Source organism: Triticum aestivum, chromosome 4B, assembly GCF_018294505.1.
Source record: "Triticum aestivum cultivar Chinese Spring chromosome 4B, IWGSC CS RefSeq v2.1, whole genome shotgun sequence".
NCBI lineage: Eukaryota > Viridiplantae > Streptophyta > Magnoliopsida > Poales > Poaceae > Triticum > Triticum aestivum.
The window spans coordinates 621839064-621911152 of record NC_057804.1 but is presented as its reverse complement, the minus strand read 5'-3'; the positions used below and the strand labels follow the sequence as shown (position 1 = coordinate 621911152).

General features: G+C 45.5%; 2 long non-coding RNA genes across 5 annotated transcripts; one reads left to right on the top strand and one right to left on the bottom strand.

Annotated features, from left to right (window-relative positions):
• Positions 1–28987: 28987 nt before the first annotated feature.
• On the top strand, positions 28988–30401 carry LOC123089444 (uncharacterized). The gene is made up of 2 exons (XR_006442288.1): positions 28988–29299; positions 29931–30401. It is a non-coding gene; the product is annotated as an uncharacterized lncRNA (long non-coding RNA).
• Positions 30402–30927: 526 nt separating this feature from the next.
• Positions 30928–37698, bottom strand: LOC123093654 (uncharacterized). 4 transcript variants are annotated; one of them, XR_006445465.1, is made up of 6 exons: positions 37146–37698; positions 36967–37060; positions 36311–36749; positions 32959–35624; positions 32784–32883; positions 30928–31709 (listed from the first exon to the last, which is right to left on the bottom strand). It is a non-coding gene; the product is annotated as an uncharacterized lncRNA (long non-coding RNA). The 4 variants fall into 4 exon arrangements; XR_006445466.1 differs by having other exon boundaries at positions 32784–33448; positions 34021–35624; XR_006445467.1 differs by having other exon boundaries at positions 32784–34145; positions 35495–35624; positions 37146–37696.
• Positions 37699–72089: the final 34391 nt, after the last annotated feature.

Genomic DNA, 72089 nt, shown 5'->3' with positions numbered 1-72089 from the left:
CTCTAAACCCATGGAGGACAAATACAACCCATTTAAAAAATAACAACCCATTCCATACGTTCGAACGGAAAGATCAACATTCAGAGCAAAGTAACAGGTCTGATCCACATATAGATTCCTGAACTTCCACATTGACAGCCAGCATAGCTAAGTTAACTATTTACTCCCGCTAATACTCTAGTAGCGTACAAGTACTAACTTACTCTTAGCTAACTAGACGATGCTGGCCGCCATCTGCGGTACACGCTAAACACCGACACCAGCGTCCTCCGCCTCGCCTCGTACTTGCCAGAGGTGCGATAGGGCGCGTTGCTCGCGCGCGTTGGCCCTTTCACTGCCGGCATGGTCCACCGAAGCTTCGGCTTCTAAGAGGGAAACCCACTTGATGAGCTGGCAGTAAAATTCAGCGTCGCCGTCGGCCTCCAGGGCTATTTGTCGGGCGCCGGCCTCCACGTAGTTGGCCCAGTTGCGGGTGCTCTGCTCGCGTCTCAGAGCTTCGGTGCGCTGCTGCTCCATGTCCCGCTGGCGGCGCAAATCAGTGATACGCTGCTCCTCCGCCAGGCGATCGCGCTCCAACAACTCCTGCTCCTCCAATAGGCGGTCACGCTCCAACAAGTCCTCGATCTCCGCATTGCCATCTAAAGACCGATAGAATACCTCCTCCTTTGTCTGCCTTCTGGTAAAAACCCGAACACTAGTTCTGGCAATGACCGCCTCCGGCCTCGCCTATCGCGGAAGGGCGGGGGCATGGCGGATGTGGCGCGAGTGAGGATAAGTGGCAAGCGACGTCGGGCTGGTGGGGGCTTATGAGGATATGGCGAGTTGGGTCACGGTGCCATCGGAGAAGGCCGGGAAACAGTAATTATAAGCGGAAGGTAGCGCAACGGTCATCGGAATTCAATGCATAAGCAGGCGTGTCTTAGCTATCCCGTCCCGTCCGTGCTGGGACGCACGCCGGCATGACGGTCAAATGAGTGCACTCCAATCATCTCCATCCTTGTCAATAATGATTCCACGAATTCAAAAGGCCCGCAACAATTAAAGCGCATCTTTTTTCGCATCAGTTAGCTGCGTTAATTATGGCCGACTGCATGCAGGCACTCAGAATCGCTCGCAGCAAGTACGCGGAGCAGCATGCAACGAGTCGCAGCCGAGGGCACGCATGCAACCACTTAAATCACTGGAATTAATTAGGCTTAAACTTCTGCGTGCAGTTAATTATTGTCATGCCTTGGTCTTGCTGCTTTGCTCACGGGACTAAGAGGCTGTTTGGTTCGGAGCCTTCACCTGCCCAGCCAAAACATCAGTCGTTGACCAGGCTTCGGTTGGCCATTTGGATCTCCTCCAAAATTTAGGTGCGCCGGCCCACCTCAGCTCCCTCCCACTGCTTTTGCGCCAAATCGTTGGTAGAAACGCGGGCGGCCGAATGCCTTGCCAATGTTTTGGGTGCCAACAGTGCCCAGGATTTGGCAGGGCGGACGTGGGAACAAACCAAACAGCCCCTAATAAACCCGGACAGAGGGAGTACCTTGGTTGGTGAGATTTTTGAATTAAGCCCTGCAAACCGGAAAGGAGGTACTAGTACGTGTGTGATCTGCTATTTATTCGTGTAGGAACGAGTAGGTGGTTTCTTGAATTGAGCCCTGCAAACCAGAAAGGAGGTAGTACGTGCGTGATCCGCTATTTATTCGTGTAGGATTGAGTAGGTCGGATAGTGTACGTGTAGGATCGAGTAGGTCGGATGGTGTACGTGTACGATCGCATTAGTTGATGAACGTTAGCTGGGAGATAAGGCATTTGCGAATGTTTTTGCTGGCAGTCTCTTCACATTCATGGCATTTTCTTCAGAGCAGCTTGTCAGTTTCTTCAGAGGTAGGCATTTTTATTCAAAAAACTGCCACTTCGGATCTTTTGTCACAACTAAAACTACCAGGAGCGCATTAGTAGGCTAGCTAGTGATTGATCAGTAACTTGTAAACACTGAACGAACAGAAATAAGGAGTTGTTAATGCATCTAAATGATTCACAGATCATATACAAATATGTAGCTCCAAAAGCAAAGACCAGCCACTTCGGATCTTGCGTCGCAACTAAAACCAACTAGTACGATTCTCATACATAAGATCAACATGTTAATGCATCTCAATGATTCATAGATCATATACAAATATGTAGCTCCAAAAGCAAAGATCTAGAAAAAAGATTTGTTCTTCCTACTAACATGGATGCTTCTTTTGCCCAACATTCAGTACAGACTGAAAGACAAATTTGTTTGTGAAGTCTACAATTCCTCTTGCAAACGTAAGTGGTTTCACCAACAGCTGGAACCATGAGAATGAACCACACATGATGGAGGAACATCCACTGCAATATGATTTGGTCTTCTCTCGATCACATGACGAGACTATTTTCGGAATACAAACTTTAACTTAGGCAAAATGATGCCCATTGTATAATCAGACCAAAGCAATGAAGCACCCAGTGTTGGCCAATAAATAGTACAGTACTACTTTTCTGCAGTCCATGAAGTAACTATCCAATCTTTCCGTGTCTATTTTCAAATGGCACTACATGTAGTGACTATACTATTCTTTTGTGCAGTTCAACCAAAATTGCGGTCACTTTGTTTGTTTGCCAAATAGCAATTGGTAGACATCTCTGACTGCACAAATATCAAGCAGTTAGTAAACATACACCCCATGTTGTATTTTCGGTTTAAACATGTCTCTTCCGCTTAGCATCTGTCATGTTTTGCACTGGACAATTTGATAGAGTCATGTTTTGCCCTGGACAATTTCATACTGAATTGATTTGCTGGTTCAGAGCAGAAATATAGCGCCTATTCTTCATCAGACCAAGATATCCATGTTCGCAATGATGGAAGAGGTGAAATCGATACAACCGAAATTGAGCATCCAATCATTGAATCCTGTCCTGCACACCTCCAATGTAGGTCCACCCTGCCAATAAATTCACATGCAAACCACTAGTATTACTATCTAATGACAGTACAAAAAGAGTAGCAAGATAGTAGCAAACCATGTACCTTCATAATGAATAGCTCATAGTGCCACTAGTTGGATATAAAGGTTTGGAAGAAAACATGCTCCTAATGTTGAACCAGTTGGACTTTTTGTGCAGTTCCACTAAAATCGAGCATCCCTGTTTGCATAGATATTGAAAGTGTGATTACTATAAAAATGAGACTAGTTGAAGCATAGACTCACAAATATAAGCATTCCAATTTCTTAATGGAAAAGGTAGCAAGACTGTTTCTAACCACCTGTTTGAAGGAATAAATAAGGCAACAACGGCTGATGTCATAAAGGCAGATATAGTTCTTTCTGAAAGAATGATCGACTCTTGACATTTCCCCTTCTTTTAAGCTTATTTTGTGCAGTTCAACTAAAATAAAATGCCATCACCGCCTTGACAATTCAGTGACACTGTACAAAAGGAAATGACTTAACATTACATCATGATGTCAGGTATGTAGTCGACAGGCATTAGAGACAAACATACAGACCTCCTCCAATAACATAATGAACATTAATTTTAACAAAGGTGTGACTAGCTTTACCGGGATAATTTGAGTGAACTCTACACCCTCTGTTCCTTAATATAAGACGTTTTCGCGGTTCAATTTAAAGTACCCAAACGTCTAGTATTTAGAAAAACAGGTAGTAGTTTTCTTGAGCACATATCTGGCAAAGCTTGCCACACTTTATTTATGTCCATACGCTAATGCAACACCATTTGAATACTACAAATATACACTAGTCCAGTGGTATAGTACAATGGTTTCACTGAACAGATTTCTATAAACTCTAGCACTAGCAGATTTCTATAAGAATTAACAATACAAAATGTAAAGGTAACAAGTTTCAGCACTGGTATACTAGCTGTGCATGAGCATTAAACCAAATACAAAAGTCTGAAGGTAACTAGCATTATTAACTAATGACAGTATAAAAAAATTACAAATCATGTACCTCCAAGGTAAATATCATTTCGAAATCGTGGGGACCTTAAAAATTGCTATCCCAATCTTGATAATCGATCAAATATAAAAACTTGATCGAACGAATCAAGAGAACAGCCGGAGGAGGAGGTGCCCACTCTTGACCTTTCCTCTTCTCTTCATAATTTTTTGTGCAGATTAACCAAAATAAAATGACATCAGCGCTTTGGCATTTTGGTGACACTGTACAAAAAAAATTAACTTATCTCATGAAAGTGAGGTATGTAATCTATAAGCATTAACACTGCAAAAATCTGAAGGTAGTAACAAGTTTCATCGTTGGTATACTGGCTGTGCAATAGCATTAGAATGCCTTAGCTAAAAAAATCTTTAATACATCCACAATAAAACAGCTAACCCTAAAATAATCCAGTGACATTAAATGGCATTGCTTAAATTTATCGGTGGCATTAGACTGAGTGCGGCATTAGTTAAATGTGGCATCGCTTAACAGTAGCATTGCTTGACTTGATTGTTGGCGTTATACTAACAGCAAAAAAGTGAGCATGGGAGGTCCATTCAGACAGTAGGCGCACCAGTACGATGTACCTCCACAGACGCATAGAGTGGTGGGGGAGGTATGGTTGCCTAGAGCAACAAATATCCAGGCAGCATATGTGGATTACGTCCCATTTTTGTTCTCTTTAGCCACCTTTTTCCAATGTGAGGACAACAAGCCGATCGACCTAGTCTTTGTCTATTGCGTTGTCATGCCTTTATACCCTTCTTCAACCAAGAGATACGAGGCTCATTCCTTAGCTACTGATTTTCCCCTTTTCAACCTAGACGCGGGTTCAATGCCTACTCTCTCGGACAGTACAGTCTCCCTTCCTTTCCTTATTCAACCCAGACATGGATTCGTCTGCATGAAGTAGGGTTTCCTTTAATAGTGCATATTAAGCTTTTTGTCAGCATGACCAGCAGAGCAGAGGATAGCAAATTGGGAAGATGGTGGAGTGGAAAAAGATCCACATGCAGCGACATGGCAGATGGGGCAATAGAACAAGGGTATGGTTCAAAAAGAGGTAGCATACCTGAGGGTCGGCGGGAAGTGGCTTCGCTCGTGGTTGTCGTCCTCCGCACACACTACGGCAGCGAGCTTGGGGACGGAGGCCATCCCACGCGGGCGCTAGGTCTGAGACGACGGCCTTGTCGTCAGTGCGTGACCTCGCTCGCTGACGGCGAGTGCAACAACGTTGCACGTCCTTTTCTTCCCCGGCAGATCTGTGACCACCGGTGAGGAGGGAGAGAGAGGCTGTCTTTTTTAGATCTGGAGAGAGGGTGATAGTGTGAGAAGCAAGTGGGCAGCCCTTAGCAAGAAAGCGGTGAAGGTCCAGCCTATATATCTTTTTTATACTACTAGTACTAGAGGTCACTACAAAAAAAAGACACATCCGTGACATTTTGGGCCGAACGAATTTTTTTCCTGTCATACATATGACACTTCTATGACGATAATTGTGACAAAACCCGGCATCATCATAGATGTGGTGGGCTCCTACTTCTATGACAAAAAATCATGACAGAAAATGGGCTTTTTGTCCTGGGCGGGCCGGAGACGTAGCTGCATGACATTCTTTGGGCTGTCCATGACGGAAAAAACCATGGTAGAAGCGAGGGCGAGGGAAATTTAGGGGAGTTCCCAGTTATGGTGGAAGGTCGGGGGCCGAGCGATGCACGTTTCTCTCGTACACGTACACGCGTGTGTGCGAGGCATTGGCTCTAACTGAACCCGAGCGAGATGTTGGGCTCTAACTGAACCCGAGCGATTGCACTGCAGGCTACGCGTTATTGAACCCGAGAGAGCGATCGATGGCTGTTAACTGAACCCGATCGAGCGATTCCTTCGCTACTGCTGCTAACTGAAGCCGATCGATGCTGCCTCCGGGATGAACAGTGAGCATTGTATGTGTGTGTGTGGGGGGGTGGACGAAGAGTGAGCGGTGGCGTTGCCTCTGGATGAACAGGACCCCGTGGTGTGGAGGGCTGGATGAACAGTAGACGGTGGAGGGGTGCCCCTGGAGGGGTGGTTGAACAGTAGCCGGTGGAGTAGCGCGCGGTGGAGGCTGGATGAACAGGAGCCCGTGGAGGCTGGAGGAGGTCGACGGTAGCCCGTGGAGGCTAGAGGAGGTCGATGGTGGAGATGAACAGTATCCCGTGGAGTCCTGTTTTGCGGTACGCCACAACCCTCCCGATGAACAGGACCCCCGTTTCGACCGTAGCGCTCCAACACAAGTCTGTTTCGTCCGTTTTGCGGTACGCCACACCCCTCCCGATCAACAGGACTCCCGTTTCGACCGTAGCACTCCAACACAAGTTCGTTTCATTCGTTTTGCGGTACACCACACCCCTCCTGATCAACATGACCCCCGTTTCGACCGTAGGAGGTCTTTTCGTCCGTTTTGCGGTACGCCACACCCCTCCCGATCAACAGGACCCCCGTTTCGACCGTAGGAGGTCTGTTTTCTCCGTTTTGCGGTACGGCAGACCCCTCCCGATGAACAGGATCCCGTTTCAAACATGGCCGGTCGAACACAAGGTCGTTTCCTCCGTTCTACGGTACGCCAGGCCTCGTTTCCATCGCCTGTTCCGTCAAAGCCCTCCCGATGAACATGACCACGCATTCCGATTAGACCTAGCCGGTTGGCTCCCACGCGTTCCGTTGCCTCCCGATGAACACGACGCATTCCGTTGCCTCCCCATGAACATGACACATTCCGTTGCCTCCCCATGATGACGACGCATTCCTTATCCTCCCCATGAACACGACGCTTTCCGTTGCCTCCCCATGAACACGACGATGACGATGTTTCTCCGTTTCGACCCAGCCATGTACATGAGCCCTGGCCATACATATGCGCGAGTAGGCGTTCGAAACCCCGCCCGTATGTATGTACGTGGCCGTATTTTCTTTCTTGCACCCTGGCCGTTGTATGTACGTGTACATGCTACATGCGCGCCTCTACTACGACACGTGCACGCCTCTACATCGACCAGTATGTATGTACACGTTCGCAACCAGAATGACAATGCTACGTACGCTTCGACCAGGTGGGTCCTGACTGTCAGGCACTTCCTTGCGTGCGAAGATGTAGCTGGTGGGTCCCAGCAGTCAGGGGGGTGAATCGTTTTTTTGCCCGAACGCACTTCCTTGCGTGCAAATATGTAGCTGGTGGGTCCCAGCAGTCAGGGGGCGAATCATTTTTTTTCCCGGACGCACTTCCTTGCGTGCGAAGATGTAGCTGGTGGGTCCCAGCAGTCAGGGGGCGAATCGTTATTTTTTCCCGGACGCACTTCCTTGCGTGCGAAGATTTAGCTGGTGGGTCCCAGTAGTCAGCGGGAAATGTTTTTTTCACGAAATACGGTGCCCCGTCTGGTGGGTCCCTACTGTCAGGTGGAGGAATCATTATTTTCCGCGTAATTAAGAGGCACTTCCTTGCTGTGGCCGTGGACCCAGCTGTCAGCCTCTCCACGTACAGTCCGCGTCCGATGGAAGTCATTCCTTGAGCACGTTGACCACGCCGCGCCGAGAGCACCACGGTGGTGGACGATGGCAAGGCCTAGGAAGGGGACGACTCGGAGCCGGGGAAGACGCAGCAGTGGATGCCCACGCGAAGAGGAGTACAAGGGTTCACTGGGTCGGCTGCGGTGTGAGGCTGCTGTCGCCGCAGAATAACAGGGGGTGTGGGTGAGTAGAGGGATGGCCTGGCCAGTGGTGGGAGTAGTAGGGGGCGGTGAGGCCTCCGCGGCATCACAACCGGCCATGGGAGGCAGGAGCACGCGACACGACCGGCGTTGGTTTGGGCGGCTGGAGCAAGAAGACCAGAGGTTGAAGAAGCACTACGGTCGTTGGATGAACTTCGTACGGTAACAGGAGCTAGAATCGTTCATATTGACTAAGTTGACAAATCCCTCCGTCCCCGTCAACTTGGTAGGCCCACAAGTCAGCCTCCCACTATGTTGGGTTCCAGCTGGCAGGGGGAGTATTTATTTTTTGTGCGTAATAAGGAGGCACTTCCTTGCGTGTGAAGATAGCTGGTGGGTCCGACCTGTCAACGGGGGGCATGTTTTTTTCGCGTAATACAGAGGCCCTTCCGGTGGGTCCCAGATGTCAGGTGGAGGAATCATCATTTTGCGCGTAATAAGGAGGCATTTCCTTGTGTGCGGCTGCGGACCCAGCTGTCAGCCTCTCCACGCACAGTCTACTTCCGATGGTGTCGTTCGTTGATCATGTTGACCACGCCGCGCCGAGCGCATCCAAGGTGGTGGACAACGGCGAGGCCCCGGACAGCAACGAGCCGGAGATGGGAAGACGCGGGAGTAGAGTCGCAGACGAAGAGGTGTACGAGGATTAACTGGTTCTAGTGCGGTGTGGTTCGGCAGTCGGTGGAGAAGAACAGGAGGGGTGGAGGGATGGAGGGATGGCCTGGCCAATGGTGGAGTAGCGCTTCATAGCGAAGCGTGCTAAGCAGAGCTGCTAGCAGTAGGAGGCGGGACGTGGTCCCGGCGGCGTTGGAGGAAGAAGACGAGAGATTGAAGATGGATGCCGGTCGTTGGATGTAAATCCAATGGCTAACATGTCAGAATTATTTGTTGACTGAATTGACAACGACTTGCATTGGCTTCGACCTATTGGCCCACATTTTAGCCTCCAAAAATGTGGCACGTATTCAACCCATTTTTTTCAGAATTTACAATTTTTTTGCGCGGTAGAATTTACAGTCAATTTGATATATATTTTTGAATTACACCCATTAGCTGGGCTGGGTGAACAAATTATGTAGCATCCATGCGGCCCATTTATTTTATTTCCTAAAGAATTACAGGCCATTTGCACTTTCTCGAAATACACGATTTTGTTGGGCTGATTCTAATTATAATGTTGGGTTGGGCCAGCAATGTTATCAAAAAATACAAAGGGGCTGAGCATTTTGTTATAAATATATCTGAATAATAAGTGATATTATTACATTCGTCCTTAAATCTTACCAAGCTTTTGTACACATTCACTAGGATTTTCATGCCAAAACAATCCAGGATTTTATTGTTAAGAAATTATTTTTATAAGTTAATAAGATGTGGGATATTGTTTTCTTACATATGTAAGTATTTGTTAAATATATGATGACAATAAAAATAATATATAATAACATATAAAATAATTTAAATATATATAATATAGTTATAAGGGAAACATAAGTTGGACCTGGCGTTCCTATTCTTATATAGAAAAATAGAACATACCTCTGCGTTTTCTTCAAATAAAATACATAAATTGGGCTGCCGATATTCAGGAAAAATAAAACCTCGGATGGGAGGTCCATAGGCCGGTCGATACATGACGTCCCTCAAGAAAATACAAACAGGCCTATGGACCTCCCATCCGAGGTCGTGGGCTGCGCATGTTAAAAATGAAAGCCTAGACGGGGCAGCCCAAAACGACGTCCAACACTTGCCAAAACTTCGTCCCTCCTTTTCTCTGTGTTTCGCACACTCGACATTGTGTGGGCATTTTGACCGTGCATCATATGAAGATGTGCTATGCATGAATGTTGATCGGCATGATGTTAACTGGCTGGTAGTTCCATATTTAACCATGAATAAAACTTCCAACATGATGTTAACCCTGTTTGAAAAGGCCATGTTAATATAAATGCTCTGCATCTGAACGTTACAGTTTCTTATCTGAAACTGAACTTGCAGTTTCTTATCTGAAACTGAAACTTGCAGTTTCTTCTCTGAGAAACACATTGTCTGCACTTTTATACTCCTATGAAACTACATTTTTTTAAGTGCTAAAAATAGATCTCTAGAATTCATAAAATACTTCATATGCTCAATACTGCAAATCTGAAATTCAAAAGACATTCATATCTGAAAGTTTCTCAAAATAAACAACACAAAACACAATTCATAACCTACAAATACTGACAACCCTAAGCTCCTCCTGACAATTCACAACCTGTCCGACTATTGGGCTGGGGAGGGGGGGCAGTCCCCTCCTATTCCTCGGCGGCAGACAACCGCCCCGTGAGACGATGTGAACGGCGGGGGAGACGATGGCGGGGAAGCGTCGTCGGGCCAACTGCTTTTCTCCTCTTGCAGTTGGGTTCGGTCGACGAAGACTCCATCGGCTCGCTCTAGCAGGACACCCTCTGAGGGAGTCCCGGATTAGGGGGTGTCCAGATGACCAGACTATGACCTTTGGCCGGACTCCCGGACTATGAAGATAGAAGATTGAAGACTTCGTCCCGTGTCCGGATAGGACTTTCCTTGGCGTGGAAGGCAAGCTTGGCTAGCTTCTAGGACGAACAACAATCATACCATAGGCTAGCTTCTAGGGTTTAGCCTCTCTGACTCTGTGTAGCCCTACCCCTCTCCAGTGTATATATAAACCGGAGAGGTTTAGTCCGTGGGACGAACAACAAGCATAGCATAGGCTAGCTTCTAGGGTTTAGCCTCTCTGATCTCGTGGTAGATCAACTCTTGTACTACCCATATCATCAATATTAATCAAGCAGGAGTAGGGTTTTACCTCAATCGAGAGGGCCCGAACCTGGGTAAAAACATCGTGTCCCTTGTCTCCTGTTACCATCCACCTAGACGCACAGTTCGGGACCCCCTACCCGAGATCCGCCGGTTTTGACACCGACATTGGTGCTTTCATTAAGAGTTCCTCTGTGTCGTCACCTTTAGGCCCGATGGCTTCTTTGATCATCAACCACGACGCGGTCCAGGGTGAGACTTTTCTCCCCGGACAGATCTTCGTATTCGGCGGCTTTGCACTGCGGGCCAATTCGCTTGGCCATCTGGAGCAGATCGAGAGCTACGCCCCTGGCCATCAGGTCAGATTTGGAAGTTTAAACTACACGGCTGATATCCGCGGAGACTTGATCTTCGACGGATTCGAGCCGCAGCTGAGCGCGCCGCGCTGTCACGATGGGCATGACCTAGCTCTGCCGCCGGACAGCGCCCAGAGCGCTGCTCAGGTGTATGCTCCGAGCCTCAGCTCGGAGCCAACTGCGCCGGTCAAGGACGGGTGGCTAGACGCCGCCTCGGGGGCTGCAATCTCTACGGCGATCGAGCCGAACACCAATCTTGTCCCTCGCGGAGCTCGTGACTCCAAGGTGCCGGACTCCTTTCCGGACTCTGAATCTTCCGCACCCCTTCTGATCGAACCCAATTGGGCTCCGATCATGGAGTTCACCGCCACGGACATCTTTCAGCACTCGCCCTTTGGCGACATCCTAAATTCACTAAAGTCACTCTCTTTGTCAGGAGAGCCCTAGCCAGACTATGGTCAGCAAGGTTGGGATGCGAACGACGAAGAAATTCGAAACCCAACCACCACCCACTTCGTAGCCACTGTCGACGATTTAACCGACATGCTCGACTTCGACTCCGAAGACGTCGACGGTATGGACACCGATGAAGGAGACGACCAAGAACCAACGCCTATAGGGCACTGGAAAGCCACCTTGTCATATGACATATACATGGTGGACACCCCAAAAGAAGGGAATGGCGATGAAAAAATGGAGGATGACCCCTCCAAGAAACAACCTAAGCGCCGGCGTCAGCGGCGCCGATCTAAATCCCGCCAAAGCAAAAACGGCGAGTCCGACACTGGAGATAATAACACCCCGGACAGTGCCGAAGACAACCCCCTCCAGCAGGATTCAGCGCAGGAGGATGGAGAAGCCAACCCTCATGAGAGAGCGGCAGACAGAGAGGTCGAGGACGACAATTATATGCCTCCCTCCGAAGACGAGGCAAGCCTCGACGACGAGGAATTTGTCGTGCATGAGGATCCCGTCGAACAAGAGCGTTTCAAACGCAGGCTTATGTCCACAGCAAGCAGCCTCAAAAGAAAACAACAGCAACTTAGAGCTGACCAAGATTTGCTAGCCGACAGATGGACTGAAGTCCTGGCGGCCGAAGAATACAAACTCGAACGCCCCTCCAAGAGCTACCCAAAGCGCAGGCTGCTACCCCAACTAGAGGAGGAAGCAACTAAACCTACATCACCAGCGTATGATGCGGCCGATCGGCCACCCCGTGGCCGCGACAGAGAGGCCTCTCGGCCCTCAACTCAAGCCGCACCCCGGCGTCGCTCAAAAAGTGCCAAGGCATGGGGAAACGCGCCAGACCTACGAGACATATTGGAGGACAAGGCAAGGCAAACAAGATCGATCTACGGATCGCGTGGGCGCCCCACGACACATGACGATAACCGTCACACCGGATATGGCAAATACGGTCAGGCTGAACAGGGCAGGCAAGGCTCATATGAGCTATGTCGTGATATAGCCCAGTACAGAGGCGCCGCACACCCACTATGCTTCACAGATGAAGTAATGGATCATCAAATCCTCGAAGGGATTAAACCCATAAATATCAAATCATACGATGGCACAACAGATCCTGTGGTATGGATCGAGGATTATCTCCTCCATATCCACATGGCCCGCGGTGATGATCTACACGCCATAAAATACCTCCCACTCAAGCTTAAAAGGACCAGCTCGGCATTGGCTTAACGGCTTGCTAGCAGAGTCAATTGGTTGCTGGGAGGACCTGGAATCCGCATTCCTCGACAACTTCCAAGGCACTTATGTGCGACCTCCAGACGCCGATGACCTAAGCCACATAATTCAGCAGCCAGAGGAATCGGCCAGACAATTCTGGACACGGTTCCTAACCAAGAAAAATCAAATAGTTGACTGTTCGGACGCAGAGGCTCTCGCAGCCTTCAAACATAATATCCGTGACGAATGGCTTGCCCGGCACCTTGGACAGGAAAAGCCGAAATCCATGGCAGCCCTCACAACACTCATGACCCGCTTTTGCGCGGGAGAAGACAGTTGGCTAGCTCGTAGTAATAACATGACGAAGAGCCCGGGTAATTCAGATACCAAGGACAACAATGGCAGTTCGTGTCGCAACAAGCACAAGCGCCGCATTAACGGCGACAATACTGAGGATACGACAGTTAATGCCGGATTCAGAGGCCCTAAACCCGGTCAGCGGAAGAAGCCATTCAAAAAAAATCCTCCGGGCCCATCTAGTTTAGACCGGATACTCGATCGCTCGTGCCAGATACATAGCACCCCCGAACAACCAGCCAATCACACCAACAGGGATTGTTGGGTGTTCAAGCAGGCAGGCAAGTTAAGTGCCGAAAACAGAGACAAGGGGCTTCATAGCAATGACGAGGAGGAGCCCCAGCCGCCGAACAATAGAGGACAGAAGGGCTTCCCCCCACAAGTGCGGATGGTGAACATGATATACGCAACCCACATCCCCAAAAGGGAACGGAAGCGTGCGCTCACAGACGTATATGCGTTGGAGCCAGTCGCCCCAAAGTTCAACCCATGGTCCTCCTGCCCGATCACTTTTGATCGAAGGGACCACCCCACTAGCATTCATCACGGCAGATTCGCCGCATTGGTTCTAGACCCAATCATTGACGGATTTCACCTTACTAGAGTCCTCATGGACGGCGGCAGGAGCCTGAACTTTCTTTACCAGGATACAGTGCAGAAAATGGGCATAGATCCCCCAAGGATTAAACCCACAAGGCGTCATACCAAGTGTAGAGGCCAGTTGTACAGGCTCAGTTACACTTGAAGTGGTCTTCGGATCCCCGGATAATTTCCGAAGCGAGGAGTTAATCTTCGAAATAGTCCCGTTCCACAGTGGCTATCACGCCCTGCTCGGGCGAACCGCATTTGCAAAGTTCAATGCGGTGCCGCACTACGCATATCTCAAGCTCAAGATGCCAGGCCCTCGTGGAGTCATTATGATCAATTGAAACACCGAACGCTCTTTCCGAACAGAGGAGCACACAGCGGCCCTCATGGCGGAAGTACAAAGTAGCCTCTCAAGGCAATTCTCCAGTCCGGCTATTAGACGCCCGGACACCGTCAAGCGCGCCCGGAGTAACCTACAACAAGACCGTCTGGCACATTCCAAGCAAGCATAGCAGTGCGGTCCCTACCCCAGCCCTCGCGAGATTGCAAAGCCAGTACCACGCGTACATAATTACGCTCTGGAAGTACCATGGGCATAAGGGGAGGGGCACAACCACGGCATGCCCAGAAGGCGGCTCAACCGCACTAGGGGCTCCTGATTTTGTCATTTCTCGTTTCTTACTTTCAGGACTCCACTCTTCGGAAGGCCTGTCTGGCAATACAATCGCCGAACACACGATGCAACAGCCAAGGAGACAGCAAGCCACGTCGAACGTCCAGGTGGTCTCTATAACGAGCTAAATACCTGTCTTACTTAAAGTCTCGCAGCTTGCCCCTGGAGGGGGACATGTCAAATAATCCCATCTCCTACTTATCACACTATTTGTATCGTTCTACTTTCATCGCAGCCCTTTAATAAACAATACATAGCTCTTGTCTATTATTGCATTCATTTTTGATGTAAATATGTTCAGTCATGACACCATGCAACCGTACACTTTGGTACGACCAATACACCAGGGGCTTAAGTTCCCCAGAATACGGTGTGAGAAGACCGAACACTCTTATGAGTACGGCACCCCGAACTTATAGCATTATATGCATCGGCTCCGAATCATGTCTTGGGTCAATAGTTGGGTTTGCCCGGCTCCCATGTTTTGGTACCTTACGTTCCGCTATGTCGGCTAAGGTAGCGCTGGGAGAACTACTGCGATTGTGCCCCAGTTGAGCTGGGTTAACAACTCAGTAGAGAAAGCTAAAACTGACTGTCATGATAGGGCGAGAGACCGGTCGCTGTTCGAGAGTTTTTCGAGTCCCTAAAGACTTATGCCGCTTTGAGCGAGGAGCCGGATTTATCCGGCCTAGGCGTGGATAGCGCCCCGAACTCGGTCTTCCGAATACTAGGGGCTTCGCCGAAATTTAAAATTATAGAATTCTATGGCTAAGTGAGAGTGATAAAGCATTATAAGTCCGATCGCCTTGTTCGTTGTGCTGAGCGCCTCCCTCGAAGGACCCAAGAATGGGAACAAGAGCGCTCAGGTTTATCCCGAACACCCCAGCACTCGTGGCATGGGGGCAGAAGCAGACGACTTGCATCTCTCAGATTTAATAAACGGCCGCACAGAAGGTAATATTTTAAATTCAAAAAGCGTTGCTTAGTGCACATGAACAAGTTTTCAACGCACAGGATAAACACGAGCGAGTTTACTCAAAAATTACATCCCTGGTACATTCATTCGCCACAAGATGGGCACCCCTCAGGACGACCTCATAATACATCTCGGGCCGGCGATGCTCCTTCCCCTCCGGTGGCCCTTCTGTCACCAGCTTCTCAGCATCCAGCTTGCCCCAGTGCACCTTAGCACGGGCAAAAGCCCTACGGGCTCCTTCGATGCATACGGAGCGCTTGATGACTTCAAGCCGTGGATAGGCATCCACCAGCCACCGCACCAGCCCTAAATAGCTCAAAGGCATGGCCTCCCCAGGCCACAGCCGGCCTATCAGGCCCTTCATGGCCTGTTCGGCTGCCTTATCAAGCTCGACCAGCTGCTTCAGCTGGTCGCTCAGGGGCACCGGGTGTCCGGCCTCAGCATACTAGGACCAGAACACCTTCTCCGTCGAGCTCCCCTCCTCGGCCCGATAGAATGCGGCGGCGGCGGATACACTATGGGGCAGATCTACGAATGCTCCTGGAGAGCTCTGGATTTGGGTAAGTAACAGGTAATTTACTTTCACGTGCTTGCTTTGCATAAAGAATGCCTTACCCGCCGCAATCTTCTTCATCGCCTCAATTTCCTGGAGGGCTTTTTGGGCTTCGGCCTTGGCAGATTTGGCGCTTTCAAGTGCCGAGGCAAGCTCGAACTCTCGAGTCTTCGAGTCAAGCTCTAAACTCTCATGTTTTTTCACAGAGCATTGAGCTCTTGCCGTACCTCCGCCACCTGCGCCTCTTGTTTCTCTCGCTCGGTGCGCTCCACGGTCACATTGTGTTCGGCCTTGGAAAGTGCTTCCTTCAGGGTCGCCACCTCGGTTGTGGCCCCTATAACATTCATGTTGGTCCTGTCATTTTTGCAACCATGTATTTTTATATACTTACATAAGGTACTACATACCTTCCTTGTCCTTGAACTACCTCTTGGCAAGGCCGAGCTCATTCTCGGACCGCTCGAGGATCTGCTTCAATGCATCGACCTCCACAGTCAGTGCGGCAGAGGTCAGCAGCGCAGCCTGCATCCCATATTGACATATTTATGTTAGACTCCTGCATATATCTTTTTTAGATCCTCAGTCCAGCTTTTCCTTCCGAACACCAAACTGAGCATCAGGGGCTACTATCTATGCGGTACCATTTTCATATGTTTTAAATACATACCTCAAAGCCTGTTAGAAGGCTGGCACAGGCTTATGTCAGCCCGCTCTTGGCGGACTGAACCTTCTGGATCACCGCACTCATAACAGTGCGGTGCTCCTCGTCGATGGAGGTGTCGTTAAGAACCTCCAGCAAATTGTCTGGCGCCTCCGGTTGGACGGAAGCCGCCGGCGTCGTAGGCTTGCCCTTCTTGCAAGGGGGCCACCTGCCGGACTCCGGAATCACTGAAGGTTCCAGAGCGGTGTCCGGCCCAGGGCCGGACGTAGATCTCTCTGGGGCTTCGTCCCCTTTGGGTCTGGAGTCCGGGAGGTCGCCTTGCGGTGCCTCCAGGACCACCTCCTCCTAGTTTAGCCCCTTTTGGGACTCCACCTCGGCATCGTCCGTAGGGCGGGGGGAGGTAGCCGTCGGGAACGAAGCGCTATTCACATCCGACGAGTCCAGGGAGCCACTCGACGAATCGCCGAGCTGAGCCTTGGGCGGACTGCATAATTGAATTCGGCGTCAGAAGGTATTGTACAATAGAGGAACACCATAAGTTATTCTAGTATCCGGATACCTACGACTTTGCATGGGGCTTGACCCTGGATGGCCATTCCTCTCCGCCATTGTCGGTGTCAGAGGCGTAGTCTGGAAGAAGGGTCTTCCCCTTCTTGGACCCTCCGGCCTCCCCAGTTGGGGCGGTCTTCCTTTTCTTTCCACCCCCCGCTGGAGGGGGAGAGGCTTCTTCTTCCTCCTCCTCGTCTTCGGAGGCGGAGGGTGTCTCGGGGTCGCCGGGCAATGAGTCCGATACCACCAGGCGTCGGGAACTCTTTCGAGTCCCCGTGGCCTTCTTCTTGGCCTTCTTCTCCGGCACCACGTGGGGTGCCGGAACCAGCAGCTTTGCCAAACGGGCGTCCGCTGGGTCTTCGGGCAAAGGAGCCGGACAGTTGATCTGTCCGGCCTTCTTCTACCAGTCCTATTAAAGGAATGGGAGTTTAGATCCCGCATAGAGTCAAACTATGAAAAACAAATACCCTGTAATGGGTAAACTAAGCTTACCGTGCTGGCTTGGCGCTTCGCGCAGAATCCGCGATCCTCGGTAGTGGAAGGGTGGACCTCGGAGCTCTTGAAAAGCACCTTCCAAGCATCTTCGTGCATTGTGTCGAAGAGCCTGGACAGAGTTTGGTGCTGAGCTGGGTCGAATTCCCACAGATTAAAAGCCCGCCGTTGACACAGAAGGATTCGGCGGAAGAGCATGACCTGGACTACGTTGACGAGTTTAACCTTCTTGTCCATCAGGTTCTAGACGCAGGTTTGGAGTCCGGTCGCCTCTTCCGGATTACCCCATGACAGGCCCGTCTCTTTCCATGAGGTGAGCCGCGTGGGGATGCCAGATCGGAACTCGGGGACCGCTGCCCATGCAGGGTCACGCGGCTCGGTGATGTAGAACCACCCCGATTGCCACCCTTTGATGGTTTCCACAAAGGAGCCCTTGAGCCATGTGACGTTGGCCATCTTGCCCACCATGGCGCCTCCGCACTCCGCTTGTCAGACGCCCACAACCTTTGGCTTGACATTGAAGGTCTTCAGCCATAAGCCGAAGTGGGGCTGGATGCGGAGGAAGACCTCACACACGACGATAAACGCCGAGATGTTGAGGATGAAGTTCGGGGCCAGATCGTGGAAGTTCAGGCCGTAGTAGAACATGAGACCCTGGACAAATGGGTGAAGAGGAAAGCCCAGTCCACGGAGGAAATGAGGGAGAAACACGACCCACTCATGGGGACTGGGGGTGGGGATGAGCTGCCCCTCATCTGGGAGCCGGTGCGCGATGTCGTTAGACAAGTATCCGGCTTTCCTCAGCTTCTTGATTTGCCCCTCCGTAACGTAGGAGGCCATCCACCTACCTCCCGCTCTGGACATGATTGGAGAAGGTTGAGGTGGGAAGTGCGGACTTGGGCGCTGGAGCTTGAGTGCGTAGGAATGGATAAGCGACGGAGGAAGAAGGCTTAGATGGAAAGGGTAGATCCTTATCCCCTTATATGGGCGGCCGCAACTATGAGCCCCCACCAGCCTAGTAAAACTCGCTTATCTCCCAAGCGCCGCGATTAATAGCGAGGTTGGGTTACCCACGCCCGTATTGATGAGAATCCCGGAATAAGGGGACATGATCTCTGCTTTGACAAGACGTGCCAAGGAAACCGCCTCGCTAAACGCGCTGAGGTGGGACAGTAAAACGAATAGAGATTGGATCGTGGCGTGATGTCACACTACGGAATACGTCAGCACATTAAATTTGTGTAAATATTATTCTCTCTACGGTGGTATGTGGAAATTATTTTGCAGAGCCGGACACTATCCTTGTGTTCAACATCTTCTATGAAGTATTTGGAGCAGGAACCCGCCTTGCAATGCCGAAGACAATTTGCTTGCCGGACTCGTCGTCATTGAAGCCTGGTTCAGGGGCTACTGAGGGAGTCCCGGATTAGGGGGTGTCCGGATGACCGGACTATGACCTTTGACCGGACTCTCGGACCATGAAGATACAAGATTGAAGACTTCGTCCCATGTCCGTATAGGACTTTTCTTGGCGTGGAAGGCAAGCTTGGCGATACGATATGTACATCTCCTCCCATTGTAACCGACTCTGTGTAACCCTACCCCTCTCCGGTGTCTATATAAACCGGAGAGGTTTAGTCCGTAGGACGAACAACAATCATACCATAGGCTAGCTTCTAGGGTTTAGCCTCTCTGATCTCGTGGTAGATCAACTCTTATACTACCCATATCATCAATATTAATCAAGCAGGAGTACGGTTTTACCTCCATCTAGAGGGCCCGAACCTGGGTAAAACCATCGTGTCCCTTGTCACCTGTTACCATCCGCCTAGACGCACAGTTCGGGACCCCCTACCCGAGATCCGACGGTTTTGACACCGACACCCTCACAAACGACACCATGTAGATGCTCGATCCTTCAATCTCTAGTGGATGCTCCATCTGGGATCGATACTCCGACCACCGCTCCCTCACGATCGGATTAGGTGAATCTGTTTGCTCCATGGCCCAGATAAGCAGCTCTATGTACTCCGGCGCGACTCCCTCCGGGAGTATCGCCGCCTTTTCGCTCTTTTGGAGATATTTGGCCATGGATGTCGCTGTCGCCGCTAGTTAGTCCTCGTTGTAAAACCAAGACTCTATCTCCAACATCCTAACTAGCTTCACAGGGTCACCGTCTGCGATCCTCACGTATCGGTTGTACTCCTCCATCGATCTACTTCTCCACAACACCTTCACTCGCCGGCGGTGGTTTTTGAATGGAAGAGGAGAGGAGCAGCGCTGGTTTTGGATTAGAACAGGAGAGGAGCGACGCTGGTTTTGGACAGGAAACGGAGAGGAGGGGTGGTGGTTTTGAAATGGAAGAGGAGAGGAGCGGCACTGGATTTAGATTGGAACAGGAGAGTAGCGGCAGTGGTTTAAGAGGAGAAGAGCGGAAGAGCGGCGCTGGTCTTGGAAGTATTTTTTTGTTGTTTTGTGTATTTTGGGTCAAAGTTTGACCATGTATTGTATTTGACAAGCAAAATGTGAATGCATGTCACCAAAAATTGTATCATTTGGTTCGTATCTGAATGTACTTTCAAATTATATTATTTTTGCAACATATAATATATATTTTATGTGCGAAAATCATGGTCAATTATGACCGAGAATAAAAGGGAGACTAGTTAATGTGGGGTCGCTTTCTTAATTGAAGGGTAAATTGATTTTGATTTTGATCCATTCACAGTGCGACAGCCCTCTCGTCCAATCCTAAATCGCTGCCGCATGCTCCTCTCCCTGTTCTCCATTGCAAAACCACCTCCTCTCCTCTCCACCATCTCCATTCCAAAACCACCGTCTCGCCTCTCCCTCTTCTGATATTCTCCATTGCAAAACCACCTCCTCTCCTCTCCATCATCTCCATTCCAGAACCATCGTCTCGCCTCTCCCTCTTCTGATCTTCTCCATTGCAAAACCACCTCCTCTCCTCTCCATCATCTCCATTCCAAAACCACCGTCTCGCCTCTCCCTCTTCTCTATTGCAAGACCACCATATCTCCTCCAATCTTCCAAAGCTAGCACCAGACCACTCAGAAGGACATCTATGGAGAGGATGCAACAGCGAATCATGCAGATCACCGGCGGCGACCAGGCAAAGTTAGCCAGGCTGAAGGAGATCCATAGTTGGTTTGACAATGAGTGGGAGATTTCGAGGATAGTGCGGGCCATGTGGCAATGTATGAGAAAGAGCGAGACGGTGGCGATGTACATGTACTCCTTGGCGGCAGTCACGCCGCAGTCCTCCGAGTTCATCTAGTATCTCCTCTGGGTGATGGAGCATACAGATTCGCCCGAGGCGACAGTCAGGCGAAGGTGGTGGGCGTACAGGTCGAAGGTCGAGCACCCAGAGGATAACGAATCGATCGAGTATGGTGTGCCGTTCGTGAGGGTGCAGAGCCAGCCGGAGCCACAGGAGTATTCGTTCTCCCACCACAAGAGGAGGCCAGATGGCGCGACGTCGCTTCCCCGCCGTTCTCCCCAGTTCCCTCGATGCTCGCCTCATTTCAACGGCGGTTGTAGGGTTTAAGATAAGCTTCGCACTAACCTAATCTTCCACCTGCTCATGCTTACAATCAGTCTGACAGCTAATGAAAATCATGCTTACAATCAGTCTCCGAGTACTATGCCAATCGCCCTAAAATAGCTCTGGACCGTTGGGTCAAAGTTGTGACACAGTGTACAAATAAAGAAAAATAGATTGGTGCTTCTTTCAGAAAAGAGTACTCCCTAGAAAACTACCAATATAAGCTACTAGTATTTGGTTAGAGGATTTGCTGCAGAGAAAGATCCGTCCACAGAGAGTGCCACACATCCCACTGGTGGTGGTGGATGCCAATGCGTGCATGCAACATGGTTGGTGTAAGTAATTTTTACTTGGCACACCTTGCACTCTGCATATATGCGGGTTCCATACGTACATTTGTGCAGTTCCACCAAATTGCAGCTGAATAACCCTGTTTGCACAGATAATGAAAAAGCGTGATTACATTATAGTGGCACTAGTTGATGAAACACACAAAATAAATAGAAGAAAATATTGCGATAGTATCATAGTATGCCATGCTGCGAGGGCGAGATGGGCCCTGCGACGCCTCATACGGTACGCCTCATACTGGACATCGTCCCAAGTCTCCAAGATACAGTGACAGCGGTAGTACAAGGAGGTGCCTTGAGACATTCAAATCTCTATTTTTGTACATATCAACTAAAACTAAGCACCCAAGTTTGCAGAAACGCTTAAACATTAACAATGGGACTAGTTGATGAAACATGCATTAACAAAGAGAAGCACTTTCTTTATCTACATTGGAAATGAAATGATAGAGATGGCACTCGCTCTATTTTAACTGTATTATTACTTCATTTTATCAGTGACACTAGTGTCAAGCAGGGGGCAAACGAGGTGTACCGTGCGTCGCAAGGATGGAGGCCGGGGGTGCTTAGACTGGGATGCTGAAGCTGGCTCTTTCAGTCACCAACATGGATGATTCAATTCATGGGACCTTTTGGTGCAGTTCACCTAAAATGAAGCAATGTCCTGTGAGCTAGCAGCTTCTTCTTCAATCTTTTTTAAGAAAAGGGCTCCTGCCCCGGTTCCATTTCCATCACAAAACGAAACCCACAGATCTTCTTCTTCATTAGTTGCAATAAAATTGAGCAACATCAAGGTTGGTTGTGAAGCTCCTGGAATGCTCAACTATAATTTGGATATCATTTGTGCAGTTCAACTAAGATCGAGCGGGAAATGTATATCTCTGTTTGCACAAAAAAGGTGGAAAGGAGGGTGACTAACAAGTGATGAAACATGCATCAAATGAAAAGAAGCATGCTCCTTATCTGAATGGCAATCCTACAAGGACAATAGCAATTTCTAAAGTAGTGGCATTGCTAGATATTAGTTTGGGCATTAGGATTAACTATGACAACCGTTAAATACGACATTACTTTGGGCACGGGAGAGTAGACGGACCAGGACAATTGCATTTCTAACGAAAAGAACCAACTTATCTTAATGGGAAATTTAGCAGGACATGTAAAAAAAGTGCCATTGATTCATATTACTAGAGCCATTACATTGAAAACAACATTGGTTTAACGTGTCCTTACTTTTAATAGTGCAACTGCTACATTTTACCAGTGGCATTACATAAGAGTGGCTCGGGGCAAAAAACATTAGAACAGGATATCTGGGTTGGTCCCATTTTTGATCGGTATAGCCACCTTATACTGTGTGAGGCTAGCAAATCTAGTGCTGGACTTACTCTGTTGACTTGTCCCCCAGTCCCCACTTTCTTTCCTTTTTCAACCAATAGATCGGGTTTATATTGAGTTTGTATTGCATTTCCCTTTATTTCCCTATTAGACCTAGAGACCAGTTGGATAGCCAGTCTCTGGTACTTTTCGCCGCCAATATTTCCTCTTTCGACGAAGTCCTAGATTCAGGTAACAAATACTCCCCCACCCCACCCCCTTTCTTCCTTGTTTGAACCAAGTAGTACTAGATTCGAGTGCATGAACTAGTTTTACCTCTTAAACTTTAAAAAATTAGGTGGTTTTCGAACAGCCGATCGATCCTATCTATGAAGGGGCCTGAGAAATAGTAAAAGATACAAATGCAGCGACGTCAGGAGCTCGGGAAGTAAAGCAAGGACGGTTTCGAAGGAAATTATACCTGATGGTCGCCGGGATGTCGCTAGGTGGGCGGCGGGAGGCCAGATCTGCCCACACTACGGCAGCGAGGAAGAAGGGGACGGAGGCCCTCCCTCGCCAGTGGTGCTTGGGATAGAACGACAAGGCAGGCTGATCGGGATGCGCCCAGCAGTGGGTTAGAACCGTCACCGAGGACGACCACGTGAACGTTGCACCTTCTCACCTTCCCCGGCAGAGAGGATCCGGATGGATATGTGACCAGCGGTGAGCAGAGAGAGAGAGAGAGAGAGAGAGAGAGAGAGAGAGAGTATGGCCACCGATGTCGTGTTTAGATTTGGAGAGGCCGAGACAGTGTGAAGAGAGCAACTCTAGCAAGCAAGCGCGGAGGCTCCTGCCTATATAGTGGAGTATTACTAGTTTTCTTTTGTCTACCGGAGCCGGCTTGACCTCGTCAATGACTGTCGAGAAGTCTTAATGCACGTGGCCCGGAGGCGCAGTTGTCGTCATTTTGATCTGAAGCGCCGGATTATAACATGTAACACGAAAAAATGCCACATGACAAGAAATCATAACCTCACTGCCCAAAGGAGACAACATGAATCCCGACGGACAAACTAGACGAGGAACAAAGCTCAAATTAAAGATAAACTCGTAGAAAAGAGGTCCGTCGATAGATGTCCTAATTAATATAGCCGGCTTGACCTAGATGGCAGTCGAGTAGTCTTTGTGCATGTGCCCCCAATGACTAGCCCAACTCAGTTGTCGATGTTTAACCCTCGCAGTGATCCGAAGCACATGACACCTAAATTTTGCGAGATGGCAAGAAACCTTTTTTTAGATTTCTCACCACAACTACAGCCATGTACAACACAGCCTGCACGATATGTAGACGATAGCCAATCCAGGCGTGTCTGCTGGAGTCTGGTCACATGTATGGACGAACTGATCTTCCGTGTCTTGCAGGGATCGTCCAAGCACCAACGTAGTACAACACTTCTCTAGTACTATCGCTCGTCTCCCTCTTCTATTAAGTCACCCGACTTGCGGGGCCGGGGAGTGTGCCTATGGTCGGTTCTCAATTGCCGTCCCACATGTGTGTGCAAACGCAATATGACGCACGTTCCATTCGGAGAGCAGCGTGCCAGACTGACCGACCGTCTGGGGTGCGACGCGAACGCGACGGGCGTGCTGCATACTCCGTACATGTGTACCGCCGTTTTCTAGAGGCTTTGCTCCATGGTGCAATCCATGGATACAAAATTAGTATACTGTATACTATTTAAAAGTCGAGGGCGAGGCTTTTCCTGCGCAGTAGGCGGTGGGGCAGTTCCGCCTAGTCGGTTCGACAGAGATGCGATAAGACGAGGGAGTAGGCTGCTGCAAACGTAGGGCTGTGTGATTTGACGGCGAGTTACTGCTGGACAGGTGGGGCCCCGTGATTTGACTTGCCATTATCATTTTAACTGCGGCGCTACGACCGGAGTGAGTCTCCCGATTCCTGACCACCTCCGTACATGTGCCTCTCCCAATGCTCCACCATGTAGTAGATGTTGGCTCTTGCATGAGAGCCCACTTCTCCACTTTTTCCTTGCCTCTCTTTCCTCCACATATGCGAAAATTCCATGTAAAGCGCACTATTGTACTTAGGTTGGTCGTAATGGAGAGTATCATATACTAGTATCATGCATATAATACTTTTGTATGATACTACATCCGTAATGCGTAGTATCATTTGTTGTCACTACTAGGGAAAACCTTATACACATAGGTATAGCAGTAGCATTGGTCAAAACTCGGCGCTAGCGCTACTTAGTAGTAGCGCTTGTTGCAAAACCATGCTACAACCATTGTTTTAGCAGTAGCGCGTCTGCACAGAAAAGCGCTACTACTAAAATTCCCTCACTAGTGCCGGTAGGCTAGGAATAGTAGTAGTGGTTCTCCCGGAAGCACGCTACTGCTAAAAACTTTGTAGCGGCGCATTTATGTTGTAGAGCGCTACTGCTATGAAAAAGAAAATAAATAGAAAAATAAGTAGAAAAGTAAATGAAAATGAAAGAAATAGAAAAAGGAGGAATGAAAAAAATGTAAAGAAAACAAAAGAAAAAGAAAAATAAAACAGAAAGGAATAGCTGTAGCGCGTTTCTCTGGAACACACTATAGCTATCTTAGCTATAGCGCGTTTTGGCAAAACACGCTACTGCTAGTTTGACTCAAATCCCGGCAGCCCGGGCTCAAAATTTCGCTAAGTCCTCCCCCCTCTCTACTCCCCCCTGTCCCCCAACTGCTCCATCGCCGCCGTTGCCCCTGCCACCTTCGACCACACCGCCGCCGCCCGCTGCCTTCGACCACACCGCCCCCGCCCGAGGCCGCCCTCGACCTCACAGCCGCCGCCCGAGGCCGTCGTCGACCTCACCGTCGCCTCCCTCGAGCTCACCGCCGCCGCCCTCGACCTCATCGCCGCCGCCTGAGCCAGAGCCTGCCCTCGCCGCCGACCGTAAGGCTCTGCCTCTCCTGTCCCCTACCCTCCTCTCTCTCTCTCTGCTAGAGCAATTCGTATATATGTTGATATTGTGTTGATGTTCATATGAACCCTAGATTTTTTTAGGGCAGTAGGCATTTTATAGCATTTAGAAAAAAAATGATTAGCAATTTTTTTGGGAAATTAGCTAGGGCAATTTTTATGAAAATGCCTAAACAGCAATTCCATTTAGCTTTAAACTAATAGAGGGTATATAAATAATAGTAGCATTTAGATTTAAATTAACATAGGCTATAAACAAAAAACACTTAGCTATAAAAAAATATTGGACTACGGACCTAAATTTGTTCCAAATTTCATTCAAATGAAATTTGAATTATTTGGACTACGGACCTAAATATTTTTGAAGAAATTGGGTGTAGGTACTAAGGTCTTGCTGTGGAAATTTTGGTGAGGTCTGAAGGGTTAGAGAAAATGGACTTCCTAGACTTTTAGCTTTAGACAAAAAGCAAAAGTATTTAGCTATAAATAAAAAAACAGTAGCTATGGCATTTAGCTATAAACAAAAAAACAGAATTGTTTTTCTTTTCAAAAACTTGGTCAAACTAATTGTTGCTATCTATCTATTATCTATTATATAATTAAAACATAAGTAAAACGAGACACCATGTTATTACACATACGCTAAAATAATATGCATCGTTGATTAGTAATACCTACGGCTGAGATTTAAAGATATTACGTTATGAGCTTTGCTATCTGTATTGAACCGACACGTACAAACATGTGTTCATGAAAAGATGAAAAAAAATAGACGAATTCTGATCGGGAAACAAGTCTACCATTAGCTTTCGTTACGTGCTTAGCAACATTATAAAAAACAAAAAACCATCTGGGTATGTCTTTCCACGTAAGGGATCATGCACACATAAATTTGCAAGTATACAAAGGTATACTACAAAACAAGGTCTAGCCCTTTCTCTTTCCTAAATAAAAAAAGTCAGATATTCTCTCATGTATAGTAGGATTTTTTTAGGTACATATATTACGGTGGGATGTGCTTGGTCCCGTACGTGATGCATCAGGCACGGCGGAATTTTGGATGCTAGGAAGAGGAGTTGGGCTAGCATGACGGGGAAGCACTCAAGGCGTGTCTTATCCTGTCGAGATGGAGGTTGCAACTTGCAAGCATGACGCACCATGCCACCTTGCAAGACACAGCCAAGTTGTTGGCGGAGTTTTGAGTTTTGGATGCTAGGAAGAGATCAGGGTCACAAGCATCAAGCAGCACGCAAGACACGCCCCGGTTATCGTCGGAGTTTTGGATGCTTGGAAGAGGATTCAGGCAAGCACGACGGCCAAGTAACTCAAGGCGTGGCTGATCCCATAGCTGTCGAGATCGGGGTCTCAAGGACAAAGCACCATGCGAACACGGCCAGGTTGTCGGCGGAGTTTTGGATGCTAGGAAGAGATCAGGGTCACAAGCATCAAGCAACAGGCAAAGACACGACCAGGTTGTTGGCGGAATTTTGGATGCTAGGAAGCGAAGTCCGGCTAGCGCAACTTCGAAGTAACTAGAGGCGTCGCTGATCCCATAGGCTGTCGAGAGCGCCATTGCAAGCAAGAAGCACCACGCGACATGGCAAGATTCTCGGCCTCATTGTCACCAATATGGGTAACTCCAGCGCACGTGGAAAAGAGATACAGCAACCGAATCATGGATCTCTCCTTTCATTGGCGACCAGGCGCTTTCTTGGCCTTTGTGATGCAGGAGATGACAGTTGGCAGAACGAGATCCTACTTGGCCGACCTCCATAGTACCGCGTGCCGGTGCCATTGGTGGCAGCAGTGCCCTCGATAGATAAGCAATGACACAGACGCCGAGAACACAGATAGGAGCATATGCGGACGGATCAGCCAAGCCACACATCCTATACATATGAGTGTATTGCTCTAACATACCTACAAGGAACCTTAGGATTTATTGTCCAGGTCAATCACATGCTTGAATGCTTCACAAGAACATACAGAAGGTTATATTGTCCTAGGAAACTCACCATGTATAGTCTAGAAGACTACAATAATTGTTAGGAGTCGAATGCATATAAGACATGAGTATACATACATGCATACACGGACTCTGCAACGCTAATCGAAGACAAACAACAATGGCACAATCTTTATCAGAACATTCAGCCAATGTCAAGGACGCTAAATGGCCTGCTGGATGTGTGAAAGATTGTGGACGAGGCCAATCAATAAATTTGGATAAACCATATGCTTATTTGTAACAATCCTACCACTTACTTTTTACCAAATCATACTTAGCGGTGGAGATATACAGCATTATAATCAAAGAAGCGTAGATATGAATATGTATCAGAACCTGTGGCTACATGCGAGCAATCAGAGTAGCATTTATTTCAAAAATCTGGATAGCATTGCATGCGCTCATGTGAAAAGTGATCTGTGCTTCAGTTTTTTTCTCCATTGCATATGTACTTTGAATTGGAAAATTCAGGCCTCCATTAACCTGTTCTGACCAGAACTTAAATTAAAATGTGTGAAATTTAAGATAACAAAGTTTTCCATTTGTTTTATAATCTTTTTACGTATTTCATGATTTCTTCAAAGTAATCTAATATATTAGTTTCACTGTATCATTTTTTGTGGAGGGAAGTTTACAATAAATCTAGCAGAGCATACAGTTGCTTACTAAATCAAATGCGCATACATTCTACACACTAATATCTTTTTTTAAGGGCACACTAATATCACTAAGCTATATTGGGTGAGATGATGAACTTCCCCTCATCATTGACATGGGAAACCACAAATCCTAATAAATCACGTCGAAACCACAACAACTTGGGTATGAGACACCGGGAAAAGTAATGCGTAATAAAAATCTAATTATCAACCCTAGGGTCTAATGTAGTGAATTACAGAGGTGAAACTGGATAAATAGAAGTAAGTTAGCCAGCATGTAAATAGGGCCAATAATCCATGATGCTTACTAATGAGATGTCGAGCAAAGATACACATTGGAGTCGGCACAATCATATAAAAATTAAGGCAAATTTTAGCATGCCCGCTCTTACCTCATGTTTTAACATGAGAGGTAAGAGTTCATGATAGATCTGAACCATTGACTTGATTAAGTAGTGGTCTGATTTACTTTTACCTTCTTACCTTTCATGTGAAAAGAGGGGGTAAAAGGGAGCGTTTTAAAAATATTCAAAAAATAAAGAAAAACGTTTAAATCCGGCGGACCGGCCGAAGCTTCGGCCGGTCGACTCGCTCAATCACGCGCGTACGCTCATGTACGCGTGCCACGCGTCCACTCACAACCGCCCACTTCCCTTATCCTCTCTCACGGGTGCTGCTGGCCACACAATCAATTCACATCCATCTTTTTCTTACACCTCCTGTGACGCCGCTGCTCCCACCGCTCCTCCTCTTATTACTCGGTTGTCATTTGGTGTGCCACCACCGTGAGCGTTGCCGTGGAGCCGAAGCGGCCACCAGCAGATCAGCAGTCGTGCCTGCTACTTCAGAGGTCCTCACTTTTTTGCTGCAATCGGTTTGTGGGAAGCTGCAACCGGCCGTCTAGGAGCTGCGACCGGTGACGGCCACCTGCGAGATGCGGCAGCGCTGGAAACGGGGACATCGGGGATGCTGGAACCCGTGGTGTTTTTTGCTGCTACCAGCTGTAATTTTTGCTGGAACTGGTGTGTTCTTTTTCCTTGGATCGGTGTCGGCGGTGATTTTCTGCTGGAACCAAGTTCTATTTTTGCTGGAACCAGTGATATGTTTTGCTGCTATGGGAGGAATTTTGTGCTGGAACTGGTGTTTCCTTTGCTTGAATTGGTGCCAGCGGTGAATTTTGTTGGAACCAAGATGTTTGTTTTGCTGGAAACATAGATGTGTTTTGCTGCTACCGACGGTAATTTTTGCTACATGGTACTACCATCGTCTTTGAATTTTGCTGGAACCAAGATGTTGTTTTGCTGGAAACAGAGATGTGTTTTGCTGCTACTGACGGTAATTTTTGCTACGTGGTAATACCATCGTCTCTGAATTTTGTAGGATCCAGTACTCTTTTTTGGTACCATTGCTTTGCTTTTTGCTGGAACCAAATGATTTTTTCGCTACCACTGTCTTTGAGTTTTGCTGGAACCAAATGATTTTTTTGCTACCATTGTCTTAGTTTTTGCTGGAACTAGCACCTATTTGTTCTACTACCATCTTTGGATTTTTTGTTGGAACCGTCGTCGATTTTGCTACAACCGGCAAATGTTTTTGCTACGTCCATTCATGACGAAGATTAGCTACATCCTTTTTTTCATGATGTTTCTCCAGGCTCGGCGAAGATTAGCTGCGGGCGGGGGTGGCCGGCAAGCACGGGCGGCGCGGGGGTGGCCGGCAAGCATGGGCGCGAGCGCGGGGGTGGCTGGCGAACACGGGCACGAGCACGGACGGCGCGAGTGTGGCCGGCGAGCATGGGCGCGAGCACGGATGGCGCGAGGGTGGGCGAGCACAGGCGCGGATGCGGACGGCGCGAGGATGGCCGGGGAGCACGGGTCCGAGCGCGGGCGGTGCAGGGTGGCCGGCAAGCATGGATTGCGCGAGACAGGCGACGAGCATGGAGATCTCCCTTTTTTCTTTTTTCTTCACGCGTGTGTGGAAGGGAGAAGACGACTCTCAATCGCGCTATCCAGACCGTTTATTTGTACGGGATCCAACGCCTAGCAGCGGACCGGCCGAAACTTCGGCCGGTGTGCCGGCGCCTAGCGTCGCCCAAAAATAAATGTTGATATGCTTATTGAACCATGAAGATGGGACTAAAGTACAAACAACATATATGCCATTCGCAAAAAAAACATATACACCAATAAAGATGATCTACTTCAAAACAATGAATAAAATTCTCGATCAAAAAATCAAAATCAAAATGACTACACATTTCGTACTACTGTATATAGAACAGCTATATAGAACAGCTACTTCACATTGTCATTGAGCTCATATAATGCTCCAATTTCCATAAGGAAAGAATAAAAAATGCTTCAAACATAGTAGTACACGTTCCCCAATAAAACAACACATATATAATACGCTAATGCTAATGCAGAGAAACAAAAAGGATTCTCCAAGCATACATATACACTAGGTCGGGTTCGCGCCATAGCGCGAGGGTGCCAGTCACAACGTTTTGACAAAGCGTATAGCAAAGTGTATGTAGAAAACCAGGTATAGCATGTATAGGCAACTATTTGTGTTAGAAAGATAACATAATTGAACTGAAAATGACAATCAAAATATAAGACAGAATCAAGCTCGGTGCTTTCATACGATGAGAGATAGAACACAAGAACATTGTTTACGACACAGAGATAGGAACTAAAACTTAAAGTTTATACATGACTTGTTCAAAGCAAAGTGAGAACAGCAACATACTACCAGGTGGTACCTTCCATTACAAACATAACAGGATATAGAAGAACATCAAAAGGGCAAAGGCAATGCTCCCTAAGCATGTTGGGTACGATGTGCTGACCGAACTCACCAGATACTATCCCTGGTGTCCAGGCACTGCTCCGATTTCATGCCAATATAATGTAGCCTTTTTGCCAACTTTCCTGTGCTTGTGAGTGCTGTTTTCATAGCCCTTTTGGTGTTGTCCTGCCCTCTTAGGTGTCGGGCAACTGTCGTATTCTATATCTGGGTAGAATACGAGCTCATGTATCCGACAGCATAGTACCATCCTCTGCGCACCTTCTTTATCGTCTTGTTTGCTGCAACCAGCAACTTTACCAAGTGTGTGACTTGATTTTCCAGCTTTTAACGTGGGAGTAGTGATAATCCCTAATTTCCTTGCCACATGCATCCTCCATAAACCTAATGGCTGCGATAGCAGCGCTGTCTTCTGCATCATCATAGTTCTTTGAGATCACACCAGATATCGAGGTTGGAACAAGCAAACCATCGATCAACTATAACGATGAATTGAAAGTAACCATCATGTGACTCGTTACCCGGACATGTCTTGTGATGGTAAGTTGCAGGGGGCAACTTGAGAGCTTGAAGCATGAGGGCAAAGATGTGGGAATGGGGAATCAGTATTACATAGTCATCTTCCTACAGAGGAAAGAAAAGGCTTAAATAATTGTTTTACAAAGGGATAATCCCACAAGCCACTGCATTTATTTGTAAAGCAGGGAACAATGAGTTTAATTTCTGTTGATCAAACTAAACCAAGATCAGGTGTATCATCATACACTTTGCATTTAGTGTTACTGTAAGATGAAAAACAAACTAAACTCAGGAAAGAAGTATATTTAAAAACATGTTGCTGCACTGAGTAAATTGGCCCTGGGCTGAAACAAAAAGACTCGCGAACTAATGTTTTGGTGCTGGTGCATTATTTTAGTTTGTGATGAATGGCGCCCTGTTTTACCTAGAAGTCTGCATCCATGACTTTTGCAACAGAAAAAAATAAGGCATGTTTCCATTTCAAAGCTAGCAATACGGGACTGAATGAATACAAACTTATATATCATGCGGATAAAATAGAAAGGATGCTCACTGAAGAAGACTCAACTATCTAAAAAGAATAATAAATTAACATTTATGGCCTACCATTCTGTTTAATTTAGATATACATAGTGCTAATCTGTCAATCATGCCTAATAAACCATACCATGACTTCACCTCTAAAATTAATCACACAACACATGTCCATGCCTGCACATAAAAATAATACTCTAGATCTAAAGCTAATTTAGCTCAGTTCACTTGTATGCACCACATGTGTCTGTGTGTGCTTATAAAATATAGGCAGACTGTTGCAATGCAGAAGAAGAACACTTGGGAAAGACAGTATGTTGCCAGCAGCTTTGTGATCTGTGCCTGGATAGCAGGGTGAACAACTCATCACCAGGATAAAATTATTCAATTAATGCAGTTCCCTTTTCCTCTCTTATTCAAACTTCACATCCTAACCACCAAAAGGAAGTGAGAAGCAAACTCGGCTTTGGTGTTTTTTGATCATTTTATTGAACTCAGGAAATTATGCATGAAATGAAGAGAACCATGTTGTGTGTAAAGCATATCAAGACCTGCATTTTTTATCCTAGCATTTGCCTTGGCTCGACTGTTCACAGAAGCTTATCTTCTTGACAAATTAGTTGTAACAAGGGTTTGGGTTGTTACCTTTGGTTCAGAGATTCTTGTCCTCGATGATGCCGAGCCTGGAGATCCCTTATTGCAAACAGCTCTAATGTCCACGTCCACCATGCGTTGTGCGCTGGATCTGAGCCAGAAGAGTGAGATTTGAGTGTGGATAAAGTAGAGAAAGAGGGATAGAGGAACCAAACCGTTGACTCACCTTTGTTGTGACAGGCGTCAAGGATTGACCGTCGAAGCAGAGTGAGCATTACATATATTATTAACAATTAAGGAAATGATAAATATGCTAGTAATGCTAATTAGAGTTAGTATTGTAGCAATTAACTCGACCCTTTGTGACTCATCAGTAGTATAGCAGCACGACAACCTTTTACAAAATATCTAACTCTAAGCAACCCCAAGTTCTCAGGTTTGAAATAATTTTGGACAAACAACCAACTGATTTCTTTTGAAGTTCAGTTAACATCTTGATGGAGAACACTGTTAACGTCTCCATGTCGTGAACCTAACCGACAACCATTGCAAATTCTCAAACGACGGATTCCTCAAACATAAATATGAGAACCAGCTAGGGTTCTGAACCAATCAAGCACCCTCCTCACCAATACGTGAAACCCAATCATCACATGTTTATTTTCATATGAATAACTATATCAGTAAGAGCCAAAAACCCCACTAACTTCCATGGCCTACAGGAAAAGCAAATGGAATAGGTCATATAATCACCTATGGACCATGCCAAACATAATTGAATAAGTTCATATGAATAACTATATGAGTAAGAGCCAAAAATTGACTGGTTTCAGTCGATGCCCAATTGACCAGCCTTTGTCAGACATAGCAAATCATTGCATTAATTTTGTTAAAAGGAACATGGTGAGCTTTTAAGACAAACTTAAACTTTTAAAGGACATGAGTATTCAGCGAGAACACTATACAACTTTGAAATGGCAGTGGCTACTCCTTTAAAGAAATTAAGATGGATCTGAAAGCATTTCAATAAAGTTATCACAACCTCAGTTTTCTTATTTTAGAATGCACCATTCCTTGATGCTGCAAACTAAATAAAGCTAGGCAATAGAAAAGCAAGAGGAGCATACCAGCAATAGTTCAATCATAAAACTATTCTGGTATGGTGGAAGTCAAAACTAAATTACTATTAGTCAATCGTGTACTATATGCTCCACATAGACACCCTGAGGATGTACACACATGTGCGACAGATTGGTAATATAATAAGGTGAGGAAGAATCATGCTTACCAAGTCCGCGGCAGCCTGCAGAGTAACATTATATTGTGGCCATCATCATTCGGGCCTGTCTCATAACACCTCCAGTGCTAAGTCTGACCATCATGTGTCGACCGGAAGTGCGCCTTTGAGGCAGGCTGCCCATCCCAGCGCCATGGTCCAACATGTCAATATACTATAAATTGCTTAGTACATCCAAAGGAAATTACAATATTCGCTCAGAACTAATGACTTTAGTATCTATAGGATAATTGATTGTCAAGATCATGACAAAGAAGAAACATTTAATATGTTTCAAAAGCAAGACAGGACAATTGATCCGCGTCAAGTTCAGCAAAAAGAGTTGGGTCATACGACACCGAAAGCAAGCCAGTGGCAGTGCAAAATAGGAAAATCTGGGTTGCATAAAGTAAATAACAAAGCATAAAGATAGAAGATACGAAAATTTTAATGTTAATCTCCATGTTCCAGACCAAACACATCATCGACAACATACTATAACAAAAACATAAAAACTTTCTATATAAACCATTTCATTATTTATAGGACATAAACATAACAAACGGGTATATATGAGGACATTCAACACCATGAAAAAAATAGAAGAATCATGTACATAGAACTGAGATTTTCCCAGTCCCACATCAAATTTTCAATCATAAAATATATTCAAACACAAACAAAAAGAGCTATGAGCCTATGAGATGACCAAGCAGATGGTATCTTAAAATATGAAATAAGGAAACCTTATCATTGTGCAATATAAACAATATAAAAAGAAAATATATGAAAAAAAAATAAAAGTCGAGGGAAAATTCAGAAACTGAAATGCCATGTGAAATATATTTTCCTCTACATTCTTCGTATAAGCATCGTAAAGATAAATGTAACCATAAACTTGCCCTATTGGCTATATCCTATATATTTTCTAAAATAGAGTATGTATCAAACAGAAGTCAGAACAAAGGGAATATGCATCAAATACAATTTCACCTACATTCCTCCTGTACACTTCGCAAAAAATAGTTTTGGCTTGCTTTTAATAAAAATAGCAGTGGGAAGTTACCCTACTGTACAGCTCAAAAATATATAAAGTTTTAGTGGTTTCTCTTTTGTTTGGCATGGTTTCGTATCTTGGTTTTGCTTAGTTGGCAAGCCTGATTCAACAAACTAAAAGGAGATACACAAAATAAAGTCAGTTGGTCGGAAGAAAATTTATTATGGAAAGGAAGCATCTTGGCCATATTTAATTGGCAGGAAAATCGTAACAATGCCATCGTGATAAACTGCTTTCACCCACGATAACAATCCATCGTTATATACTGCTCATGTGGTACACAATTTTCTAGTTCAACTGCTTTGCATTTTTGACCCTAGCTATTTGCTGAAAATTTTGTTAGGGAAAAATGATAGAACATACGCACATGTGGATCCTCACCTTTCTTTATGTCTATGCATGTGAGGAACAAATTAGTAGCATTCGTACCTTACTATGTTTCTCATTATCTGCACCCAACTAACATAAACACCAATCACAAGCCCCAACTGGTTTAGAGATTCATAATCTAGTAGTGCACCAAATTGAGCAAAGGCAAGCCAAGGTGAAGCACACACAACTGCAGACAACAACAAAAAGACATGCCAATCAGTCAGCCGTCAAACCTTAAGATGATATTAACACTATGATGGAACTTCATACGATGAATAAACAATGTGTTGGAGGAATAGAGCTCCACACAGTACCTCTAGTGCTAAAATAAAAAAATAGTGCAAGAACAAGATAGATTTAACTCTTCACTGAAAGATAAGTAGGAAGGAGCGACTGATGATATAATGAAGAGATTCAGTCAACCTGGGTCTAGGAATTAGCGTGCAAGGGGCCATTATTTAAATTTCTGTTCTTGTCTACAATCAACCTGGGTCTAAGAACACAAAATAAGTCTAGCTAACTTTTTTTTAGAATTACTAATTAAAATTTTCCCTGAATGAGTATAGTCCTTGAGAAAAAACTGCAGAAGTAATTATTTAATGAAAGCATTTTAGTATTGTATAGATGTGTTTGTACCAGAAACATGAGAAGAGGGACCTTACAGTGCTTACCAATGCTAGGGATCAATGCTGCTCATATGACAACATCATTCAGACGAACATGCTTGATACCCAATTACGCGTAGAGAAAGAAGTGGTAAAATGCAGAGTATGCAACTGAACATAGACAGCAAGAGACTGAATGGCAGAGACATTTCTGCAAGCAAGTCGAGAACGAGAGGGCATGGCCATGGCAAGAGGAGGAGTGTCGGACCTTGTCCTTGGGGATGACCTTGACAGCGATGTCCTGGCCTTGTGCTCGCCCTTCTAGGCCTTGGCGGCGCAGGTGTATCCGAAGTGGCCACATCCGACCTCCTTGCCGAGCTCGTACTTGGCGAAGAAGTGCTTGGAAAAGCTGAATCCCTTGTCCAGGCCCAGCTCCAGCTCGCTGCCCTCAGGGATGGATGCCCCATTGGGCTTGACGGAGCCGTGCCGCCATGGCAGGAGCGCACGGATGCGCTTGGCCGACGACGGTGGTGGGAAGCCGGGAAGAGCCGCTTGAAGCCACTGCACGCCAGCATGGACGCCACACTCGAGTTGTCCGGCTGCCAGTGTCAGGGCCGTGCTTGTCTTTAGAGCTCAACATACACCATTCAATATAGCTCATCTTGCTTGGTGTTGCCCTCTGTGTAAGCACATTACGGTACTGCTTCCTATAAATACGAGAAGTAATAACATCAGTTTTCTTCATCACATCACTTTCTTACCTCACAGTCCAAAGGAAAACAAGAATGCAAGTACGCATACAACAGATGTAGCTGCTCTCAAGTTCTGAACCGTACACATCTCTGCACATGCCTAAATCTAGCTAATGTGTTATTAGCAAATCCGAATCCAGAATTGCATAATTACGGCTCCCTGGATGAATACCTGCGTTTCCAATCATGGTCGAGTTTAGGTGCATCGGCTGCTCGCACATCGGAGTGAAAATAGATCGGATGGGCTCCCATCCGCCACTTCTGATCTGGAAAATGGGTTGCATACAACATATTAGACGAAAATAGAGTTCTACAGCCAGTATTTGAGATGGAGTATGCTGATGAACTAACCTGGAGCTAGATCTAGATCGGCGGCGGCAGATGCCAGAATGCCCCTGAGCGGCGGTCGGGTCTTTCCATTACCGAATTAGCTCCCTCGGGTAGATAGATGGCTCCACCAACACGCCCACACGCCCGGGCTCGAGTTCATCCATGGCCACCACCGCGCTCACCAACCCCTTCGTCGTCAGGCTCGGGAAGGGCAGAGTTGGCTGCCATGGCTGGATCTTGCCGGCTCGAGTCGCACATCTAGGCGGAGGAGGCGAAGGGAGCACGACCGGGCAGAGTAGGCGAACGGCGGCAGGAGAGGAACGGGGAGGAGAGGGGGACAGGGGCGCGGCGGTGGCTGAGGCTGAGGCTGCAAGGACCAAGGAGCGACGGGGGCGGCTAGGGTTTTCGTCGCGCAAGGGGTCGCGCCCCTCGACCCTGAGCTTGGACGGGCAGGGCGAGGGGGGCGCGGGAGGGGAGAGGAGGCGGCGGCGAGGTGGGAGAAGGGGGGCGCGGGGGAGGAGAGGAGGCCGCGGCGAGCGGGACGGCCGGGCGAGGCGGCGGGCCGCGGGGGAGGAGAGGTGGTGGCGGCGAGCGGGACGGTCGGGGGGGGGACGGGGCGGGGCGGTGGGGCGGGCGAGACGGCAGGCGGCGGGACGGGCGAGACGGCAGGGCGGGGCGAGCGGCTAGGGTTCACCAAGGGAGTCGGCCCTATTATACCCCCGCCACGCGAAATTACCAAAATGCCCTGGTGGGGCATGGTATTTACATTATGTTGCCATTACTATTCATTCCAGCAGTATTTCTTCCAGATCCGACAGCCCAGATCCTCCCAGCTCTCGATCCGACGGCTGGAAACGCATCAAGGAATCGAGATGGACGGTCGGATCTTCCAAATCGCTGAGGAGGCTTGTGGATGCATCCTTCTTTTATTCTGGATTCTGGATACACGCCGACAATAATATGTTTCAATTCAAAGTGTATCTTTTCAAATAAACATATTTGTATTTAGTAGTTATATATAATTCATTATCAATAAAAGAAATGTTAGTTTAACACACCTTAGAAGTGACCTAAATTACCTCAATGGTACTATACGATGTTTATTTTAAAAATGCAAAATTATTCAACACGTAGAATATAGCTTCTAATTAATTATAAATTTTATAAATCTAGCCGCGCAAATGCGCGGGTAACCCTGCTAGTTTAAACAAAAAACAAGATTGTTTTTATATGATATATGCCACTGATGTTCATTTGCATATTCCATTATTGTTGATTATATCTTTTCATTGAAGTGGCCATGTTATATGCAAATTCCTCAATAGTGTTTGCTCATGTTATATCTTTTCATTGAAGTGGTTCGATTATGCCCAAGTGGCTTTGTTGTTTCCAGGGAATGATGCTGAGTGGCCTATGTTTTGCCGGAATGTTGATTCATTTCTGTTCCGGCAAATTTCAGATTCTCGATTTGTCCACTTTTTAGCAAAGGTCATGCCGAAATTTTCCGTGAATTTTGGCATGACTTGTTCTACAAACTAGGACATATCGAGTGCCCGGGATTTGCCGCACCATGAAGGAGTCAACGTTCCTGCAAAACAATAGGCCTTTTTTATGTCATTATTCATTTTATTAGGTCTAGAATTAATTGATTAGATTTAATCATAGGAAACATGGATAGCAACGATGAAGGACAGGGTTCTGGTGATTGCGACGAAGTCTACCGGGCGGCAGACGAATTTTTTAGCCTACGCCAGGAGTATATATACGATGAGTGGCCGGAGTGTCAGGCCCAGGTGTACCAGTTTCCTGTTTCCGAGCGATAGGTAGTAGTTAGTTTAGGTTCACACTAATGCGAGAGAGGGATACGAACTCATGTACTCAAAGTGATAGCTCTTCTCACGTATATCATTGTTTAGATGGATGACGATGTATTTGCAAGTAATCGAGACTTGTATCGCTATTTTCGATATGATGACGAGAGACTATTTTGTGTTGGATGATGATTATGATGATGACATAATTTGATGAGACTAATTGTATGTATATGCTATGATTACATTTGTATGTGTATGATATGCTAAAGATTATTGTATAAAGCCTATTCAAATACAAAACAAATCTGGAGGGAAAAAACTAATAAAACTAGTAGTAGCGAGGGGGAAATTTAGCAGTAGCGTCGTCTTACCAGTAGCGCTTCCTTGTAAACAGTGCTGCAGATAATATCAGCAGCGCCCTTCTGTAAAGAGTGCTACAGCTATTCATGTATAGTAGTAGCGTGGGACGACAGTGCTACTGCTATACGTTAGCTGTAGCGCCTTATTAGTAGCGCCGGTCCCCGCGCTACTGATAGGCCTAAAACCCGCGCTGCTGCTAGGCTTTTCCCTAGTAGTGTATCATAGGATAGTTTATTTATTGTCATGCATGACACATAGTAGCACATCATTTAATATGATACTACAGTATCATCTTATGATACTCAACTCTCTCTTTTCTTCATTTAATTCGACGTCACCTCATCAAGATTGCATAGTTGGCATGCATGATACTACTCCCATTACAAGCAGCCTTACTTGCTCCTACAGGTGCTAAGCTTGCCGCATAGGCATAAAGTCTGATGTGGCAAGTTAATCAAGAAGAGAGAGACTAGTTTGGTGACCCAAGGAAGAAACGGCGATAAACGCGTGTACCTACGTGAAAAGACAATTTTGAGTCTATAGCTAACTAAATGAAGCAAACTTAGCAACACCTTTCATTGGAAGAGGTCACTCCTTGGCAAATGCAATAAATACTAGTACTCCCTGTGTCCCATAATATAAGAACGTTTTTGGCACTACACTAGTGTCAAAAACGTTCTTGTATTATGGGACGAAGGGAGTACGAAGAAAGAGATAGAGAGAAGTAAAAAAAATTACATTTATAGCCAACCTTATAGCCAACATTGTTGAAGTATGAGTGACTAAGTGATGACTATGTATGACATGCCAACATTAGATAGCCTAATGCACCGTGTTAAATCTTCAAGGGCGCAACCATGCAAGCGACGCGATGGTCGTGGTAGTCGCGACCATGATACAGGCTACTGGCAGCCCTTGGATCTGAGATCAAACGGTCGCAAGCTAAGTTGCTAAAAATTTGCAGAATAACCCTCCAGGATAGGATATTCACCCATAGGTCTAGAATCACGCCATGCAACCATTTGATCTCAGATCCAAGGGCTCTCGAAAGCCCATATCATGGGTGAATGGAAAGCCACTACCCTGCCATTTGTGTTGGGGAACGTAGCAGAAATTCAAAATTTTCTACGCATCACCAAGATCAATCTATGGAGATACTAGCAACGAGAGAGAGGGGAGTGCATCTTCATACCCTTGAAGATCGCGATGCAGAAGCGTTACAAGAACGCGGGCGGTGGAGTCGTTCACGAAGCGATTCAGATCACGGCCGAATCCGATCTAAGCACCGAAGAATGGTGCCTCCGCGTTCAACACATGTACAACCCGATGACGTCTCCCGTGCCTTGATCCAGCAAGGAGAGAGGGAGAGGATAGGGAAGACTCCGTCCAGCAGCAGCACAACGGCGTGGTGGTGATGCAGGAGCGTGGCACTCCATCAGGGCTTCGCCAAGCACTGCATGAGACGAGGAGGGAGAGGGGTAGGGCTGCGCCAGGGAGAGGAAAACTCATGTTCTTGGTAGCCCCAAAACCTCCATTATTTATAGGGGAAGGGGAGAGGGGGCCGGCCCCCTCCAGATCCCATCTAGAGGGGAGGGGCGGCGGCCAGGAGAGGGAGACTTGCCCCCCAAGCAAGGTGCAGGCGGCCCCCTCCCCTAGGGTTTTCAACCCTAGGCGCCTTGGGCCCTTGGGGAGGGGCGCACCAGCCCACTAGGGGCTAGTTCCCTCCCATATTCAGCCCATTAAGCCCCCCGGGGCAGGTGGCCCCACCCGGTGGACCTCGGGATACCTCTCGGTGGTCCCGGTACAATACCGATAACCCCCGAAACTATTCCGGTGACTGAAACTGGACTTCCCATATATAAATCTTTACCTCCGGACCATTCCGGAACTCCTCGTGACATCCGAGATCTCATCCAGGACTCCGAACAACATCCAGTAACCACATACAAACTTCCTTTATAACCCTAGCGTCATCGAACCTTAAGTGTGTAGACCCTATGGGTTTGGGAACCATGCAGACTGTTGGGGAACGTAGTAATTTCAAAAAAATTCCTACGCACACGCAAGATCATGGTGATGGCATAGAAACGAGAGGGGAGAGTGTTGTCCACGTACCCTCGTAGACCGTAAGCGGAAGCGTTATGACAACGCGGTTGATGTAGTCGTACGTCTTCACGATCCGACCGATCCAAGTACCGAACGTACGGCACCTCCGAGTTCAGCACACGTTCAGCTCGATGACGATCCCCGGGCTCCGATCCACCAAAGCTTCGGGGATGAGTTTTGTCAGCACGACGGCGTGGTGACGATGATGATGTTCTACCGGCGCAGGGCTTCGCCTAAACTCCGCGACGATATAACCAAGGTGGAATATGGTGGAGGGGGGCACCGCACACGGCTAAGGAACGATCCGTAGATCAACTTGTGTGTCATGGGGTGCCCCCCTGCCCCCGTATATAAAGGAGGGAGGGGGGAGGTGCGGCCGGCCTAGGAGGGGGCGCACCAAGGGGAGTCGTACTCCCACCGGGAGTAGGACTCCCTCCTTCCTTGTTGGAGTAGGAGAAGGGGGGAAAGAGGGGGAGAGGAGGAAGGAAAGGGGGGCCGCACCCCTTGTCCAATTCGGACTAGAGGGGGGCTGCGCACCTCCTTCCTTTCGGTCTCTCTCCTCTATTCCCGTATGGCCCAATAAGGCCCATATACTCCCAGGCGAATTCCCGTAACTCTCCGGTACTCCGAAAAATACCCGAATCACTCGAAACCTTTCCGAACTCCGAATATAGTCGTCCAATATATCGATATTTACGTCTCGACCATTTCGAGACTCCTCGTCATGTCCCCGATCTCATCCGGGACTCCGAACTCCTTCGGTACATTAAAACTCATAAACTCATAATATAACTGTCATCGAAACCTTAAGCGTGCGGACCTTACGGGGTCGAGAACTATGTAGACATGACCTAGAACTATTCTTGGTCAATAACCAATAGCGGAACCTGGATGCCCATATTGGCTCCTACATATTCTACGAAGATCTTTATCGGTCAAACCGCATAACAACATACGTTGTTCCCTTTGTCATCGGTATGTTACTTGCCCGAGATTCGATCGTCGGTATCCAATACCTAGTTCAATCTCGTTACCGGCAAGTCTCTTTACTCGTTACGTAATACATCATCCCGTAACCAACTCATTGGTCACATTGCTTGCAAGGCTTATAGTGATGTGCATTACCGAGAGGGCCCAGAGATACCTCTCCGACAATCGGAGTGACAAAACCTAATCTCGAAATACGCCAACCCAACATGTACCTTTGGAGACACCTGTAGTACTCCTTTATAATCACCCAGTTACGTTGTGACGTTTGGTAGCACCCAAAGTGTTCCTCAGGTAAACGGGAGTTGCATAATCTCATAGTTACAGGAACATGTATAAGTCATGAAGAAAGCAATAGCAACATACTAAACGATCAAGTGCTAGGCTAACGGAATGGGTCATGTCAATCACATCATTCTACTAATGATGTGATCCCATTAATCAAATGACAACATATGTCTATGGTTAGGAAACATAATCATCTTTGATTAATGAGCTAGTCAAGTAGAGGCATACTAGTGACTATATGTTTGTCTATGTATTCACACATGTATCATGTTTCCGGTTAATACAATTCTAGCATGAATAATAAACATTTATCATGAAATAAGGAAATAAATAATAACTTTATTATTGCCTCTAGGGCATATTTCCTTCAGTCTCCCACTTGCACTAGAGTCAATAATCTAGTTCACATCGCTATGTGATTTAACACCAATATTCACATCTGCATGTGATTAATACCCATAGTTCACATCATCATGTGATCAACACCCAAAGGGTTTACTAGAGTCAATAATCTAGTTCACATCGCTATGTGATTAACACCCAAAAGAGTACTATGGTATGATCATGTTTTGCTCGTGAGAGAAGCTTAGTCAACGGGTCTGTCATATTCAGAGTCGTATGTATTTTGCAAATATTCTATGTCTACAATGCTTTGCACGGAGCTACTCTAGCTAATTGCTCCCACTTTCAATATGTATCCAGATTGAGACTTAGAGTCATCTGGATCGGTGTAAAAGTTTGCACCGATGTAACTTTTACGACGAGCTCTTTTATCACCTCCATAATCGAGAAACATCTCCTTAGTCCTCACTAAGGATATTCTTGACCGCTGTCCAGTGATCTACTATTAGATCAAAATTGTATTCCTTTGTCAAACTTAGAGCAAGGTATACAATAGGTCTGGTTCACAGCATAGCATACTTTATAGAACCTATGACTGAGGCATAGGGAATGACTTTTTATTCTCTTTCTATTTTCTGCAATGGTCGGGTCTTGAGTCTTACTCAACTTCACACCTTGTAACATAGGCAAGAACTCCTTCTTTGACTGTTCCATTTTGAACTATTTCAAAAATTTATCAAGGTATGTACTCATTGAAAAATCTTATCAAGCGTCTTGATCTATCTATATAGATCTTGATGCTCAATGTGTAAGCAGCTTCACCGAGGTCTTGCTTTGAAAAACTTTTATTCAAGTATCCTTTCATGCTATCCAGAATTTCCATATCATTTCCAATTAATAATATGTCATCCACATATAATATTAGAAATGCTACAGAGCTCCCACTCACTTTCTTGTAAATACAGGCTTCTTCAAAAGTCTGTATAAAACCATATGCTTTGATCAACTCATCAAAGCATATATTCCAACTCCGAGATGCTTGCACCAGTCCATAGATGGATTGCTGGAGCTTGCACAATTTGTTAGCACCTTTAGGATTGACAAAACCTTCTGGTTGCATCATATACAACTCTTCTTTAAGAAAACCATTAAGGAATGCAGTTTTGTTTATCCATTTGCCAGATTTCATAAAATGCGGCAATTGCTAACATGATTCGGACAGACTTAAGCATCGCTATAGTTGAGAAAATCTCATTGTAGTCAACACCTTGAACTTGTCGAAAACCTTTCGCAACAAGTCAAGCTTAATAGATAGTAACACTACTATCAGTGTCCGTCTTCCTCTTGAAGATCCATTTATTTAACATGGCTTGCTGATCATCAAGCAAGTCAATCAAAGTCCATACTTTGTTCTCATACATGGATCCCATCTCAGATTTCATGGCCTCAAACCATTTCGCGGAATCTGGGCTCATCATCGCTTCCTCATAGTTCGTAGGTTCATCATGGTCTAGCAACATGACTTCTAGAACAGGATTACCGTACCACTTTGGTGCGGATCTTATTCTGGAAGACCTACGAGGTTCGATAATAACTTGATCTGAAGCTTCATGATCATCATCATTAGCTTCCTTACTAATTGGTGTAGGAATCACAGGAACTAATTTCTGTGATGACCTACTTTCCAATAAGGGAGAAGGTACAATTACCTCATCAATTTCTACTTTCCTCCCACTCACTTCTTTCGAGAGAAACTTCTTCTCTAGAAAGGATCCATCTTAGCAACGAATGTTTTGCCTTTGGATTTGTGATAGAAGGAGTACCCAACTATTTCCTTTGGGTATTCTATGAAGACGCACTTCTCCGATTTGGGTTCGAGCTTATCAGGTTGAAAACCTTTTTTATATAAGCATCGCAACCCCAAACTTTAAGAAACGACAGCTTAGGTTTACTTCTAAACCATAGTTCATACGATGTCGTCTCAACGGATTTAGAGGGTGCCCTTTTAACGTGAATGCAGCTGTCTCTAATGCATAACCCCAAAATGATAATGGTAAATCAGTAAGAGACATCATAGATCACACTATATCCAATAAAGTGCGGTTACGACGTTCTGACACACCATAACATTGTGGTGTTCCAGGTGGCGTGAGCTGTGAAACTATTCCACATTGTTTTAATTGAAGACCAAACTCGTAACTCAAATATTCGTCTCCGCGATCAGATCGCAGAAACTTTATTTTCTTGTTATGATGATTTTTCCACTTCACTCTGAAATTCTTTGAACCTTTCAACTATTTCAGACTTATGTTTCATCAAGTAGATATACCCATATCTGCTCAAATCATTTTGTGAAGGTCAGAAAATAACGATACTTGGCACGAGCATCAACACTCATTGGATCGCATACATCGGTATGTATTATTTCCAATAAGTCAGTAGCTTGTTCCATTGTTCCGGAGAACGGAGTTTTAGTCATCTTGCCCAAAAGGCACGGTTCGCAAGCATCAAATGATTCATAACCAAGTGATTCCGAAAATCCATCTTTATGGAGTTTCTTCATGCGCTTTACACCGATATGACCCAAACGGCAGTGCCACAAATAAGTTGCACTTATCATTATCAACTTTGCATCTTTTGGCATCAATATTATGAATATGTGTATCACTACGATCGAGATCCAACAAACTATTTTCATTGGGTGTATGACCATCAAAGGTTTTATTCATTTAAACAGAACAACAATTATTCTCTGATTTTAAATGAATAACTGTATTGCAATAAACATGATCAAATCATATTCATGCTCAGCGCAAACGCCAAATAACATTTATTTAGGTTCAACACTAATCCCGAAAGTATAGGGAGTGTGCGATGATGATCATATCAACCTTGGAACCACTTCCAACACTCATCGTCACTTCCCCTTCAACCAGTCTCTGTTTATATAACTCATGTTTCGAGTTACTAATCTTAGCAACTGAACAAGTATCAAATACTCAGGGGCTACTATAAACACTAGTAAGGTACACATCAATAACCTGTATATCAAATATACCCTTGTACACTTTGCCATCCTTCTTAACCACCAAATATTCAGGGTATTTCCGTTTTCAGTGACCATTTCCTTTGCAGTGTAAGCACTCAGTTTCAGGCTTTGGTCCAGCTTTGGTCTTCTTCATGGGAGTGACAACTTGTTTGCCATTCTACTTGAAGTTTCCCTTTCTTTCCCTTTGCCCTTTTCTTGAAACTAGTGATCTTGTCAATCATCAACACTTGATGCTCTTTCTTGATTTCTACCTTCGTCGATTTCAACATCACGAAGAGCTCGGGAATCGTTTTCGTCATCCCTTGCATACTGTAGTTCATCACAAAGTTCTACTAAATTGGTGATGGTGACTAGAGAATTCTGTTAGTCACTATCTTATCCGGAAAGACTAACTCCCACTTGATTCAAGTGATTGTAGTACCCAGACAATCTGAGCACATGCTCACTAGTTGAGCGATTCTCCTCCATGTTTTAGCCATAGAACATGTTGGAGACTTCATATCTCTCAACTCAGGTATTTGCTTGAAATATTAACTTCAACTCCTGGAACATCTCATATGGTCCATGACGTTCAAAACGTCTTTGAAGTCCCGATTCTAAGCCGTAAAAGCATGGTGCACAAAACTATCAAGTAGTCATCATATTGAGCTAGCCAAACGTTCATAACGTTTGCATCTGCTCCTGCAATAGGTCTGTCACCTAGCGGTGCATCAAGGACATAATTCTTTTGTGCAGCAATGAGGATAAACCTCAGATCACGGATCCAATCTGCATCATTGCTACTAACATCTTTCGACACAATTTTCTCTAGGAACATATCAAAATAAACATATGAAAGCAACAACGCAAGCTATTGATCTACAACATAATTTGCAAAATACTACCAGGACTAAGTTCATGATAAATTTAAGTTCAATTAATCATATTACTTAAGAACTCCCACTTAGATAGACATCCCTCTAATCCTCTAAGTGATTACGTGATCCATATCAACTACACCATGTCCGATCGTCACGTGAGATGGAGTAGTTTCAACGGTGAACATCAATATGTTGATCATATCTACTATATGATTCACGCTCGACCTTTCGGTCTCCATGTTCCGAGGCCATATCTTTATATGCTAGGCTCGTCAAGTATGACCTGAGTATTCCGCGTGTGCAACTGTTTTGCACCCGTTGTATTTGAACATAGAGCCTATCACACCCGATCATCACGTGGTGTCTCAGCACGAAGAACTTTCGCAACGGTGCATACTCAGGGAGAACACTTCTTGATTATTAGTGAGAGATCATCTTAAAATGCTACCGTCAATCAAAGCAAGATAAGATGCATAAAGGATAAACATCACATGCAATCAATATAAGTGATATTATATGGCCATCATCATCTTATGCTTGTGATCTCCATCTTTGAAGCACCGTCGTGATCACCATCGTCACCGGTGCGACACCTTGATCTCCATCGTAGCATCGTTGTTGTTACACCATCTATTGCTTCTACGACTATTGCTACCGCTTAGAGATAAAGTAAAGCAATTACAGGGTGTTTGCATTTCATACAATAAAGCGACAACCATATGGCTCCTGCCAGTTGCCGATAACTTCGGTTACAAAACATGATCATCTCATACAATAAAATATAGCATCACGTCTTGACCATATCACATCACAACATGCCCTGCAAAAACAAGTTAGACGTCCTCTACTTTGTTGTTGCAAATTTTACGTGGCTGCTACGGGCTTTAGCAAGAACCGTTCTTACCTACGCATAAAAACCACAACGATAGTTCGTCAAGTTGGTGCTGTTTTAACCTTCGCAAGGACCGGGCGTAGCCACACTCGATTCAGCTAAAGTGAGAGAGACAGACACCCGCCAGCCACCTTTAAGCACGAGTGCTCGTAACGGTGAAACCAGTCTCGCGTAAGCGTACGCGTAATGTCGGTCCGGGCCGCTTCATCTCACAATACCGCCGAACCAAAGTATGACATGCTGGTAAGCAGTATGACTTGTATCGCCCACAACTCACTTGTGTTCTACTCATGCATATAACATCAACGCATAAAACCTAGGCTCGGATGCCACTGTTGGGGAACGTAGTAATTTCAAAAAATTTCCTACGCATATGCAAGATCATGGTGATGGCATAGCAACGAGAGGGGAGAGTGTTGTCCACGTACCCTCGTAGACCGTAAGCGGAAGCGTTATGACAACGCGGTTGATGTAGTCGGACGTCTTCATGATGCGACCGATCCAAGTACCAAACTCACGGCACCTCCGAGTTCAGCACACGTTCAGCTCGATGACGATCCCCGGGCTCCGATCCAGCAAAGCTTCGGGGATGAGTTTCGTCAGCACGACAGCGTGGTGACGATGATGATGTTCTACCGGCGCAGGGCTTCGCCTAAACTCCGTGACGATATAACCGAGGTGGAATATGGTGGAGGGGGCACCGCACACGGCTAAGGAACGATCCGTAGATCAACTTGTGTGTCATGGGGTGTCCCCCTGCCCCCGTATATAAAGGAGGGAGGGGGGAGGTGCGACCGGCCTAGGAGGGGGCGCGCCAAGGGGAGTCGTACTCCCACCGGGAGTAGGACTCCCTCCTTCCTTGTTGGAGTAGGAGAAGGGGGGAAAGAGGGGGAGAGGAGGAAGGAAAGGGGGGCCGCACCCCTTGTCCAATTCGGATTAGAGGGGGGCTGCGCGCCTCCTTCCTTTCGGCCTCTCTCCTCTATTCCCGTATGGCCCAATAAGGCCCATATACTCCCCGGCGAATTCCCGTAACTCTCCGGTACTCCGAAAAATACCCGAATCACTCGGAACCTTTACGAACTCCGAATATAGTCGTCCAATATATCGATCTTTACGTCTCGACCATTTCGAGACTCCTCGTCATGTCCCCGATCTCATCCGGGACTCCGAACTCCTTCGGTACATCAAAACTCATAAACTCATAATATAACTGTCATCGAAACCTTAAGCGTGCGGACCCTACGGGTTCGAGAACTATGTAGACATGACCTAGAACTATTCTTGGTCAATAACCAATAGCGGAACCTGGATGCCCATATTGTTCCCTTTGTCATCGGTATGTTACTTGCCCGAGATTCGATCGTCGGTATCCAATACCTAGTTCAATCTCGTTACCGGCAAGTCTCTTTACTCGTTACGTAATACATCATCCCGTAACCAACTCATTGGTCACATTGCTTGCAAGGCTTATAGTGATGTGCATTACCGAGAGGGCCCAGAGATACCTCTCCGACAATCGGAGTGACAAAACCTAATCTCGAAATACGCCAACCCAACATGTACCTTTGGAGACACCTGTAGTACTCCTTTATAATCACCCAGTTACGTTGTGACGTTTGGTAGCACCCAAAGTGTTCCTCAGGTAAACGGGAGTTGCATAATCTCATAGTTACAGGAACATGTATAAGTCATGAAGAAAGCAATAGCAACATACTAAACGATCAAGTGCTAGGCTAACGGAATGGGTCATGTCAATCACATCATTCTACTAATGATGTGATCCCATTAATCAAATGACAACACATGTCTATGGTTAGGAAACATAATCATCTTTGATTAATGAGCTAGTCAAGTAGAGGCATACTAGTGACTATATGTTTGCCTATGTATTCACACATGTATCATGTTTCCGGTTAATACAATTCTAGCATGAATAATAAACATTTATCATGAAATAAGGAAATAAATAATAACTTTATTATTGCCTCTAGGGCATATTTCCTTCACAGACATGACCGAGACGTTCTCCGGTCAATAACCAACAGCGGGATCTGGATACCCATGTTGGCTCCCACATGTTCCACGATGATCTCATCGGATGAACCACGATGTCAAGGATTCAAGCAATCCCGTATACAATTCCCTTTGTCAATCGGTACGTTACTTGCTCGAGATTCGATCGTCGGTATCCCAATACCTCGTTCAATCTCGTTACCGGCAAGTCACTTTACTCGTTGCGTAATGCATGATCCTGTGACTAACTACTTAGTCACATCGAGCTCATTATGATGATGCATTACCGAGTGGGCCCAGAGATACCTCTCCGTCATACGGAGTGACAAATCCCAGTCTCGATTCGTGCCAACCCAACAGACACTTTCGGAGATACCTGTAATGCACCTTTATAGTCACCCAGTTACGTTGTGACGTTTGGTACACCCAAAGCACGCCTACGGTATCCGGGAGTTACACAATCTCATGGTCTAAGAAACTGATACTTGACATTAGAAAAGCTTTAGCAAACGAACTACATGATCTTGTGCTATGCTTAGGATTGGGTCTTGTCCATCACATCATTCTCCTAATGATGTGATCCCATTATCAATGACATCCAATGTCCATGGTCAGAAAACCATAACCATCTATTAATCAATGAGCTAGTCAACAAGAGGCTCACTAGGGACATGTTGTGGTCTATGTATTCACACACGTATTATGGTTTCTAGTTGATACAATTTTAGCATGAACAATAGACAATTATCATGAACAGGGAAATATAATAAGAACCATTTTATTATTGCCTCTAGGGCATATTTCCAACAGTTTGCACGCTGGCAGTTCGCTCCTACTCGTCCCTGCATGCCCTTTAATACTACGGCGGTTCGCTCCTAGTCGTGCCGTCCATTCACATTACGGCAATTCCACTAATCCTAACCCTCCTCCAAAATCCATGGCATCCCAAATCTCCATGATCGGTGGTGAGTACAAGATTAGAACCATCACCGCGATGAGTTCGACGTCATCTACACCCGTTCTTCCGCGACGGTGAAAGGATGCCTTTCTCGCTTCAGACGCATGTTCGAAGACTTAGATGATGAGTGGGTCACTGGGCTAGATGTTGAGTACATGACAGTCCTGGGACGAGAGAAGGATCTAAAGGACGAAGATAGGAAGAAGCCCGCCGTGATCCAGGTTTGCGTGCATGACTTATGCTTGGTCTACCACATATGTCATGCCGATGTTGAGTGCCTGGATTTTAAGGACTTCCTCGAGAGCAACCTAGTCAAATTCGCTACTGTAGACTTTGGTAACGACAAAGAAATCCTGGGTCGGATAGGACTCGTTGTAGGCAACACCTTTAACCTCTAGAAGAATCAGCTGGTGTCCTCTCGTCAGCCTTCAATGCTGACCCTGGAAGGAGCCATGGTTCATCCTTCGTACGGTAAACTGGAGAAACCTCCATACATGTTTCATCGTTATGCATGGCAGCGGAATCTACTAGATATAGACCACATCCACTACACTGCAATGGATGGCTACCTTTGTTTCAATATCTACAAGGGTTGGATGAAGATCAACAGCCAAGTGTGCGGTTCAAGCAAAGAAGTATCGACCAAGAGGAAGAGGGACAAGGACGAAGTCGAGGACGTGGACGAGGACTCCGAGCAAGGTGGCAGTGTCGTTGCTCATGGTGGTTCTAATGTAGTTTCTACCGGAATAGTTGCAAAGTTTAATTTCAGTTGTGCTTAATTTAATTTGAGGGGTGTGTTGTGCTGAGCCCCCAGCAGAACTATGTTATGTTTCTTCTCGTTACTTTAACTCTTCAGTACGTACATACTAGTATTTCTTACATTTCATCTTTTAGTTGGTATAGTACTACCACTCGTTTTTTCACATTATATATGTACAATATATATGGCCAACATCATATAGCCAGCAGTTTAGTTGTCAAAGAATTTCAGGGTGCTTAGTTTTGTCAAAGAATTTCAGGGTGCTTAGTTTTATTTGAGGGGTGGGTTGTGCACTTATGCTAGACACCATTATTGTGACAAGCCTTTTTAATAGTACTATATGCATAATTTGGCGATGAGCGCTCTCTATATGTACCACCTTTTTTTTAATTTCAAGTTTTGCTCCATGGCGCAATCCATCGATACTACTACTATACAAAAGTGGAGTATATACATTTTTTAAAAGGCTAGAGGGCGGGGCAGTCTAGCTCGACCGGTTTCACGAGAGGCGAGGTCCTTGGTGATTTGACGGCTCATTACTGCTGTCAAATCAAATAGTACTGCGCCGCCCGCTGCACGCCCGACGCCTCCATTAAACCCCTCCGTTAAACCCGCATGCAAACCGAGAATCCTACTCCGGCCACACATCCGTTCATGAGCGGGCCGGAATTAAATGCAACACCGGCCGAGCTCCTCTCGTCCGCCCTCAGTTTAAACGAGGCCAGACGCCGGCCAAGCTCCTACCGTCCGCCCTCTCGAGACCAGACAGACAGCGGGCAAGAATCGCACCCCTTCGCCGCTCCCCCATCTCCTTCTTCACCATTTTCTCCACTCTTCCGATGGCTTCCGATGAGCCGTTCTCCGGCATATTACCTGGCTGGGTGGCCCGCCGAGCCCTCCGGATACGGGCGAGGCCGCTCGGTGCTTCACCAACCTCGCTTGGCCCGATGGAGCCAGTTGCCGCCCCAAGCAGGCGTGTGGTTCAGCAACTCGCCGCTCCAGTTCAGCTCAATGAGGAGTGGTGAGTTGCTCCACGCCGTCACTTTATTTGAGGGGTGGGTTGTGCTGGACACCATTATTGTGACTAGCCTTTTTAATAGTACTATATGCATAATTTGGCGACGAGCGCTCTCTATATGTACCACCTTTTTTAAATTTCAAGTTTTGCTCCATGGCGCAATCCATCGATACTACTGTTGTACAAAAGTATACATTGTTTAAAAGGCTAGAGGGCAGGGCAGTCTAGCTTGGCCGGTTTCACGAGAGGCGAGGGCCTTTGTGATTTGACGGCTCATTATAGCTGGAAGGTGGGGCCTTGTGATTTGACTGCTCGTATAAATGCGCCGACGACCTGAGGAGGAGCAAAGAACCATGTGGTATACTCAAGTTTTCCACTGGAGTAGTACTGCAACCGAGGAGCACAAAACACGGCAACCCAGTGCCATATGGCGATAAAAATGATCTAATTTGCTAGTCATCTCATTGTTAGCATTGTTTTATTCATTCCCTAAAAAAGCATTGTTCTATTCATGCCTCGCAGAGAACGTGACACGTGCAGCGAAACACCCGAAGCAAAAGATGAAACACAGGAGCAAAAGAAGAAGGAAGATTATCACTCCAAATGATCTAATTCACCGTCGAGTCATAACTGCTTCTTCATTGCCTCCACAACCTCCATCTCCTTGCGCATCTCCTCCGCCATCTTCTTCATTCTGTCCATGACGCGGGATTTCTCGATGCGAGCCTTCATCATCTGTTCCACAGCCGCATTACGTACCTTGACAGCAGCCGGGTGCTTGATGCGGAGCTTCGCCAACTCCTCCTTCTGTTCCATGACGAGGGCCTGCAGCATCTTCATCGAGGAACTACTATTCTCATGCAGCTTCTTCCATCCGGCGTTCTTCTCCTTCAACAGGTCGATCTCGTGGCAGAGCTTTGCCTTGTCCTCCTGAAGTCGCAGGATTTCACCGGTCGCCTTCTACTCCAAGGCAATGCTCTTCTTCAGTAGCATCACCAAGCCGGCGATCAACTCCCCCTGCTTATTGAGCTCAGCGGGCATGTCGTCGAGGCTCTCCTTCAGCAACTCCATCAAGCCTTGGATGAACTCCTTCTGCTTATTGAGGTGCTTATTGAGCTGATCGGGCATGCCGTCGAGGGATAACGACTCCAGCTCCGCCGGCTCGGCATGTTCGCCTCCGCCGATAGGGCGCTCCTGGGAGCCATCGCCTGCCCGTGAGAGATCTTTCAAGGTCTCTGCGTGGCGGCAAGCCCTCTCTTTTTTTCCGCAGCCTTGGTTGCCGCTCCCTTGTTACTAGTAGTTCTCGACCTAGAGCTCTGCTCACCGGCCATGGCAACGACTGACGAAGAAGAAGCACTTATGAGGAGGAAAGGTAGAGTAATTTTCGGTAGGTAGTTCCCCTTTTTATAACCTAAGTACTAGCACTAGTACTAATACCTGCATAGTGGGAACACGTTCAGGTTTGGTATGTACTAGTAGGTGTGAGCAGGCTTTCGAATGTGATGGGAACAAGGTAAAGATTAATTGATGGTTTTGGTTTTGAGGCCCGAAACGGCTCCCGATGAGTTTAGCAGAACATAAATTTCAAGTACTACACTGCTCAAATGCGTAAATATTATGTTACTGTCAAAAATTGGCACAAAGTACGAAGGAGACCAATGGAAGTACTACTAGCAACCCATGATTTAACTACTCGCATGCGCGCAGTGGAGTAATAATGTCTTTCTTCTGCTCTCACGTCCACACGATTTGCATGCGCTGTATTAATTGACCATCAATGAAGTGAACGACTTTACACACGTCAAATTATCACATGGGGTGGATCTTGGTACAAAATTGTGTCCGCCCGTGTACCCGTGTGTTCGTGCGAGGGAATGAGTGCGTGCGTGGCGTGCGTGCACATCTTCGCTTCATGCATGTACCGCCAGTATGGCTCAGGGAGGACGAGTACATTCTTGTGGAACCAGCAGCATGTCACTGTGATCAATCCACGCAAGGAGGTCGCGACAACGCCTCCACATGTGCCACGTGGCTTCATGAACTGTAAGAGAGACACTGTGTAGCGTTCCATTGGTATTCTAATTTACGTGTTTTGCACATACTCGAAGTACTAGTAAGGTACACATGCATTGCACGCATCAGATTTTGCAATCAAATTATGAATAAATACCACACTATAGCATGTAATCTCTGAGTCATATATGCCTGATGTAGCCCTTCGTTTAATTTTAATAGTTCATATCATTCAAAATCAATTAGTTTTTATAAAAAAGCTAAGAACACGGGAATAGGAAAAACATGGGATTATAGTGGAATGTCGTCTTGAATCCTACAGGATTGTACGAGTGTTTGATTGTGCATAGAAAAAATGCAGAATTCTTTCGAAGAGGTTTGAGTGGATGGGATGTTTCCTAGGAAATCTAGTGCAAATGAATCACATGAAAAGTTTCCTATGGTTTACAATCCTACGAATCAAACAACCAAGATAGGAAAAATTCCTAATGATTAGAATCCTCCAAAATTCCTTTGAGAATCCTTTGAATCAAAGAAGCCCTTAATCTATTTTATGATTCATGGAATTGTGCATTGTAAAGCATAAAGTAAAAACAAATAGTGGCAATTCAACTAGAAACAAAGTTTGGGCAGTTATGATATGGAAGATTCTAGAACAAAAGAGAACCACTATTGTTTTCAGGTTTGTGCATTATGCTTAAGTTCAACCATGGAGTCTGCTAGATTGTACATGTGGCAAAATCCGGTGGGGGGCTAGAAGATGGTGCGAGGGGCCGAGTGGAGGGATACTATGAAGGAATGCACAAGTGCGAGATCGATATTTAGAGGGAGGGAGCGAGAACATGCACGGTTGCACGCAGTGGCAGAGCCATGAAAAATAAATGAGCTAGGGGTCCAAGCATTGCTAATCCTTTATGAGGAGGGTCAATTCATGAACTTAAACCATTTTTAGCAGCAATTCTAATGTTTACATTCATATTAGCCTCGACATATAGTGATGTTAGGGGGGGGGCAGGGCCCTTACTACCCCTGTCTTCGCCATCGTGCAGGCGTCTGAGAGATGAAGAGGAAGGCATGGATGATGAGAGGGGGACATTGGATATATAATTAACGTGGGTGTATTAGCTATTTATGTTAATCCTATATAGAGAGGTATAGATTGATCGATGTGGACGTGGGAAAGAGGGTGAGACCTCACTGGATATATCGATTGATCGGGTTGTGTGGAAAACTATGAAAGACCTAGATATATACACACATACATAGAGGAACATTGATCGTTGCACATGCACGCGTGAGAGATAAAGAATGCTCGATATGATGGAGAGGGGGATGTGTGTGGGTGTGTGCCTTCATGGGAGACCGACCTGAAGAAAAAGATTGCATGTGTGCGATGGATAATGCCGACTGGTAGTGTGTGTGCATGCATGCAGGAGAGAAAGTTAGTGGTACAATTATAAAGAGAAGACGACTGTGTGGGTGTAAAAGACTAGGTGAGGTCATAATCAATGTAAAGTTGAATTCAAATATTTGAATAAGATATCCTGATGTTTGAAACCCATGCATGCATGAATATAACGGAGATCTGCGCGGTGTGGTTTGTAAACGAGCATGTTGTAATGTATACACATTGAACAAGGTCAGACTGATTTGAATTTGAGATACCGATGGCAGACATCATTTGGCCACATCGCACCTGTGCATGGACACACTATTCTAATTGGAGATGATGGGCGGCTTTCGCATCACATATCTATATCTATACCCTCTCTCTCTCTCTATATATATATATTATGTTTTATATTTTTTTATATTGTGTGTGGGTAACTTTAACTTTGAAAGATGGTCATTGGATGAGCCGAATCCGATGGTCCAAAGATGGCAAATTCGTGGCCATTGGATATCATCTAGATTCCACCAAATTTCGCCACATGTATAATCTAGAAGACTCCATGGTTGAACTTAAGCATAATGCAGAAACATCAAAACACAAGCACTTCTTATTTGTTCTAGAATCTTCCGTATCAGAATTGCCCAAATGTTTTTCTACATGATTTGCCATTATTTGTTTTTACTTTATGTCTTACAACGCACAATTCTATGAGTTTTAAAATAGATTAGCTTTCTTATAAAAACTAGATGATTTTGAATGAAATGAACTATAAGAATTAAACGAACATCTACATCATGCATACATGACTCAAAGCTTGCATGATATAATGTGGTATTTATTCATAATTTGGTTGCCAAATCTCATGCGTGCAATGCACATGTACCTTACTCTAGTCTAAATGGTGTTTGTGTGTGTGTTGTGCGTGTTGAGGTACAAATTGTCTTTTTTTGGTACACGTTAAGCTTGTTCTTCCGAAATTTCAAGCCGTGCCTTGTTATGCCGAAAATTCAAGCTAGCGTCTCTGTCTATCATGCTGTGAAACTCCCGCCTCTTCAACCCGTGCCTTGTTAGCCCAAAATATATAAGATATATCTTTGAATCGTCGTGCTCCGACAACTCCCTCCATCTCAACCCGCACCTTGCTATTCTAAAATTACAACGCGCGCGAAAACTCCCACCTCCTGTGAAATCCCGACACGCGAAATGCCCGTGGTACCCTTGAGCCGAAAGAAGCGCCTCAAATTGGTGGGGGTACTTTTGTAACTTAGCCCACATTTCGGACAAGCGCGTCCCTAAGCCATGGTTCCCCACTGCCATCCCATCCACCCACCCATTCGTACACCGAGGCCACAAAAACCCGCGACGAAACCCCACACCCTGCTCTGTCGTCCGCCACCCAGCCGGAGCCTCTTCCCCGACGACGTCGTCCACAGCAACACCTCGACGTCCCCCATCCACCGTATCGTATGAGGATCCGTCATCGATCTCGTCGTCCCGCCGGTTCAGCCACCCCGTCCTCCACCTCCAAGGAGCTGCCCCGATGTTCCCCTTGTCTTTCACGCCACCTCCATTCCTAGACCGTCGTCTTCACCTGCACCACCCGAAGAGCATCATCATCACCGTTTCCTCGGATGAAGCTGCGGCCTAATCAGCGCCACCAAAGAGGTTGTACACTAATCGCTACATTTTCTTCTTGATTCGATCTCACGATGCTACCGGCGCTTGGTCCCGAGCCGACACGACGCGGCTCCATCCGCGGCGGTGTTGCCGGCCACTTCCTCCACGGTGTCGCTCCCTCGGCGACGACGTCCACATAAGTAGGAGCTGATGCTGCTTTAGCTCTCGCTCACGCTGCTGCTCTGCTCTTGCTCTCGGTCCCCTGCCTGGTCTGCTCTTGCTATTGCTCTTGCTCGCGCTGCTGCTCTCGCTCTTGCTCTCGGTCCCCTGCCTGGTCTGCTCTTTCTATTGCTCTTGCTCGCGCTGTTGCTCTTGCTTGTGATGCCGCTCCGATTTAGCTACACTTCAGTCGACTGAATCGACTTTTGGGTCAGTCGATTTTCAGGGGGTGGGGGGGGGGGGGGGCTCACCGGGGTGAAGGAAGAACCAGCCGCAGCGGGGAGGGGGGCTCGCCGGAGAGGTACCCCACTATCTATCTTAGGGTTTAGGGTGGGGGCGGTGGTCGCCGACGGTGGTGGGGCGGTGGCATGGGGATCGCTGGAGAAAAAGCTTCACACGGGGGGGGGGGGGCTAGAGGGATGGCCAGGGCGGCGGTGGACCGACGGTGGGGAGTGTTTTTGGGGCGGCCGGGGCCGTGCACGCTGTTTGGCTGCTGGTGGCTGGCGGCTCAGAGGGATGGAGGTTGAAGATGAACCACATGCCCTTGATTTCATATCCAACGGCTGCAAAATCGACTGACCAGAGATGAAAAAGTCAGTCGACCGACGTGTAGCCTCACCTTGCTAGTGCGTTCAGTTTCGACAGCAAAATTTAGTTTCAACAGTTAAGTTTAGTTTCGACAGTTAAGTTCAATTTTGACAGTTAAATTCAATTTTGACAGTTAAGTTCAGAGATGAGCGGCTGATGTATTTTACATCTAGCACTTTGTGGTTATGTATTTTACATCATGTATCGGAGATGCTATTAGAATACCACTCGGGTTAACGTTGTTCGTTGTCTCTCTTGTCCTGCTTCAGCCTCGGCGTCGTACAACTCACCGGAGCTGCTCCAATAATGAAACCCTCCATCACAACGGAGCAGTACCTCGGGCTCCATCTCCAGACGCCTAAGATCTTCTTCCCCTCCTCCAACAGCAAAGTCAGCTGGAGCATCCTCATCGGCCAACCCAATCACACTGAGATCGACATGGCTTCGCCAAAGAGGTTGTAAACTTGTTGCATCCCTTTTTTACTCTACATGTTATACATATTGTCCACTGAGCACTCGTAGTAACGGGAAATACAATTATTTTATCCTACTATATGACAAGCAGTGAGGTACCAGGCAACTTAGTTATCCGTGATGGACTCTCTTGAACGCCATCATTATTTATCTCTGCGCGTTTGAGCTGTGCATTTGTCGATGGGCCTGGGAGTTGAGCTAGTATGATAGTGGCCTGGGTCCAAAGTAATAGAAGTAGCACAAACACATTTTTTCGTGTAGGATTTTCCTGGCTCAAGCCTGCCTACTAGAATCGCCAGTGCTTGAAAGGAAAAGTGAATGAAAAACATAGGAATCGGAAAGTTTCCTATGGTACTACTTTTCATGAATTTCGTGCAAAGGAATGGAGCAAAGGAAAAGTGTAGGATTTGTTCCTTTAGTGTCTCCTTGAAAGAAAAACCATAGGAATTCTAATTTCCACTTCTCCTCCTTTTCATATTCCTATTCATCAAGCACAAGACTAAGAGATAGTAGCATAATAGCATTATAACCGTACATTTTCTTGTGGTTTGACTTAATCTCACCATGCTTTTTTGCATCATGTGTTCTTCCAATTGTTGTGAATCAAACACCCAGATTGGCAGAAATCCTGTGTTTTTAAATTCTCTGTTTTGCACATGCATTCCTATCCTATTCCTGTCTATTTCCTATCCCTGCATTGTTAGAATCCTCATATTCAAACAAGCCCTTACTCAATTACTTCTGTTACAGATATGTGTCAAAGAAAACCTTGTGTGGTTTGTCCTGCTCCTGCAGCGCTGTGTTCCACCCCAGCTCAGCTGCTCCAATGACGGAAGGGTTCACCACAACAGGGATCCGCTCTCCAGACTGTCTTTCGCCACCTCAGATCTTCTTCCCCGCCGCCGGCAGCCACGACAACTGCATTACCATCATCAACTGAGTAGATGACCTTGAGGACTACACGGGTCCGCAAAAGAGGTTGCACTCTTCCGTGGCTGCTTACGTTATGCATCGCTTAATATGATGACATGCTACATTATCATCGTGTTCACCTATTAGACTCCGAGTCAGGTCCAAACTAATGCTGTAACTTGAGTTTTTAAATGGTTGTGGGGTACATATTGGGGCAGCAATCAATACTATCTGTCTACTATCTGATTAATCTCTGGTGTCTACTATGAGTTTCATGTTGGGTGCAAACAAACATTAAAGGAGCCATTATCTGTATTTTTTAACTAAAGCTATTATCTGCCTGCTATCATTGGTTTTGGGTCTATCCACAGTTTGCTACCATCACTCTGGATTTGTGCATGCACTCCTTACATATCTCACTATGTTTTATTCCTATGCATGCCAATTATTGTACACAATGGAACTGATCATGTAGAGCAAAAGAGACGAGCCTTGCGTGGCAAGAAAATTTCATGCAGACGTCGTTCCATGGTGGGCGCAAAGGCATCCCCCCTCCACCCATTTCGGATCGTAATCAAGAGGAAGATAACTGTTCCGAGGGGGATTCAGAAGGAGAAGACCACTCCTATTTACCCCATGAGGTCTTCGCTCTAACTTGGCATGCTGATGTTGGTAATATCATGTATATGGTGCCTTGCATTGCTTACTGTATACATTAAAAATGTCATCTGCTTAGTTTAGACATGCTTTGTGTCAATGCCATCTGTTGTCAATGCCATCTGTTTAGTTTCTTTATCGTATATGTGAATCATGCAATGCCATCTTGTCTAGCCAGGCATCATATATGTGAATTTTGCAATGCCACCCTGGTTAGACAGTCATCTTATATGTGAATTATATCATGCCATCATTTTTGTATTACGTGTTAAATTTGTCAACAATTTTAGTACATTCAATTACTCTTCCTGGGCATCAGCCATTCGGCACGGTCATGGAAAAATCTGGAGTGGAAACAAGGTCTTCAGAGCAGACAATGCTATCTAACGAAGCGCATGTCTTGCTGGTTACCGATAGCTCCTCAGAGGAGGATTCAGAGACAGATGACCAGTCATATCCCCCCCGAGGTGCATGCCCTAACTTGGCAGGGTTATGTTGCTCATATCGTGCGTATGGTATCTTGCATTGCTATGTCATTTGCTTAGTTTAGACATGCTTTGTGTGAATGCCACCTATTTAGTGTCTAATTACCATATATGTGAATTATGCAATGCCATCTTGTTGCAAGACATTATATATGTGAATTATGCGATGTTATCTTGTTGCAAGGCATTATGTATGTGAATTATGCAATGCCATGCTATTTAGGCAAGCGTCCTATATGTGAATTATATCATGCCGTCCTTTTTTTGTATTTCTCATTGCTTTTGTCGATAATGTTTGTATATTCAACTGCTCTTCCTGTGCATCAGCCATTTGAATTGGTGATGGAGAAATCTGGAGTGAAAACAAGGTCTTCAGAGCAGACAATGCTACTTGCTAAAGCAGATATCTTGCTGGTTACAGATAGCTCTTCAGAGGAGGATTCAGAGGCAGATGACCAGTCCTATTATCCCCCTGAGGTGTATGCTTGTAGGATCTTGAGAAGTAAGTCTAGAGGGGGGGGGGGTGATTAGACTACTTGACCAATTAAAAACTATGCCTTTTCCCAATTTTAGTCTTTGGTAGATTTTTGCTATCTTAGCACAACTCAAGCAATCTTCACACAATTCAAGCAAGCATGCAAAGAGTATATGAGCAGCGGAAAGTAAAGCATGCAACTTGCAAGAATGTAAAGGGAAGGGTTTTGAGATGTCAAACGCAATTTGGAGACACGGTGATTTTTGAGCCGTGGTTCCGATAGGTGGTGCTATCGTACATCCACGTTGATGGAGACTTCAACACATGAAGGGTTACGGTTGCGCGTGTCCATGGAGGGCTCCACCCATGAAGGGTCCACGAAGAAGCAACCTTGTCTATCCCACCATGGCCATTGCCCTCGAAGGACTTGCCTCACTAGCGGTAGATCTTCATGAAGTAGGCGATCTCCTTGCCCTTACAAACTCCTTGGTTCAACTCCACAATCTTGTCGGAGGCTCCCAAGTGACACCTAGCCAATCTAGGAGACACCACTCTCCAAGAAGTAACAAATGGTGTGTTGATGATGAACTCCTTGGTCTTGTGCTTCAAATGATAGTCTCCCCAACACTCAACTCTCTCTCACAGGATTTGGATTTGGTGGAAAGAAGATTTGAGTGGAAAGCAACTAGGGGAAGGCTAGAGATCAAGATTCATATGGTAGGAATGGAATATCTTGGCCTCAACACATGAGTAGGTAGTTCTCTCTCAGAAATGGTAAGTTGGAAGTGTAGGTTTGTTCTGATGGCTCTCTCCACGAATGAAGAGGAGGTGGAGGGGTATATATAGCCTCCACAAAAAATCTAACCGTTACACACAATTTACCAATCTCGGTGGGACCGAATCAACAAACTCGGTTAGACCGATTTACTAAACCTAGTGACCGTTAGTGATTTCGGTGGGACCGACATGCAACTCGGTAGGACCGATATGGTTAGGGTTAGGGCATAACATAATCTCGGTGAGACCAATTACACAAACTCGGTGAGACCGATTTTGGTAATAAGCTAACCAGAGAGTTGGTCAGGCAAACTCGGTGGGACTGATTACTCAAACTCGGTGGGACCGATTTTGGTAATAAGTTAACCAGAGAGTTTGCATTGTAATCTCGGTAGTACCGATTGCTCAAACTCGGTAAGACCGATTTTGATAATGGACATACACAGAGAGATTACAATCCCATCTCAGTGAAGCCGAGATCCCTATCGGTGAGACCGATTTGCCTAGGTTTTGTGGCAGTGGCTATGACATCTGAACTCGGTGGTGCCGGATAGAAAGAATCAGTGGGGCCGAGTTTGACTTTAGGTTTAGGTCATGTGTGGATGTGGGAAAGTAGTTGAGGGATTTGGAGCATATCACTAAGCACTGTGGAGCAAGAAACTCATTAAGCAACACCTCATCCCCTCTTGATAGTATTGGCTTTTCCTATAGACTCAATGTGATCTTGGATCACTAAAACATAAAATGCGGAGTCTTGATCTTGAAGCTTGAGCCAATCCTTTGTCCTTAGCATCTTGAAGGGGTTCCACATCCTTTAGTCCATGCCACTCCATTTTTGAACTTATCTGAAACATACTAGGTAAAAGTGTTAGTCCAACAAGAGATATGTTGACATTAATTACCAAAACCACCCAAGGAGCACTTGTGCTTTCAGTCTCCCCCTTTTTGGTAATTGATGACAACATGCATCAAAGCTTTAGATAAAGATATAGAGAATAGTAAGCAAAGCTTTGGAAAGACATGTAACAAGCATAGGCTCCCCCTACATGTATGCAATCATGTGAATATGGAACATAGAAGCATGGGAGAGCATAACCATGATAGAGTAAGCAATGTGTTACATGTATCTTGGCCATATGCATCAAAGCAAAGAATATATTAAAAAATACTAAATGCTCATGAGTCCTTCTTGCAAACAATATGTACATCAGCAAGAAGTCCTCATACACATGATTGTGATGCATATACTTACCTTGTGGTCTTGAGTTGGCTTAGGATGGAATGAACCTGCATAAACAAGGTTAGATAACACAGATACACCTACTAGCCAGAGCAAACAGAGGAAACCACAAGAATACCAAGACTGGGATGACATGTAGAGAGTGAGTACTAAGTACCACATTGGATTAGACATGTCCCCAAAGGTAAATATATGCAATGAATTTAAATGATTTCTTTCCCTTAGATGTCTTGCTCCCCCTGAATCTAGCATGGGATACTGGGAGAAGATAGGGAACAGAAAATCAGAGCTCAAAGAAACAAATGAACAGAGCTAATGCAAATAAGCACATATGAACATGTCTTTCCCCTCAAGAAGACATGTGGCATCTCTCCTCTTGAACACCAAGCATCTGGGATCCTTGAGAAATACTTTCTACTTGATTTTTCACTCCCCCTGAGATCTCTTTCTCCCCCTATGGAAGTAATGCTTTCTCCCTTTTGGAAGTGATAAGCTTTGATGTGATCACTCTCTCCCCCTTTGACATCAATTTCCAAGAAGGGTTTGATCCTTGAGTCACAGCACAAAGCATTTATATAAATGTGATGCTTGTAGAGGACAAGATTCATTGAGTGGAGCTAGATCAGAAGAAACACAGAATAAGTGGCAAACTGTTTTTCCTGTTGTGAAATCGGTGGCACCGAGTGGTATGCTTTGGTTGTACCGAAAAGATTCGGTTGGACCGGAAACAACAAATCGGTGAAACCGAGTTCATCGCAGAGAAAACACTTGTCACCTCAGCTCACTAGACTAGTAAGATCTCACAAAGATTTGCAAGGAATTTACTGAATGATATGCAATGAATTGGATGCAGAAAATGCAGAGCAGAAAAGAAAGAAATCTAGATGAAGTTTTTTTAAAGGAGAAACAAATATGCATGAGAGAAATGCAAAAGCACAGAAAAGAACACGAGAGAACTTCATCTAGAATTGGTCAGCGACAGAGTCACCTATGTTAGAGTATATTGACTTAGGAGTCAAGTGAGATCACTTGATCATAGGTCATACTCATCGTTGAAGCTCAAAATGGGGTTACCATTTTTCGTTTAAGCATCTTGATATATTCACATCTTGTCGAGTTGCTTTAACTCATGTCTTGGAGTAAAGCTTCCCTAAGATGGAATAACATAGCTTGGGTGGTGGTGTTGGTCATGTAGTTGAACTTGTGTGGGTTGCTCAAGGTTGATGTAGCCCATCAAGAGTTGGGAGCACCACTTGGAATTTGAGTTCATCTTCCTACATGGGTTAGTTCTTGCAAGGAAGAGCACTTGTGTATCCAAAAATGACAATCATGAAACTCAACATAGAATTTGTCAAAGGATATGTTTGAATGGTTCCGCACGTCCTTGTCTTCAACCACCATAGTGTAGAGACTTGGTGATATAGAGATTGCTCAAGATATGAGTAGGTTACAATCTCATGGAATTTGATTCAACCAAGTACCTACATGGGTTAGATGACATGCAAGATGGAAATATATCCATGACATAAGATTGTCATCATAAGAGAAATATCAAGGATTAGTCATAAGCTCATGTATTGCATGTATCTAATGGAGTTTCTACTCCAAGTTTGAAGCATCAATGATGTTCAATTCTCCTCTCAACCTGCAAAACACTTTCTGATCAAGTGGTTTAGTGAAAATATCCGCAAATTGCTTTTCGGTGCGAACATGCTTAAGATTAATGTCACCCTTAGCAACATGATCTCGAATGAAATGATGACGAACTTCAATATGCTTAGTTCGAGAATGTTGCATAGGATTATGAGCAATTTTGATAGCACTTTCATTGTCACACAGTAATGGAACATATTTCACATATATCCCATAATCTTTAAGAGCTTGGGTCATCCAAAGTAATTGAGCACAACATGAACTGGCGGCAATGTATTACGCTTCGGCGGTGGATAAGGGTACCGAGTTTTGTTTATTGGAGGACCAAGACACAAGAGATCTACCAAGAAATTGACAAGTACCCGAAGTGGACTTTCTATCAACCTTGTCTCCGACATAGTCCGAGTCGGAGTAGCCAACAAGATCGAAAGAGGCCCTCTTAGGATACCAAATGCCAAATTTTGGTGTGTGAATTAAGTATCTCACTGTCCTTTTCACGGCCTTAAGATGACATTCTTTAGGAGCAACTTGATATCTTGCACACATGATACACTTAGCATAATATCGGGATGTGAAGCACATAGGTATAACAATGAGCCAATCATAGAGCGATAAACCTTTTGATCAACCGGCTCACCATCTTTGGTGAAATCAAGATGTCCACTAGTAGGCATGGGTGTAGACATACCTTTGCATTCTTGGATATTGAACTTCTTGAATAAGTCCTTAGTGTACTTTGTTTGAGAGACAAAAGTACCTTCCTTAGTTTGCTTGATTTGCAACCCAAGAAAGAATTTGAGTTCACTCATCATTGACATCTCAAACTTCTCCGACATTAGCTTTCCAAACTTCTCACTAAAATGAGGGTTAGTTGATCCAAATATAATATCACCAACATAAATTTGGCATACAAATAATTCTCCATTAACCCTTTTAGTAAAAAGTGTGAATCAATTTTCCCAATTTCAAAGCCTTTTTCAATAAGGAACTTAGTTAAGCATTTATACCAAGCTCTAGGAGCTTGTTTAAGACCATAAAGAGCTTTGCGAAGTTTGTAGACATGATTGGGTTTCTTAGGATTGACAAAGCCGGGAGGTTGTTTAACATAAACTTCCTCCTCTATTTCACCATTTAGAAAAGCACTTTTAATGTCCATTTGGTACAAGGTGATATCATGGTGATTAGCATAGGCAAGTAAGATGCGAATGGACTCAAGTCTAGCAACGGGAGCATAAGTCTCACCATAGTCCATACCTTCGACTTGTGTGTAGCCTTGGGGTGACAGACGTGCTTTGTTGCGAACTACTTGTCCATCTTCATCTTGCTTGTTGCGAAACACCCATTTGGTACCGATGATGTTGTGGTTGTTGTCGGGCTTCTCAACCAATGTCCAAACTTGATTTCTCTCAAAGTTGTGTAGCTCTTCATGCATAGCATTTATCCAATCCGGATCTTCCAATGCTTCTTCGACCTTCATAGGTTCAATGCTAGAGATGAATGAATAGTTTTCACAAAAGTTAGCTAAACGAGTTTTAGAGCGAGTGATTCTCCCGGTTTGGATATCATTGTAGATTTGCTCGACGGGATGGTCTTTAGCAATTCTTGCTCGAACTCGTGAAAGCTTTTGCTTGGGTCTTGGTTGAACATCTTCTTCATCTTGTTCTTCTTCTTGGCCTTCTTCATTGTTGGCGTTGTCGTTCTCTTGTCGTGGTGGAGAAGGAGGTTGTTGACATTCTTGATGTACTTCCTCGTTTTCTTCATCTTGGTGTGTCCCACTTGTGGATGCTTCCGTATCAACTCTTGGTTCACCTTGTCATGAAGTAGAAGCTTCCACTTGGATGGACGAGGTACTCTCCTTCACCTCCGTTGGACGGACGTTGCAATAGACAAGTCTTGGATTGCTTCCGAAGGGATCTTTGTCTCCTACATCAATTGGCAATTGCTCTACTTGCGAGCCGTTAGATTCATCAAACTTCACATCTACCGTCTCTTCAACCTTTCGGTGAAATTGTTGTAGACACGGTAAGTGTGAGAGTTTGAGCCATAACCTAGTAGGAAACCTTCATGAGACTTAGGAGCAAATTTAGAATGACGATGCTTATCAAGAATGTAGCACTTTGAGCCGAATACTCGAAAGTATCCAACTTGGGGTTTGTTATCGGTGAGGAGCTCGTATGCCGTCTTGCCGAGTAGCTTATGAAGATACAAGCGATTTGTTGCATGACAAGCTGTCTCAACCGCTTCTCCCAAAAGTGCTTCGGCGTCTTGTACTCATCAAGCATCGTTCTCGCCATTTCGATGAGCGTCCGATTCTTCCTCTCAACAACTCCATTTTGTTGAGGTGTGTACGTAGCCGAGAACTCATGTGAAATCCCTTCTTCGTCAAGAAAGGTGTCCACATTTGCGTTCTTGAACTCCATTCCGTTGTCGCTGAGAACCTTCTTGATCTTCACTTCAAACTGATTTTGAGCCTTCCTGGCGAAGTTTTTAAAGATCTTTTGGACCTGTGATTTGTCATCGAGAAAGAACACCCACGTAAATCTTGAAAAATCATCAACTATAACTAGACCAAAAGAATTTCCACCGAGACTTTTGTAAGAGTTGGGACCAAAGAGATCCATGTGAAGTAGCTCAAGTGGCCTCCTTGTGGTCATGATGTTCTTCACAGGATGCCTTCCTCCAACCTGTTTACCTGCTTGACAAGCACTGCAAAGTCTATCCTTATCAAATATGACATCGTTAACACCAAGGATATGATTTCCTTTAATAAGCTTGTCAAGGTTTCTCATGCCAACGTGACCTAGTCGTCTATGCCATAACCAACCTTTAGAGGATTTAGCAATGAAGCAAGTTCTAGGTTGAGCCTTTTTAGTGAAATCAACAATGTAAAGATCACCTCTACATATACCGGTAAAGACCATTTTATGATTGTCTCTACGAAACACTTGGCAATCTACTTCAGTAAATAGGACATTGAAACCGAAATCAGCAAGTCTAGATACTGAAAGTAAGTTGTAGCCAAGAGATTCAACGAGCATAACATTCTGAATGGAGCTGTCATGTGAGATGGCCACCTTACCGAGGCCAACCACCTTACCCTTTGAGTTGTCACCGAAAGTGACATACTTTCGAGGACCATCATTTTCAGCAAGCTCATGAAACATTTCTTTATCTCCGGTCATGTGATCGGTACATCCACTGTCAAGAACCCATTCCTTTCCTCCTGCCATATATCCCCGAAGATTTGCCATAAGACCAAAATGTATCATTGCATCATCGTCAAGATCGAAGTCACTATCATCATCCTCATCATAGTATCCATGGTCAACATCGTCATGTGGTGGATCAAGTCCTAGAGAGGGTAATTCGTTAGAGTGAGTTTGACAATGATCTTGCTTATGAATCCTTATAGCTTCAGAAATAATATCACCAATAATTCGAACATCTCCTTTGGCACGCATGAGGTTTGTAAGTTCAAATAGACGATCACCAAACATAGGATCACTAGTATTCATCTTACTCAAGGCAATAGAGTTATGGAGAATTTCATCTAGATTTTTCAAGGAATAATTTGGAAAGCGTTCCTCAAGAAATTTCCATATAGTGCAGTCACACTCAATAGTAGGCAAGTTTCTAATTAAGTTTCTAGGCAAGCCTCTAGTGATAAGATTAACAGTTCTAAGATTCCTAATCATGTCAATTGACTCATCAAGAGTAGGATGCATAGGATCAACATGAGGTGCACAAGGGCTAGCAATGTACTTGTTCAAATGATATTGATAGAAAATTACAAGCATCTCATTTTTCCACTCATGAAAATACTCTCCATCAAGTATAGGCACTCTATGTCTAAGACTCCCCAAAGTAGACTCATCCATCTTCCTCCAATGGTGATTAAACCAAGGCAATGGAGACCAAAGCTCTGATACCACTTGTAGGACCTTGAGAAGAGGTGTCTAGAGGGGGGGGTGATTAGACACTAAGTATCAAAGTTGCAGTTTTTAACTTCTTTAAGTTTAAGTGGAGTTTAGGCACAAGTTTAACATTCAGAATACATAACAAGCAAGCATGCAAAGAGTATATGAGCAGCGGAAAGTAAAGCATGCAACTTGCAAGAATGTAAAGGGAAGGGTTTTGGAGGATTCAAACGCAATTGGAGACACGGATGTTTTTGTCGTAGTTCCGATAGGTGGTGCTATCGTACATCCACGTTGATGGAGACTTCAACCCACGAAGGGTAATGGTTGCGCGAGTCCACGGAGGGCTCCACCCAAGAAGGGTCCACGAAGAAGCAACATTGTCTATCCCACCATGGCCGTCGCCCACGAAGGACTTGCCTCACTAGCGGTAGATCTTCACGAAGTAGGCAATCTCCTTGCCCTTACAAACTCCTTGGTTCAACTCCACAATCTTGTCAGAGGCTCCCAAGTGACACCTAGCCAATCTAGGAGACACCACTCTCCAAGAAGTAACAAATGGTGTGTTGATGATGAACTCCTTGCTCTTGTGCTTCAAATGATAGTCTCCCCAACACTCAACTCTCTCTCATAGGATTTGGATTTGGTGGAAAGAAGATTTGAGTGGAAAGCAACTTGGGGAAGGCTAGAGATCAAGATTCATATGGTAGGAATGGAATATCTTGGCCTCAACACATGAGTAGGTAGTTCTCTCTCAGAAATGGTAAGTTGGAAGTGTAGGTTTGTTCTGATGGCTCTCTCCAAGAATGAAGAGGGGGTCGAGGGGTATATATAGCCTCCACAAAAATATAACCGTTACACACAATTTACTAATCTCGGTGGGACCGAATCAACAAACTCGGTCAGACCGATTTAGTAAACCTAGTGACCATTAGTGATTTCGGTGGGACCGACATGCAACTCGGTAGGACCGATATGGTTAGGGTTAGGGCATAACGTAATCTCGGTGAGACCGATTACACAAACTCGGTGAGACCGATTTTGGTAATAAGCTAACCAGAGAGTTGGTCAGGAAAACTCGGTGGGACCGATTACTCAAACTCGGTGGGACCGATTTTGGTAATAAGTTAACCAGAGAGTTTGCATTGTAATCTCGGTAGTACCGATTGCTAAAACTCGGTAAGATCGATTTTGATAATGGACATACACAGAGAGATTACAATCCCATCTCGGTGAATCCAAGATCCCTATCGGTGAGACCGATTTGCCTAGGGTTTGTGGCAGTGGCTATGACATCTGAACTCGGTGGCGCCAGATAGAAAGAATCGGTGGGGCCGAGTTTGACTTTAGGTTTAGGTCATGTGTGGATGTGGGAAAGTAGTTGAGGGCTTTGGAGCATATCACTAAGCACTTTGGAGCAAGAAACTCATTAAGCAACACCTCATCCCCTCTTGATAGTATTGGCTTTTCCTATAGACTCAATGTGATCTTGGATCACTAAAACATAAAATGCAGAGTCTTGATCTTGCAGCTTGAGCCAATCCTTTGTCCTTAGCATCTTGAAGGGGTTCCACATCCTTTAGTCCATGCCACTCCATTTTTGAACTTATCTGAAACATACATGATAAAAGTGTTAGTCCAACAAGAGATATGTTGACATTAATTACCAAAACCACCCAGGGAGCACTTGTTCTTTCAATGCTCAAACTTGGCAGGGTTATATTACTCATATAATGCATATGTTGTATTGCAATGCTTAGATTTTACATCATATACACAATATTGAATGCCATCTCCTTAGTTGACACATCATATATGCGATTGCCCTCTGCTCACTTCCTTAGTATATAAATCATATATTTGAATTATGTCACGCCATGATGTTTACATAGATAACATGTATCTGAATTATGGCATGCCAACCCATTTTCTAAAGACATAATATAGTTATATCATCTCATCCTGTTTACATAGTCATCATATTTTAAATTATGTCATTCTATCCGTGAAATATATCATGCCATCATGTTTCCATCGATGACATGTTTGTGATTTATGGCATGCCAACCACTTTAATAGACACATCGTATAGTTATATCATGTCATCCTGTTTACATAGTCATCATATTTTGAAGTATGTCATTATATCCTGTTTAGTTAGCCATCATACATGTGAAATTGTGTCATGCTATCCTGTTTAATTAACCATCATATATGTGAAATTATGTCCCGCTATTCTGTTTGCTTAGACAAAATAAATATGAATTGTTTCATGCCCTGTTTTCTTCCCTACTATCCATTGCACCTGTCTATCTTACAATGTCTGTACATTCAATTACTTTTCTTGTTTATCAGCCATTTCAATTGGAGGGAGTGATGGCAGTATCTGTGGGAGTAAAAACACGGTCTTCAGATAAGATCGTGCTACCTGTCGATGCAGATAGAACCATGGTTGTACTTGCCCAAGAACCAGCCCCACCACACATAACCCACACTCATCCAGATTGTACCCCTACCCAGTTGGACAGAGAACCAGCTACACCCCTTCTAACCCCAACCCCAGCAGATAGACACCCAGTTCCCGTTAACACAGCACCGTCTCCACCATAGAGCACCCAAACACGAGCAGTTAGTAAGGCAACTGCAGTGCCCAAATCACAAGGACCACCACTCCGAACCCGAAGTCAATGCTTAAAGCAGAAGAAGAATTGTTCTCAGGTCAGGTTCCGTAGCTGTGGTTCATACTACTTTGCTCTTGCATCACTGTATTTACTGATACCAACTAATTTCAAATTTGAAGGATGCAATTGAAACTCCAATGGCGCAACAGGTATGTTTTAAACCTGTTTCTTCAACGTGTTTGGCTATTTGCTGTTGTAACTTGCTCTATGTTGATTTCAGTTTCAATTGAATAAACAGTTATGTTCTCATGCCGTGCACATTACAAGTGTTGTTATTGCTGTGTAGTTTCCCACACTTATATTCTGTCTATGCTGCTTTGTCTTAAATAGACATGATTCGAACTGTATCTATCTTGATTTGGTAACATAAACTAGAATGATATAGACCATACAGTGACCATACTACATAGATATATG